This window comes from Schistocerca gregaria, chromosome 3 (assembly GCF_023897955.1).
Source record: "Schistocerca gregaria isolate iqSchGreg1 chromosome 3, iqSchGreg1.2, whole genome shotgun sequence".
Classification (NCBI taxonomy): Eukaryota; Metazoa; Arthropoda; class Insecta; order Orthoptera; family Acrididae; genus Schistocerca; species Schistocerca gregaria.
In genome coordinates this window covers 18,094,965-18,167,053 of record NC_064922.1, presented here as the reverse complement: position 1 = coordinate 18,167,053, position 72,089 = coordinate 18,094,965, and the positions used below count along the sequence as shown (strand labels likewise).

The 72,089-nt window shown below is 49.8% G+C and overlaps 4 non-coding genes across 4 annotated transcripts; all 4 read right to left on the bottom strand.

The window, feature by feature from the left end:
• Window positions 1–7,942: 7,942 nt before the first annotated feature.
• On the bottom strand, window positions 7,943–8,015 carry Trnaa-cgc (transfer RNA alanine (anticodon CGC)). The gene has a single exon. It is a non-coding gene; the product is annotated as a tRNA-Ala (tRNA).
• A 32,140-nt stretch (window positions 8,016–40,155) lies between these two features.
• Window positions 40,156–40,228, bottom strand: Trnaa-cgc (transfer RNA alanine (anticodon CGC)). The gene has a single exon. It is a non-coding gene; the product is annotated as a tRNA-Ala (tRNA).
• A 6,280-nt stretch (window positions 40,229–46,508) lies between these two features.
• Window positions 46,509–46,581, bottom strand: Trnaa-cgc (transfer RNA alanine (anticodon CGC)). Its single transcript has one exon. It is a non-coding gene; the product is annotated as a tRNA-Ala (tRNA).
• A 3,108-nt stretch (window positions 46,582–49,689) lies between these two features.
• On the bottom strand, window positions 49,690–49,762 carry Trnaa-cgc (transfer RNA alanine (anticodon CGC)). Its single transcript has one exon. It is a non-coding gene; the product is annotated as a tRNA-Ala (tRNA).
• Between the last annotated feature and the right edge of the window lie 22,327 nt (window positions 49,763–72,089).

The window sequence follows — 72,089 nt, the reverse complement described above, 5'->3', positions numbered from 1 at the left end:
GGAGGCGCCGCGGCTTCAAACCTGCACCTTTCACATGCGAAGCGAACGCTCTACCAACTGAGCTACGCCCCATGGACGACCAAACTGCGCTATTCCCCATTCTTTGCGACTCTGATGCGCACCGACACGATGGTTGGTTGGTTTGTAGCGGTGAAGGGAGCAGAGTACAAAGGCGCGGACACGTTCATATACACAAAAGTTCCAAGTAGTTTCGATGCTCTGGTATTACAAATGCAAATTCCGTCTGTTTTTAACGTCTTAAATTGAAAGAGCCGTAACAAATTGCTCCGTTTTCACTCCTTGTCGACAATCATACAGCACCTGAGGTAACAAACACATCTCGAGCCCCATTGTGCACTCCATTATTCATGCCAACTCTGTGCCTCGCTCTTTACTACTGTGTACCAATCTTGTCGTCCAACTGCAAAACACTGGGCCACAACAAGTTTCCGCGTCTCCATTGCACTGCGCATACTACAAAACGCTCCCCAGACTTGGCACTCACCCACGCAGCCGACTTTTCCGACTTTCCACGACGCTCACGCAACGCTCACGCTAGTGACAGCATTTTTTATAGTTCGACGTCGCTCCAAAGCGAATGAGCACATTTCGCCTACGGCTTAGGCCGCCCTCCTAGTGTGGCTGCTCGGTGTCTGCAGGCAGCGAGGGTCTGCTAGCTTCCTGTGTTCGCACCTATGTCACCTGTGCTTGCTTGTCACAGACAGACTATCGCAAAACATACAACTCACTCCATGAATTGATTGCTACGGCATCTGTTATCAGCAGTCACAACTAGCAACACCAGTAGCAGCCGACTGCACGCAAAGAATAGGAATGTGCAGTGGGATTTACGTGAACTCGGCGCAAGGCAGATCTTTCCGACATAGGCTTGAGAATCTTACGGGAACACTTGTACTGTTTCTAAATTGAGTGTAGGCGTGGGAGGACGGTGCTTGCGGCGCACTAATAACAGCACGCCTGCCAATTGTGGATGCTAATCATTCGCTTGTATGTTCCTAGACACATCTGCAGGCTGAGAATTATTCCACTTGCATGGCAAGGTGCGCATGTAGGTGTGTTAAAAAATCTGGAGGCACTGGGTATTGATCCCAGTACCTGTCGCATACTAAGCGAGCGCTCTACCATCTGAGCTACGCCCGCCCCCCGGAAGACTAACGGTGCTACATATAGCCATATAGACGACATAGACCCTTGCACTCCCATTATTCAGCAGACAAACACTACTCTCTATGTATCCGTTAGGGTGTCTTTCAGGTTTCGTGCATTCTGTATCGAATCGTAGTTGGCCACAATGAAAGTGGCACGTATAACGTTGAAAATAGAGTTCGGACACCGCTCTGAGTAAGACGAACGTGTTGTCCACCCTCTAGACTTCAATGAGGTTAAGCCGTGATACCTAAGACAGATCTGCACTCGATGACACCTCGATAACAGCCGGTCCCCACACTTACATCTTGCTCTCCTTACGTCAGTATACATCATATCAGTCTGTGACGCTGGCTTTGCAACATCTTGCGTGCCTTTAGGTTCGCCGCGACCAACACTTACCATGCACTGACCACAAAAAATGGAGGCGCCGCGGCTTCAACCCTGCACCTTTCACATGCGAAGCGAACGCTCTACAAACTGAGCTACGCCCCATGGACGACCAAACTGCGCTAATCCCCATTCTTTGCGACTCTGATGCGCACGGACACGATGGTTGGTTGGTTTGTAGCGGTGAAGGGAGCAGAGTACAAAGGCGCGGACACGTTCATATACACAAAAGTTCCAAGTAGTTTCGATGCTCTGGTATTACAAATGCAAATTCCGTCTGTTTTTAACGTCTTAAATTGAAAGAGCCGTCACAAATTGCTCCGTTTTCACTCCTTGTCGACAATCATACAGCACCTGAGGTAACAAACACATCTCGAGCCCCAATGTGCACTCCATTATTCATGCCAACTCAGTGCCTCGCTCTTTACTACTGTGTACCAATCTTGTCGTTCAACTGCAAAACACTGGGCCACAACAAGTTTCCGCGTCTCCATTGCACTGCGCATACTACAAAACGCTCCCCAAACTTGCCACTCACCCACGCAGCCGACTTTTCCGACTTTCCACGACGCTCACGCTAGTGACAACATTATTTATAGTTCGACGTCGCGCCAAAGCGAATGAGCACATTTCGCCTACGGCTTAGGCCGCCCTCCTAGTGTGGCTGCTCGGTGTCTGCAGGCAGCGACGGTCTGCTAGCTTCCTGTGTTCGCACCTATGTCACCTGTGCTTGCTTGTCAGAGACAGACTATCGCAAAACATACAACTCACTCCATGAATTGATTGCTACGGCATCTGTTATCAGCAGTCACAACTAGCAACACCAGTAGCAGCCGACTGCACGCAAAGAATAGGAATGTGCAGTGGGATTTACGTGAACTCGGCGCAAGGCAGATCTTTCCGACATAGGCTTGAGAATCTTACGGGAACACTTGTACTGTTTCTAAATTGAGTGTAGGCGTGGGAGGAGGGTGCTTGCCGCGCACTAATAACAGCACGCCTGCTAATTGTGGATGCTAATCATTCGCTTGTATGTTCCTAGAGACATCTGCAGGCTGAGAATTATTCCACTTGCATGGCAAGGTGCGCATGTAGGTGTGTTAAAAAATCTGGAGGCACTGGGTATTGATCCCAGTACCTGTCGCATACTAAGCGAGCGCTCTACCATCTGAGCTACGCCCGCCCCCCCGAAGACTAATGGTGCTACATATAGCCATATAGACGACATAGACCCTTGCACTCCCATTATTCAGCAGACAAACACTACTCTCTATGTATCCGTTAGGGTGTCTTTCAGGTTTCGTGCATTCTGTATCGAATCGTAGTTGGCCACAATGAAAGTGGCACGTATAACGTTGAAAATAGAGTTCGGACACCGCTCTGAGTAAGATGAACGTGTTGTCCACCCTCTAGACTTCAATGAAGTTAAGCCGTGATACCTAAAACAGATCTGCACTCGATGACACCTCGATAACAGCCGGTACCCACACTTACATCTTGCTCTCCTTACGTCAGTATACATCATATCAGTCTGTGACGCTGGCTTTGCAACATCTTGCGTGCCTTTAGGTTCGCCGCGACCAACACTTACCAAGCACTGACCACAAAAAATGGAGGTGCCGCGGCTTGAACCCTGCACCTTTCACATGCGAAGGGAACGCCTTACCAACTGAGTTACGCCACATGCACGACCAAACTGCGCTATTCCCCATTCTTTGCGACTCTGATGCGCACGGACACGATGGTTGGTTGGTTTGTAGCGGTGAAGGGAGCAGAGTACAAAGGCGCGGACACGTTCATATACACAAAAGTTCCAAGTAGATTCGATGCTCTGGTATTACAAATGCAAATTCCGTCTGTTTTTAACGTCTTAAATTGAAAGAGCCGTCACAAATTGCTCCGTTTTCACTGCTTGTCGACAATCATACAGCACCTGAGGTAACAAACACATCTCGAGCCCCATTGTGCACTCCATTATTCATGCCAACTCAGTGCCTCGCTCTTTACTACTGTGTACCAATCTTGTCGTCCAGCTGCAAAACACTGGGCCACAACAAGTTTCCGCGTTTCCATTGCACTGCGCATACTATAAAACGCTCCCCAAACTTGGCACTCACCCACGCAGCCGACTTTTCAGACTTTCCACGACGCTCACGCTAGTGACAGCATTATTTATAGTTCGACGTCGCGCCAAAGCGAATGAGCACATTTCGCCTACGGCTTAGGCCGCCCTCCTAGTGTGGCTGCTCGGTGTCTGCAGGCAGCGAGGGTCTGCAAGCTTCCTGTGTTCGCACCTATGTCACCTGTGCTTGCTTGTCAGAGACAGACTATCGCAAAACATACAACTGACTCCATGAATTGATTGCTACGGCATCTGTTATCAGCAGTCACAACTAGCAACACCAGTAGCAGCCGACTGCACGCAAAGAATAGGAATGTGCAGTGGGATTTACGTGAACTCGGCGCAAGGCAGATCTTTCCGACATAGGCTTGAGAATCTTACGGGAACACTTGTACAGTTTCTAAATTAAGTGTAGGCGTGGGAGGAGTGTGCTTCCCGCGCACAAATAACAGCACGCTTGCCAATTGTGGATGCTAATCATTCGCCTGTATCTTCCTAGACACATCTGCTGGCTGTGAATTATTCCACTTGCATGGCAAGGTGCGCATGTAGGTGTGTTAATAATTCTGGAGGCACTGGGTATTGATGCCAGTACCTCTCGCATACTAAGCGAGCGCTCTACCATCTGAGCTACGCCCGCCCCCCCCCCCCCCCCCAACCGAAAGACTAATGGTGCTACATACAGCCATATAGACGACGCAGACCCTTGCACTTCCATTATTCAGCAGACAAACACTACTCTCTATGTATCCGTTAGGGTGTCTTTCAGGTTTCGTGCATTCTGTATCGAATCGTAGTTGGCCACAATGAAAGTGGCACGTATAATTTTGAAAATAGAGTTCGGACACCGCTCTGAGTAAGACGAACGTGTTGTCCACCCTCTAGACTTCAATGAGTTTAAGCCGTGATACCTAAGACAGATCTGCACTCGATGACACCTCGATAACAGCCGGTCCCCACACTTACATCTTGCTCTCCTTACGTCAGTATACATCATATCAGTCTGTGACGCTGGCTTTGCAACATCTTGCGTGCCTTTAGGTTCGCCGCGACCAACACTTACCATGCACTGACCACAAAAAAAAAAAGGCGCCGCGGCTTGAACCCTGCACCTTTCACATGTAAAGCAAACGCTCTACCAACTGAGCTACGCCACATGCACGACCAAACTGCGCTATTCCCCATTCTTTGCTACTCTGATGCGCACGGACACGATGGTTGGTTGGTTTGTAGCGGTGAAGGGAGCAGAGTACAAAGGCGCGGACACGTTCATATACACAAAAGTTCCAAGTAGTTTCGATGTTCTGGTATTACAAATGCAAATTCCGTCTGTTTTTAACGTCTTAAACTGAAAGAGCCGTCACAAATTGCTCAGTTTTCACTCCTTGTCGACAATCATACAGCACCTGAGGTAACAAACAAATCTCGAGCCCCATTGTGCACTCCATTATTCATGCCAACTCAGTGCCTCGCTCTTTACTACTATGTACCAATCTTGTCGTCCAACTGCAAAACACTGGGCCACAACAAGTTTCCGCGTCTCCATTGCACTGCGCATACTACAAAACGCTCCCCAAACTTGGCACTCACTCACGCAGAAGACTTTTCCGACTTTCCACGACGCTCACGCAACCCTCACGCTAGTGACAGCATTATTTATAGTTCGACGTCGCGCCAAAGCGAATGAGCACATTTCGCCTACGGCTTAGGCCGCCCTCCTAGTGTGGCTGCTCGGTGTCTGCAGGCAGCGAGAGTCTGCAAGCTTCCTGTGTTCGCACCTATGTCACCTGTGCTTGCTTGTCACAGACAGACTATCGCAAAACATACAACTCACTCCATGAATTGATTGCTACGGCATCTGTTATCAGCAGTCACAACTAGCAACACCAGTAGCAGCCGACTGCACGCAAAGAATAGGAATGTGCAGTGGGATTTACGTGAACTCGGCGCAAGGCAGATCTTTCCGACATAGGCTTGAGAATCTTACGGGAACACTTGTACTGTTTCTAAATAAAGTGTAGGCGTGGGAGGAGGGTGCTTCCCGCGCACTAATAACAGCACGCTTGCCAATTGTGAATGCTAATCATTCGCTTGTATCTTCCTAGACACATCTGCTGGCTGTGAATTATTCCACTTGCATGGCAAGGTGAGCATGTAGGTGTGTTAAAAATTCTGGAGGCACTGGGTATTGATCCCAGTACCTGTCGCATACTAAGCGAGCGCTCTACCATCTGAGCTACGCCCGCCCCCCCGAAGACTAATGGTGCTACATATAGCCATATAGACGACATAGACCCTTGCAATCCCATTATTCAGCAGACAAACACTACTCTCTATGTATCCGTTAGGGTGTCTTTCAGGTTTCGTGCATTCTGTATCGAATCGTAGTTGGCCACAATGAAAGTGGCACGTATAACGTTGAAAATAGAGTTCGGACACCGCTCTGAGTAAGATGAACGTGTTGTCCACCCTATAGACTTCAATGAAGTTAAGCCGTGATACCTAAAACAGATCTGCACTCGATGACACCTCGATAACAGCCGGTACCCACACTTACATCTTGCTCTCCTTACGTCAGTATACATCATATCAGTCTGTGACGCTGGCTTTGCAACATCTTGCGTGCCTTTAGGTTCGCCGCGACCAACACTTACCAAGCACTGACCACAAAAAATGGAGGCGCCGCGGCTTCAACCCTGCACCTTTCACATGCGAAGGGAACGCCTTACCAACTGAGCTACGTTACATGCACGACCAAACTGCGCTATTCCCCATTCTTTGCGACTCTGATGCGCACGGACACGATGGTTGGTTGGTTTGTAGCGGTGAAGGGAGCAGAGTACAAAGGCGCGGACACGTTCATATACACAAAAGTTCCAAGTAGTTTCGATGCTCTGGTATTACAAATGCAAATTCCGTCTGTTTTTAACGTCTTAAATTGAAAGAGCCGTCACAAATTGCTCCGTTTTCACTCCTTGTCGACAATCATACAGCACCTGAGGTAACAAACACATCTCGAGCCCCATTGTGCACTCCATTATTCATGCCAACTCAGTGCCTCGCTCTTTACTACTGTGTACCAATCTTGTCGTCCAACTGCAAAACACTGGGCCACAATAAGTTTCCGCGTTTCCATTGCACTGCGCATACTACAAATCGCTCCCCAAACTTGGCACTCACCCACGCAGCCGACTTTTCCGACCTTCCACGACGCTCACGCAACGCTCGCGCTAGTGACAGCATTATTTATAGTTCGACGTCGCGCCAAAGCGAATGACCACATTTCGCCTACGGCTTAGGCCGCCCTCCTAGTGTGGCTGGTCGGTGTCTGCAGGCAGCGAGGGTCTGCAAGCTTCCTGTGTTCGCACCAATGTCACCTGTGCTTGCTTGTCAGAGACAGACTATCGCAAAACATACAACTGACTCCATGAATTGATTGCTACGGCATCTGTTATCAGCAGTCACAACTAGCAACACCAGTAGCAGCCGACTGCACGCAAAGAATAGGAATGTGCAGTGGGATTTACGTGAACTCGGCGCAAGGCAGATCTTTCCGACATAGGCTTGAGAATCTTACGGGAACACTTGTACTGTTTCTAAATAAAGTGTAGGCGTGGGAGGAGGGTGCTTCCCGCGCACTAATAACAGCACGCTTGCCAATTGTGGATGCTAATCATTCGCTTGTGTCTTTCTAGACACATCTGCTGGCTGTGAATTATTCCACTTGCATGGCAAGGTGCGCATGTAGGTGTGTTAAAAATTCTGGAGGCACTGGGTATTGATCCCAGTACCTCTCGCATACTAAGCGAGCGCTCTACCATCTGAGCTACGCCCGCCCCCCGAAGACTAATGGTGCTACATACAGCCATATAGACGACACAGACCCTTGCACTCCCATTATTCAGCAGACAAACTCTACTCTCTATGTATCCGTTAGGGTGTCTTTCAGGTTTCGTGCATTCTGTATCGAATCGTAGTTGGCCACAATGAAAGTGGCGCGTATAACGTTGCAAATAGAGTTCGGACACCGCTCTGAGTAAGACGAACGTGTTGTCCACCCTCTAGACTTCAATGGGGTTAAGCCGTGGTACCTAAGACAGATCTGCACTCGATGACACCTCGATAACAGCCGGTCCCCACACTTACATCTTGCTCTCCTTACGTCAGTATACATCATATCAGTCTGTGACGCTGGCTTTGCAACATCTTGCGTGCCTTTAGGTTCGTCGCGACCAACACGTACAATGCACTGACCACAAAAAATTGAGGCGCCGCGGCTTGAACCCTGCACCTTTCACATGCGAAGCGAACGCTCTACCAACTGAGCTACGCCCCAGGCACGACCAAACTGCGCTATTCCCCATTCTTTGCGACTCTGATGCTCACGGACACGATGGTTGGTTGGTTTGTAGCGGTGAAGGGAGCAGAGTACAAAGGCGCGGACACGTTCATATACACAAAAGTTCCAAGTAGTTTCGATGCTCTGGTATTACAAATGCAAATTCCGTCTGTTTTTAACGTCTTAAATTGAAAGAGCCGTCACAAATTGCTCCGTTTTCACTCCTTGTCGACAAAAATACAGCACCTGAGGTAACAAACACATCTCGAGCCCCATTGTGCACTCCATTATTCATGCCAACTCAGTGCCTCGCTCTTTACTACTGTGTACCAATCTTGTCGTCCAACTGCAAAACACTGGGCCACAACAAGTTTCCGCGTCTCCATTGCACTGCGCATACTACAAAACGCAACTCAAACTTGGCACTCACCCACGCAGCCGACTTTCCGACTTTCCACGACGCTCACGCTAGTGACAGCATTATTTATAGTTCGACGTCGCGCCAAAGCGAATGAGCACATTTCGCCTACGGCTTAGGCCGCCCTCCTAGTGTGGCTGCTCTGTGTCTGCAGGCAGCGAGGGTCTGCTAGCTTCCTGTGTTCGCACCTATGTCACCTGTGCTTGCTTTTCAGAGACAGACTATCGCAAAACATACAACTCACTCCATGAATTGATTTCTACGGCATCTGTTATCAGCAGTCACAACTAGCAACACCAGTAGCAGCCGACTGCACGCAAAGAATAGGAATGTGCAGTGGGATTTACATGAACTCGGCGCAAGGCAGATCTTTCCGACATAGGCTTGAGAATCTTACGGGAACACTTGTACTGTTTCTAAATAAAGTGTAGGCGTGGGAGGAGGGTGCTTCCCGCGCACTAATAACAGCACGCTTGCCAATTGTGGATGCTAATCATTCGCTTGTATCTTCCTAGACACATCTGCAGGCTGAGAATTATTCCACTTGCATGGCAAGGTGCGCATGTAGGTGTGTTAAAAACTCTGGAGGCACTGGGTATTGATCCCAGTACCTCTCGCATACTAAGTGAGCGCTCTACCATCTGAGCTACGCCCGCCCCCCACGAAGACTACTGGTGCTACATACAGCCATATAGACGACACAGACCCTTGCACTCCCATTATTCAGCAGACAAACTCTACTCTCTATGTATCCGTTAGGGTGTCTTTCAGGTTTCGTGCATTCTGTATCGAATCGTAGTTGGCCACAATGAAAGTGGCACGTATATCGTCGAAAATAGAGTTCGGACACCGCTCTGAGTAAGACGAACGTGTTGTCCACCCTCTAGACTTCAATGAGGTTAAGCCGTGATACCTAAGACAGATCTGCACTCGATGACACCTCGATAACAACCGGTCCCCACACTTACATCTTGCTCTCCTTACGTCAGTATACATCATATCAGTCTGTGACGCTGCCTTTACAACATCTTGCGTGCCTTTAGGTTCGCCGCGACCAACACTTACAATGCACTGACCACAAAAAATGGAGGCGCCGCGGCTTGAACCCTGCACCTTTCACATGCGAAGCGAACGCTCTACCAACTGAGCTACGCCCCAGGCACGACCAAACTGCGCTATTCCCCATTCTTTGTGACTCTGATGCGCACGGACACGATGGTTGGTTGGTTTGTAGCGGTGAAGGGAGCAGAGTACAAAGGCGCGGACACGTTCATATACACAAAAGTTCCAAGTAGTTTCGATGCTCTGGTATTACAAATGCTAATTCCGTCTGTTTTTAACGTCTTAAATTGAATGAGCCGTCACAAATTGCTCCGTTTTCACTCCTTGTCGACAATCATACAGCACCTGAGGTAACAAACACATCTCGAGCCCCATTGTGCACTCCATTATTCATGCCAACTCAGTGCCTCGCTCTTTACTACTGTGTACCAATCTTGTCGTCCAACTGCAAAACACTGGGCCACAACAAGTTTCCGCGTCTCCATTGCACTGCGCATACTACAAAACGCTCCCCAAACTTGGCACTCACCCACGCAGCCGACTTTTCCGACTTTCCACGACGCTCACGCTTGTGACAGCATTATTTATAGTTCGACGTCGCGCCAAAGCGAATGAGCACATTTCGCCTACGGCTTAGGCCGCCCTCCTAGTGTGGCTGCTCGGTGTCTGCAGGCAGCGAGGGTCTGCAAGCTTCCTGTGTTCGCACCAATGTCACCTGTGCTTGCTTGTCACAGACAGACTATCGCAAAACATACAACTCACTCCATGAATTGATTGCTACGGCATCTGTTATCAGCAGTCACAACTAGCAACACCAGTAGCAGCCGACTGCACGCAAAGAATAGGAATGTGCAGTGGGATTTACGTGAACTCGGCGCAAGGCAGATCTTTCCGACATGGGCTTGAGAATCTTACGGGAACACTTGTACTGTTTCTAAATTAAGTGTAGGCGTGGGAGGAGGGTGCTTCCCGCGCACTAATAACAGCACGCTTGCCAATTGTGGATGCTAATCATTCGCTTGTATCTTCCTAGACACATCTGCTGGCTGTGAATTATTCAACTTGCATGGCAAGATGCGCATGTAAGTGTGTAAAAAATTCTGGAGGCACTGGGTATTGATCCCAGTACCTCTCGCATACTAAGCGAGCGCTCTACCATCTGAGCTACGACCGCCCCCCCCGAAGACAAATGGTGCTACATACAGCCATATAGACGACACAGACCCTTGCACTCCCATTATTCAGCAGACAAACTCTACTCTCTATGTATCCGTTAGGGTGTCTTTCAGGTTTCGTGCATTCTGTATCGAATCGTAGTTGGCCACAATGAAAGTGGCACGTATAACGTTGAAAATAGAGTTCGGACACCGCTCTGAGTACGTCGAACGTGTTGTCCACCCTACAGACTTCAATGAGGTTAAGCCGTGATACCTAAGACAGATCTGCACTCGATGACACCTCGATAACAGCCGGTCCCCACACTTACATCTTGCTCTCCTTACGTCAGTATACATCATATCAGTCTGTGACGCTGGCTTTGCAACATCTTGCGAGCCTTTAGGTTGGCCGCGACCAACACTTACAATGCACTGACCACAAAAAATGGAGGCGCCGCGGCTTGAACCCTGCACCTTTCACATGCGAAGCGAACGCTCTACCAACTGAGCTACGCCCCAGGCACGACCAAACTGCGCTATTCCCCATTCTTTGTGACTCTGATGCGCACGGACACGATGGTTGGTTGGTTTGTAGCGGTGAAGGGAGCAGAGTACAAAGGCGCGGACACGTTCATATACACAAAAGTTCCAAGTAGTTTCGATGCTCTGGTATTACAAATGCTAATTCCGTCTGTTTTTAACGTCTTAAATTGAAAGAGCCGTCACAAATTGCTCCGTTTTCACTCCTTGTCGACAATCATACAGCACCTGAGGTAACAAACACATCTCGAGCCCCATTGTGCACTCCATTATTCATGCCAACTTAGTGCCTCGCTCTTTACTACTGTGTACCAATCTTGTCGTCCAACTGCAAAACACTGGGCCACAACAAGTTTCCGCGTCTCCATTGCACTGCGCATACTACAAAACTCAACCCAAACTTGGCACTCACCCACGCAGCCGACTTTTCCGACTTTCCACGACGCTCACGCAACGCTCACGCTAGTGACAGCATTATTTATAGTTCGACGTCGCGCCAAAGCGAATGAGCACATTTCGCCTACGGCTTAGGCCGCCCTCATAGTGTGGCTGCTCGGTGTCTGCAGGCAGCGAGGGTCTGCTAGCTTCCTGTGTTCGCACCTATGTCACCTGTCCTTGCTTGTCAGAGACAGACTATCGCAAAACATACAACTCACTCCATGAATTGATTGCTACGGCATCTGTTATCAGCAGTCACAACTAGCAACACCAGTAGCAGCCGACTGCACGCAAAGAATAGGAATGTGCAGTGGGACTTACATGAACTCGGCGCAAGGCAGATCTTTCCGACATAGGCTTGAGAATCTTACGGGAACACTTGTACTGTTTCTAAATAAAGTGTAGGCGTGGGAGGAGGGTGCTTCCCGCGCACTAATAACTGCACGCTTGCCAATTGTGGATGCTAACCATTCGCTTGTATCTTCCTAGACACATCTGCTGGCTGTGAATTATTCCACTTGCATGGCAAGGTGCGCATGTAGGTGTGTTAAAAATTCTGGGGGCACTGGGTATTGATCCCAGTACCTCTCGCATACCAAGTGAGCGCTCTACCATCTGAGCTACGCCTGCCCCCCACGAACACTACTGGTGCTACATACAGCCATATAGACGACACAGACCCTTGCACTCCCATTATTCAGCAGACAAACTCTACTCTCTATGTATCCGTTAGGGTGTCTTTCAGGTTTCGTGCATTATGTATCGATTCGTAGTTGGCCACAATGAAAGTGGCACGTATAACGTTGAAAATAGAGTTCGGACACCGCTCTGAGTAAGACGAACGTGTTGTCCACCCTCTAGACTTCAATGAGGTTAAGCCGTGGTACCTAAGACAGATCTGCACTCGATGACACCTCGATAACAGCCGGTCCCCACACTTACATCTTGCTCTCCTTATGACAGTATACATCATATCAGTCTGTGACGCTGGTTTTGCAACTTCTTGCGTGCGTTTATGTTCGCCGCGACCAACACTTACCATGCACTGATCACAAAACATGGAGGAGCCGGGGCTTGAACCCGAGACCGTTCACACGCTAAGCGAACGATCTGCCAACTGAGCTACAGCTACACACACGACCAAGCCCGGCTATTCTCCATTCTTTGCGACTCTGATGTGCACGGACACAATGGTTGGTTGGTTTGTAGCGGTGAAGGCAGCAGAGTACAAAGGCGCGGACACGTTCATATACACAAAAGTTCCAAGTAGTTTCGATGCTCTGGTATTACAAATGCTAATTCCGTCTGTTTTTAACGTCTTAAATTGAAAGAGCCGTCACAAATTGCTCCGTTTTCACTCCTTGTCGACAATCATACAGCACCTGAGGTAACAAACACATCTCGAGCTCCATTGTGCACTCCATTATTCATGCCAACTCAGTGCCTCGCTCTTTACTACTGTGTACCAATCTTGTCGTCCAACTGCAAAACAGTGGGCCACAACAAGTTTCCGCGTCTCCATTGCACTGCGCATACTACAAAACGCTCCCCAAACTTGGCACTCACCCACGCAGCCGACTTTTCCGACTTTCCACGACGCTCACGCTAGAGACAGCATTATTTATAGTTCGACGTCGCGCCAAAGCGAATGAGCACATTTAGCCTACGGCTTAGGCCGCCCTCCTAGTGTGGCTGCTCGGTGTCTGCAGGCAGCGAGGGTCTGCTAGCTTCCTGTGTTCGCACCTATGTCACCTGTGCTTGCTTGTCAGAGACAGACTATCGCAAAACATACAACTCACTCCATGAATTGATTGCTACGGCATCTGTTATCAGCAGTCACAACTAGCAACACCAGTAGCAGCCGACTGCACGCAAAGAATAGGAATGTGCTGTGGGACTTACATGAACTCGGCGCAAGGCAGATCTTTCCGACATAGGCTTGAGAATCTTACGGGAACACTTGTACTGTTTCTAAATAAAGTGTAGGCGTGGGAGGAGGGTGCTTCCCGCGCACTAATAACAGCACGCTTGCCAATTGTGGATGCTAATCATTCGCTTGTATCTTCCTAGACACATCTGCTGGCTGTGAATTATTCAACTTGCATGGCAAGATGCGCATGTAAGTGTGTAAAAAATTCTGGAGGCACTGGGTATTGATCCCAGTACCTCTCGCATACTAAGCGAGCGCTCTACCATCTGAGCTACGACCGCCCCCCCCGAAGACAAATGGTGCTACATACAGCCATATAGACGACACAGACCCTTGCACTCCCATTATTCAGCAGACAAACTCTACTCTCTATGTATCCGTTAGGGTGTCTTTCAGGTTTCGTGCATTCTGTATCGAATCGTAGTTGGCCACAATGAAAGTGGCACGTATAACGTTGAAAATAGAGTTCGGACACCGCTCTGAGTACGTCGAACGTGTTGTCCACCCTACAGACTTCAATGAGGTTAAGCCGTGATACCTAAGACAGATCTGCACTCGATGACACCTCGATAACAGCCGGTCCCCACACTTACATCTTGCTCTCCTTACGTCAGTATACATCATATCAGTCTGTGACGCTGGCTTTGCAACATCTTGCGAGCCTTTAGGTTGGCCGCGACCAACACTTACAATGCACTGACCACAAAAAATGGAGGCGCCGCGGCTTGAACCCTGCACCTTTCACATGCGAAGCGAACGCTCTACCAACTGAGCTACGCCCCAGGCACGACCAAACTGCGCTATTCCCCATTCTTTGTGACTCTGATGCGCACGGACACGATGGTTGGTTGGTTTGTAGCGGTGAAGGGAGCAGAGTACAAAGGCGCGGACACGTTCATATACACAAAAGTTCCAAGTAGTTTCGATGCTCTGGTATTACAAATGCTAATTCCGTCTGTTTTTAACGTCTTAAATTGAAAGAGCCGTCACAAATTGCTCCGTTTTCACTCCTTGTCGACAATCATACAGCACCTGAGGTAACAAACACATCTCGAGCCCCATTGTGCACTCCATTATTCATGCCAACTTAGTGCCTCGCTCTTTACTACTGTGTACCAATCTTGTCGTCCAACTGCAAAACACTGGGCCACAACAAGTTTCCGCGTCTCCATTGCACTGCGCATACTACAAAACTCAACCCAAACTTGGCACTCACCCACGCAGCCGACTTTTCCGACTTTCCACGACGCTCACGCAACGCTCACGCTAGTGACAGCATTATTTATAGTTCGACGTCGCGCCAAAGCGAATGAGCACATTTCGCCTACGGCTTAGGCCGCCCTCATAGTGTGGCTGCTCGGTGTCTGCAGGCAGCGAGGGTCTGCTAGCTTCCTGTGTTCGCACCTATGTCACCTGTCCTTGCTTGTCAGAGACAGACTATCGCAAAACATACAACTCACTCCATGAATTGATTGCTACGGCATCTGTTATCAGCAGTCACAACTAGCAACACCAGTAGCAGCCGACTGCACGCAAAGAATAGGAATGTGCAGTGGGACTTACATGAACTCGGCGCAAGGCAGATCTTTCCGACATAGGCTTGAGAATCTTACGGGAACACTTGTACTGTTTCTAAATAAAGTGTAGGCGTGGGAGGAGGGTGCTTCCCGCGCACTAATAACTGCACGCTTGCCAATTGTGGATGCTAACCATTCGCTTGTATCTTCCTAGACACATCTGCTGGCTGTGAATTATTCCACTTGCATGGCAAGGTGCGCATGTAGGTGTGTTAAAAATTCTGGGGGCACTGGGTATTGATCCCAGTACCTCTCGCATACCAAGTGAGCGCTCTACCATCTGAGCTACGCCTGCCCCCCACGAACACTACTGGTGCTACATACAGCCATATAGACGACACAGACCCTTGCACTCCCATTATTCAGCAGACAAACTCTACTCTCTATGTATCCGTTAGGGTGTCTTTCAGGTTTCGTGCATTATGTATCGATTCGTAGTTGGCCACAATGAAAGTGGCACGTATAACGTTGAAAATAGAGTTCGGACACCGCTCTGAGTAAGACGAACGTGTTGTCCACCCTCTAGACTTCAATGAGGTTAAGCCGTGGTACCTAAGACAGATCTGCACTCGATGACACCTCGATAACAGCCGGTCCCCACACTTACATCTTGCTCTCCTTATGACAGTATACATCATATCAGTCTGTGACGCTGGTTTTGCAACTTCTTGCGTGCGTTTATGTTCGCCGCGACCAACACTTACCATGCACTGATCACAAAACATGGAGGAGCCGGGGCTTGAACCCGAGACCGTTCACACGCTAAGCGAACGATCTGCCAACTGAGCTACAGCTACACACACGACCAAGCCCGGCTATTCTCCATTCTTTGCGACTCTGATGTGCACGGACACAATGGTTGGTTGGTTTGTAGCGGTGAAGGCAGCAGAGTACAAAGGCGCGGACACGTTCATATACACAAAAGTTCCAAGTAGTTTCGATGCTCTGGTATTACAAATGCTAATTCCGTCTGTTTTTAACGTCTTAAATTGAAAGAGCCGTCACAAATTGCTCCGTTTTCACTCCTTGTCGACAATCATACAGCACCTGAGGTAACAAACACATCTCGAGCTCCATTGTGCACTCCATTATTCATGCCAACTCAGTGCCTCGCTCTTTACTACTGTGTACCAATCTTGTCGTCCAACTGCAAAACAGTGGGCCACAACAAGTTTCCGCGTCTCCATTGCACTGCGCATACTACAAAACGCTCCCCAAACTTGGCACTCACCCACGCAGCCGACTTTTCCGACTTTCCACGACGCTCACGCTAGAGACAGCATTATTTATAGTTCGACGTCGCGCCAAAGCGAATGAGCACATTTAGCCTACGGCTTAGGCCGCCCTCCTAGTGTGGCTGCTCGGTGTCTGCAGGCAGCGAGGGTCTGCTAGCTTCCTGTGTTCGCACCTATGTCACCTGTGCTTGCTTGTCAGAGACAGACTATCGCAAAACATACAACTCACTCCATGAATTGATTGCTACGGCATCTGTTATCAGCAGTCACAACTAGCAACACCAGTAGCAGCCGACTGCACGCAAAGAATAGGAATGTGCTGTGGGACTTACATGAACTCGGCGCAAGGCAGATCTTTCCGACATAGGCTTGAGAATCTTACGGGAACACTTGTACTGTTTCTAAATAAAGTGTAGGCGTGGGAGGAGGGTGCTTCCCGCGCACTAATAACAGCACGCTTGCCAATTGTGGATGCTAACCATTCGCTTGTTTCTTCCTAGACACATCTGCTGGCTGTGAATTATTCCACTTGCATGGCAAGGTGCGCATGTAGGTGTGTTAAAAATTCTGGAGGCACTGGGTATTGATCCCAGTACCTCACGCATACAAAGCGAGTGCTCTACCATCTGAGCTACGCCCGCCCGCCCGAAGAACAATGGTGCTACATACAGCCATATAGACGACACAGACCCTTGCACTCCCATTATTCAGCAGACTAACACTACTACTCTCTTTGTATCCGTTAGGGTGTCTTTCAGGTTTCGTGCATTCTGTATCGAATCGTAGTTGGCCACAATGAAAGTGGCACGTATAACGTTGAAAATAGAGTTCGGACACCGCTCTGAGTAAGACGAACGTGTTGTCCACCCTCTAGACTTCAATGAGGTTAAGCCGTGATACCTAAGACAGATCTGCACTCGATGACACCTCGATAACAGCCGGTCCCCACACTTACATCTTGCTCTCCTTACGTCAGTATACATCATATCAGTCTGTGACGCTGGCTTTGCAACATCTTGCGTGCCTTTAGGTTCGCCGCGACCAACACTTACCATGCACTGACCACAAAAAATGGAGGCGCCGCGGCTTCAACCCTGCACCTTTCACATGCGAAGCGAACGCTCTACCAACTGAGCTACGCACCATGGACGACCAAACTGCGCTAATCCCCATTCTTTGCGACTCTGATGCGCACGGACACGATGGTTGGTTGGTTTGTAGCGGTGAAGGCAGCAGAGTACAAAGGCCCGGACACGTTCATATACACAAAAGTCCAAGTAGTTTCGATGCTCTCGTATTACAAATGCAAATTCCGTCTGTTTTTAACGTCTTAAATTGAAAGAGCCGTCACAAATTGCTCCGTTTTCACTCCTTGTCGACAATCATACAGCACCTGAGGTAACAAACACATCTCGAGCCCCATTGTGCACTCCATTATTCATGCCAACTCAGTGCCTCGCTCTTTACTACTGTGTACTAATCTTGTCGTCCAACTGCAAAACACTGGGCCACAACAAGTTTCCGCGTCTCCATTGCACTGCGCATACTACAAAACGCTCCCCAAACTTGGCACTCACCCACGCAGCCGACTTTTCCGACATTCCACGACGCTCACGCTAGTGACAGCATTATTTATAGTTCGACGTCGCGCCAAAGCGAATGAGGACATTTCGCCTACGGCTTAGGGCGCCCTCCTACTGTTGCTGCTCGGTGTCTGCAGGCAGCGAGGGTCTGCTAGCTTCCTGTGTTCGCACCTATGTCACCTGTGCTTGCTTGTCAGAGACAGACTATCGCAAAACATACAACTCGCTCCATGAATTGATTGCTACGGCATCTGTTATCAGCAGTCACAACTAGCAACACCAGCAGCAGCCGACTGCACGCAAAGAATAGGAATGTGCAGTGGGATTTACGTGAACTCGGCGCAAGGCAGATCTTTCCGACATAGGCTTGAGAATCTTACGTGAACACTTATACTGTTTCTAAATAAAGTGTAGGCGTGGGAGGAGGGTGCTTCCCGCGCACTAATAACAGCACTCTTGCCAATTGTGGATGCTAATCATTCACTTGTATCTTCCTAGACACATCTGCGGGCTGAGAATTATTCCACTTGCATGGCAAGGTGCGCATGTAGGTGTGTTAAAAATTCTGGAGGCACTGGGTATTGATCCCAGTACCTCTCGCATACTAAGCGAGCGCTCTACCATCTGAGCTACGCCCGCCTCCCACGAAGACTACTGGTGCTACATACAGCCATATAGACGACACAGACCCTTGCACTCCCATTATTCAGCAGACTAACACTACTCTCTTTGTATCCGTTATGGTGTCTTTCAGGTTTCGTGCATTATGTATCGAATCGTAGTTGGCCACAATGAAACTGGCACGTATAACGTGGAAAATAGAGTTCGGACACCGCTCTGAGTAAGACGAACGTGTTGTACACCCTCTAGACTTCAATGAGATTAAGCCGTGATACCTAAGACAGATCTGCACTCGATGACACCTCGATAACAGCCGGTACCCACACTTACATCTTGCTCTCCTTACGTCAGTATACATCATATCAGTCTGTGACGCTGGCTTTGCAACATCTTGCGTGCCTTTAGGTTCGCCGCGACCAACACTTACCATGCACTGACCACAAAAAATGGAAGCGCCGCGGCTTGAACCCTGCACCTTTCACATGCGAAGCGAACGCTCTACCAACTGAGCTACGCCCCAGGCACGACCAAACTGCGCTATTCCCCATTCTTTGCGACTCTGATGCGCACGGACACGATGGTTGGTTGGTTTGTAGCGGTGAAGGGAGCAGAGTACATAGACGCGGACACGTTCATATACACAAAAGTTCCAAGTAGTTTCGATGCTCTGGTATTACAAATGCAAATTCCGTCTGTTTTTAACGTCTTAAATTGAAAGAGGCGTCACAAATTGCTCCGTTTTCACTCCTTGTCGACAATCATACAGCACCTGAGGTAACAAACACATCTCGAGCCCCATTGTGCACTCCATTATTCATGCCAACTCAGTGCCTCGCTCTTTACTACTGTGTACTAATCTTGTCGTCCAACTGCAAAACACTGGGCCACAACAAGTTTCCGCGTCTCCATTGCACTGCGCATATTACAAAACGCTCCCCAAACTTGGCACTCACCCACGCAGCCGACTTTTCCGACTTTCCACGACGCTCACGCTAGTGACAGCATTATTTATAGTTCGACGTCGCGCCAAAGCGAATGAGCACATTTCGCCTACGGCTTAGGCCGCCCTCCTAGTGTGGCTGCTCGGTGTCTGCAGGCAGCGAGGGTCTGCTAGCTTCCTGTGTTCGCACCTATGTCACCTGTGCTTGCTTGTCAGAGACAGACTATCGCAAAACATACAACTCACTCCATGAATTGATTGCTACGGCATCTGTTATCAGCAGTCACAACTAGCAACACCAGTAGCAGCCGACTGCACGCAAAGAATAGGAATGTGCAGTGGGATTTACGTGAACTCGGCGCAAGGCAGATCTTTCCGACATAGGCTTGAGAATCTTACGGGAACACTTGTACTGTTTCTAAATAAAGTGTAGGCGTGGGAGGAGCGTGCTTCCCGCGCACTAATAACAGCACGCTTGCCAATTGTGGATGCTAATCATTCGCTTGTATCTTCCTAGACACATCTGCAGGCTGAGAATTATTCCACTTGCATGGCAAGGTGCGCATGTAGGTGTGTTAAAAATTCTGGAGGCACTGGGTATTAGTCCCAGTACCTCTCGCAAACTAAGCGAGCGCTCTACCATCTGAGCTACGCCCGCCCTCCCGAAGACTAATGGTGCTACATACAGCCATATAGACGACACAGACCCTTGCACTCCCATTATTCAGCAGACTAACACTACTCTCTATGTATCCGTTAGGGTGTCTTTCAGGTTTCGTGCATTCTGTATCGAATCGTAGTTGGCCACAATGAAAGTGGCACGTATAACGTTGAAAATAGAGTTCGGACACCGCTCTGAGTAAGACGAACGTGTTGTCCACCCTCTAGACTTCAATGAGGTTAAGCCGTGATACCTAAGACAGATCTGCACTCGATGACACCTCGAAAACAGCCGGTCCCCACACTTACATCTTGCTCTCCTTACGTCAGTATACATCATATCAGTCTGTGACGCTGGCTTTGCAACATCTTGCGTGCCTTTAGGTTCGCCGCGACCAACACTTACAATGCACTGACCACAAATAATGGAAGCGCCGCGGCTTGAACCCTGCACCTTTCACATGCGAAGCGAACGCTCTACCAACAGAGCTACGCCACATGCACGACCAAACTGCGCAATTCCCCATTCTTTGCGACTCTGATGCGCACGGACACGATGGTTGGTTGGTTTGTAGTGGTGAAGGGGGCAGAGTACAAAGGCGCGGACACGTTCATATACACAAAAGTTCCAAGTAGTTTCGATGCTCTGGTATTACAAATGCAAATTCCGTCTGTTTTTAACGTCTTAAATTGAAAGAGCCGTCACAAATTGCTCCGTTTTCACTCCTTGTCGACAATCATACAGCACCTGAGGTAACAAACACATCTCGAGCCTCATTGTGCACTCCATTATTCATGCCAACTCAGTGCCTCGCTCTTTACTGCTGTATACTAATCTTGTCGTCCAACTGCAAAACACTGGGCCACAACAAGTTTCCGCGTCTCCATTGCACTGCGCATACCACAAAACGCTCCCCAAACTTGGCACTCACCCACGCAGCCGACTTTTCCGACTTTCCACGACGCTCATGCAACGCTCACGCTAGTGACAGCATTATTTATAGTTCGACGTCGCGCCAAAGCGAATGAGCACATTTCGCCTACGGCTTAGGCCGCCCTCCTAGTGTGGCTGCCCGGTGTCTGCAGGCAGCGAGGGTCTTCTAGCTTCCTGTGTTCGCACCTATGTCACCTGTGCTTGCTTGTCAGAGACAGACTATCGCAAAACATACAACTCACTCCATGAATTGATTGCTACGGCATCTGTTATCAGCAGTCACAACTAGCAACATCAGTAGCAGCCGACTGCACGCAAAGAATAGGAATGTGCAGTGGGATTTACGTGAACTCGGCGCAAGGCAGATGTTTCTGACATAGGCTTGAGAATCTTACGGGAACACTTGTACTGTTTCTAAATAAAGTGTAGGCGTGGGAGGAGGGTGCTTCCCGCGCACTAATAACAGCACGCTTGCCAATTGTGGATGCTAATCATTCGCTTGTATCATCCTAGACACATCTGCAGGCTGAGAATTATTCCACTTGCATGGCAAGGTGCGCATGTAGGTGTGTTAAAAATTCTGGAGGCACTGGGTATTGATCCCAGTACCTCTCGCATACTAAGTGAGAGCTCTACCATCCGAGCTACGCCCGCCCCCCACGAAGACTAATGGTGCTACATACAGCCATATAGACGACACAGACCCTTGCACTCCCATTATTCAGCAGACAAACACTACTCTCTATGTATCCGTTAGAGTGTATTTCAGGTTTCGTGCATTCTGTATCGAATCGTAGTTGGCCACAATGAAAGTGGCACGTATAACGTTGAAAATAGAGTTCGGACACCGCTCTGAGTAAGACGAACGTGTTGTCCACCCTCTAGACTTCAATGTGGTTAAGCCGTGATACCTAAGACAGATCTGCACTCGATGACACCTCGATAACAGCCGGTCCCCACACTTACATCTTGCTCTCCTTACGTCAGTTTACATCATATCAGTCTGTGACGCTGGCTTTGCAACATCTTGCGCGCCTTTAGGTTCGCCGCGACCAACACTTACAATGCACTGACCACAAAAAATTGAGGCGCCGCGGCTTCAACCCTGCACCTTTCACATGCGAAGCGAACGCTCTACAAACTGAGCTACGCCCCAGGCACGACCAAACTGCGCTATTCAACATTCTTCGCGACTCTGATGCGCACGGACACGATGGTTGGTTGGTTTGTAGCGGTGAAGGCAGCAGAGTACAAAGGCGCGGACACGTTCATATACACAAAAGTTCCAAGTAGTTTCGATGCTCTGGTATTACAAATGCAAATTCCGTCTGTTTTTAACGTCTTAAATTGAAAGAGCCGTCACAAATTGCTCCGTTTTCACTCCTTGTCGACAATCATACAGCACCTGAGGTAACAAACACATCTCGAGCCCCATTGTGCACTCCATTATTCATGCCAACTCAGTGCCTCGCTCTTTACTACTGTGTACCAATCTTGTCGTCCAACTGCAAAACACTGGGCCACAACAAGTTTCCGCGTCTCCATTGCACTGCGCATACTACAAAACGCTCCCCAAACTTGGCACTCACCCACGCAGCCGACTTTTCCGACTTTCCACGACGCTCTCGCTTTTTTTTTTTTTTTTTTTTTCCTTTATTGTGATTTTAATACCTGTGACAAACAGGTAGGCCGGCAGCGGACCAAGTATGCCGCTCTTCGGCCTCAGAGTATACACAGAACAGAGATGAGTGAGATATAAAAACAATCAAGACGGCGGGGTACAAACAGTAGACAAAACAGAGTTAAAACGGAGTCGGTCACGTGCGTAGCACAATGGATAAAAGCGGAGAAACACGGTGCACAAACGCAGATGGCAGATGGCCACACGTGAACCAGCGGAGCACAAACGACGAAACACAAACACACTGCAGGAGAGTCGAGGCACAAACACATGCGATGGTCTTCGGCGTAGGACGATGAAAGTAACTGACGGAAGACAGCAGAGTCGTGGCCTGCCAAGGGGAAAAGGTGTGGGGAAGAGGAGAGAGAGGGGGAGGGGAAGATGCCAGTGGAGGAGAGGGATGGAGGAGAAGGGGGAGGGTAGGGGGAGTGGAAGCCCAAGGAGAAAGGGGAGGGGAGGGAGGGAGAGAAGGGAGAGAGGGTGCCCACAGGAAAAGGAGAGGAGAGGGAAGGTAAGGCTCAAAGTTGGTAGGAGGGGTAGATGGAGGGGAGGAGGGCATCATCAGGGAGGGGGAGTTGACGGAAGCCACCGAGGGAGAGGGTGTGGAGGGTGTAAAGATGGAGAGCAGGTGGGATATAGGAATGCAGGCGCGGCAGCGGGTTGGGGTTGGAGAGGATGGGAGAGACAAGAGGGTGTGGAGGATCAAGCTTGCGGGAGGTGTAGAGGATCCGTAACCGTTCGAGGAAAAGGAGGAGGTGCGGGAAGGGAATCAGGTCATAGAGGATCCGCGTGGGGGAAGGGAGACGGATGCGATAGGCGAGGCGGAGCGCATGGCGTTCTAGGATCTGAATGGACTTGTAGAAGGTAGGAGGGGCAGAGATCCAGGCGGGATGAGCATAGCAAAGGATAGGACGGATGAGGGACTTGTAGGTGTAGAGGATGGTGGAAGGGTCCAGACCCCATGTACGGCCAGAAAGGAGCTTAAGGAGGCGGAGGCGGGAGCGTGCCTTGGCTTGGATCGTCCGGAGATGTGGGTTCCAGGAGAGGCGACGGTCGAGGGTGACACCAAGGTACTTGAGAGTAGGTGTGAGGGTGATGGGACGGCCATAAATAGTAAGATAGAAATCAAGGAGACGGAAGGAACGAGTGGTTTTGCCTACAATGATCGCCTGGGTCTTGGAAGGATTGACCTTGAGCAACCACTGGTTACACCAAGTGGTGAACCGGTCAAGATAGGATTGGAGAAGGTGCTGGGAGCGTTGCAGGGTGGGAGCGAGGGCAAGGAAGGCAGTGTCATCGGCGTACTGGAGAAGGTGTAGGGGAGGTGCAGGTGGAGGCATGTCTGCCGTGTAAAGGAGGTAGAGAAGAGGGGAAAGGACGGAACCTTGGGGCACACCGGCGGAGGGGTAGAAGGTGTAGGAATCAGTGTTGTGGATGGTGACATAGGAAGGACGGTGGGAAAGGAAGGAAGCGACCAGACGGACATAGTTGAGAGGAAGAGCAAAGGTTTGGAGCTTGAAAAGGAGACCGGAATGCCACACACGGTCATATGCGCGTTCGAGGTCGAGGGAAAGGAAGATGGCGGAACGACGGGAATTGAGTTGTTCGGAGAGGAGGTGAGTGAGGTGAAGGAGGAGGTCATCGGCTGAGAAGGACGGCCGAAAGCCACATTGGGTAGGGGGGAGGAGGCGGTGTTGGTGAAGGTGCTTGTGTAGGCGGCGGGTAAGAATGGATTCCAGGACCTTGCTGAAGACCGAGGTAAGGCTGATGGGACGGTAGGAGGAGACAGCGGAAGGCGGTTTGTCGGGCTTGAGGAACATCAGGATCCGGGAGGTTTTCCACAGGTCGGGGTAGTAGCCGGTGGACAGGACCACATTGTAGAGCCTGGCCAATGTGGAGAGGAAGGAGGCAGGAGCTTCACGGAGGTGACGGTAAGTAACACGATCGTGACCGGGAGCAGTGTTGCGTTTAGGGCGAAGTGTAGCAATGATATCTTGAGTGGTGATTGGGGTATTTAGTTCTGTGTGTGTGATGTTGTCCAAGTACTGGAAGCCAGGAGCAAGCGGGGGGACAGAGGTATCAGTTCGATCACGGACATCAGGAAAGAGGGAATAATCGAACTGGGGATCGTCAGGGATGGTAAGGATATCAGAGAGGTAGGAGGCGAAATGGTTGGCCTTACTAAGGGCATCAGGGAAGGGGTGGTCATCATGAAGGAGAGGGTAGTAGGGAGAGGGTTTAGATCCGGTAAGGCGGCGGAAGGCTGACCAGTACTTGGACGAGTTGATAGGTAAGGTGGCATTAAGACGGGTGCATGTCTGTCGCCAGTCCCGGCGTTTCTTTGCCGTGAGTAAGTTCCTGATGTGTCGCTGTAGTTGCCGGTGGCGTCGTAGTGTGTCCTGGTCACGTGTGTGAAGGAAGGCACGGTAGAGCCGGCGGGATTCACGCAGGAGAAGGACGGCCTGTGGGGGTAAGGTGGGGCGGTGCGGATGGATGGCAATGGTAGGGACGTGGGCCTCCACGGCCTCAGACAAGGTCTGCTGGAGAAAGGAGGCAGCACGGGTAACGTCATCAGGTTGGTGGTAGGTGAGGGGGTGGCTATCGACCTGGAGAGCAAGGGAGTCCCGGTAGGCATTCCAGTTGGCACGGGAGTAGTCATGGACATATTTCGGGGGAGGGTCATGGCGCGGGTTGGGACGGGGGCGACGACCGTCTGATACAGTGAGGAGGACAGGGAGATGGTCACTGCCAATGGGATCAAGGACGTCCACCGCTATGCGGCCAAGCAGGGTGGGGGAGGCTAGGACGACATCGGGAGTGGTATTGGATTCAGGGCGGGTGTGTTGGGGAATTGGAAGGACGTCGCCTTGGAGGGTGGCAAGGAACCGATGCCACCGCCGTAACTGGGCGGCAGAACGACTATGGATGTTAAGGTCGGCGGCGATCACGTAGGAGGAGAAGGTACGGTCGATGTGGGAAAGGAAGTCGAAAGGAATAGGTGCAGCGGGGCGGACATAGATGGTGGCACAGGTAAGGGTAAGGCCGGGGAAGAAGAGACTAAGGATCAAGTGTTCTGTGGGGTCAGGAAGGAGGGGTTGGAGCCGGACAGGGATCTGGCGGTGGTGGCCAATGGCAACTCCGCCACGCGCTATCTGGAGTGGATTGTCAGACCGGTGAAGGAGGTAGGGCGAGGTGTGGACGGTGTGGTGGGGCTGAAGAAAGGTTTCGTTCAGAAGGAAGGCATCCACACGGTGGGTCGTAAGGGTATGCATAAGGAGGTGCTTGTTGGTGGGAAGGGAGCGGATGTTATTGAACAGGATACGGTGCTGTCGCGCCATAATGGGAATTTAAACGAGGGTGTCGAGACGGGAGAAGGTGAAATGGGCCTGGTTGTGGGAATAGGTGGCGTAGGTGTTGAGGTGGAACACGGAACGGGCAGCGAGGGAAATCTGGTGGAGGGTGTGGGGACGCTGAAAGGGATGGACGTTCTGGAGCACTATTGTGACGAACCTGATGATGTCCTCTGCGGTGGGGGGAGGACGGAGGGAATTGCCAGGAGGGGTGGGGTCATCCAAAGGGCGGAGAGGAACAGTGAGTTCAGGAGCGGATGGAGGAGGTCGAGCCTTGCATTTCTGGGAGTAGGTAGGGTGTTGGAGGTTGCAGGTATTGCAGGAGGGAGGAGACTGAAGGTTGGGGCACTGCCGGAGGAAGTGCGCTTGCTTACAATGCGGGCAGACTGGGGCCTCGCGGCACTCTGATGTTGGGTGTGCGTTATAACGCAGACACCTCTGGCAGCGAATGGATTGTGGTGGGGAGCGGGAGGGGTCAACCTTATACCGGCGGTGGAAGAGGAGGGCACCCTCCTTAAGGAGATGGTCGATGGAGGGAGCGTGTTCGGAGAAAACTCGCATAAGGCGAGTGGGGCCCGCAGAGTTGAAAATGCGGCGAACAGCTCGCACCTCCAGGTACGGGTGGGCCTTCAACTCCGCCAGCACCTCTTCCTCCGTGATCGTCGGGCTAAGCCGAGTGATCACGGCGGTGAGGGTCGGCGGGCGACGTGGGGGTTGGGGTTGACGGGGGGAGGAAGGGGAAGGAGCAGGGGCAAGGGAGGCATTAGGTCCAAATCGGGTGAGAGGAATTCGGGAGAGGATGTCGGAGTGTAGGGTAGGGCTTGGGGAGGTGATCAAGACAGAGTCCCTACGGGGGGTAAGAAGGGAGATGGGGGCTGCAGGGAAGTATTGGCGGAGGAGCAAGGTCAGGTTGCGGGCCTCCAGGAGAGAGGGATCAGGACGGGAGAGGAGATACTTGTAGGAGGGGGAGTTAGAAGAGGAAGTAGAGGGGGCTGGAGGGGAGACATCCATGGCATCTAGGGGTGGGGGAGGGGGAAGATGCTGGGACTTCTTGGGTGCAGAGGAGGCGGGGGTGCCACTGGGACGCTTAACAGCGGGGACAGGATGGGAGGAGGTGTGGGGCACAGGAGTGACGGGGAGATGACGGGAAGCGGCAGGTCCCGGTGTCGGTGCTGGTGCTGGTGCTGCTGTTGGTGCTGCTGTTGGTGCTGCTGCTGGTTGTGGCGCTGCTGCAGGTGGTGGTGCTGGCGCCGGCGATGGTGCGGCATGGGTCGTAGCCCGACGAGACACAACCCTGGCAGGGGCCGCATGAGTGGTGTGGGGGAGTGGGGGAAAGGGGTCGTGTGTGGAGGCTTGGGGAGAAGGAGCAGGGGATGGGGCGACAAAGGGAGCTGGGGTGGGAAGGGTGAGGAGGGGCGGGATATAGTAGGACGGGGGCGACTGAGCACACCAAGTAAGAGTAGTGGCAGCGAGGGAGGGCGTCGTATAGACGATGGCGGTGGTAGTGGCGGTGGTGGTGGGGGTGGTCATGATGGCAGTAAGGAAAACTGGAAACACAGAAAAGAAGAATGGGGACAGACAAGGGACAAAGTCAGGAACAGATTACAGATGACAGATGAGAGACGTCGAGGAGCGAAAGGATGAAGGCAAAGACGAAGACGAGAATAGCGACGACAACGAAAGCAGGAGAGGAAGACGAAGCACTGGGTCCTGGCGGCGGCGGCGGCGGCGGCGGCGGCGGGGGCCGGAAGCTGCGGCGGCGGCGGCGGCGGCGGCGGCGGCGGGGGCCGGAAGCTGCGGCGGCGGCGGCGGCGGCGGCGGCTGGGTCCGGAAGCTGCGGCTGGGTCCGGCGACGACTGCTACTGCAAAACTGGCGGCACTGGAAACTGCTGCTGCTGCTGCTGCTGCTGCTGGCGGTTCCGGAACTGCGACTGCGACTGCGACTGCGACTGCGACTGCGACTTCTGCGAAGCCCTAACACTTCGATACGTAGCAGTACTCTGCAAGGTATCGAAGGGCGGAACTCTTCCGAGGTCCGCCGAAGAATGGACGCTCTCGCTAGTGACAGCATTATTTATAGTTCGACGTCGCGCCAAAGCGAATGAGCACATTTCGCCTACGGCTTAGGCCGCCCTCCTAGTGTGGCTGCTCGGTGTCTGCAGGCAGCGAGGGTCTGCTAGCTTCCTGTGTTCGCACCTATGTCACCTGTCCTTGCTTGTCAGAGACAGACTATCGCAAAACATACAACTCACTCCATGAATTGATTGCTACGGCATCTGTTATCAGCAGTCACAACTAGCAACACCAGTAGCAGCCGACTGCACGCAAAGAATAGGAATGTGCAGTGGGATTTACGTGAACTCGGCGCAAGGCAGATCTTTCCGACATGGGCTTGAGAATCTTACGGGAACACTTGTACTGTTTCTAAATAAAGTGTAGGCATGGGAGGAGGGTGCTTCCCGCGCACTAATAACAGCACGGTTGCCAATTGTGGATGCTAATCATTCGCTTGTATCTTCCTAGACACATCTGCAGGCTGAGAATTATTCCACTTGCATGGCAAGGTGCGCATGTAGGTGTGCTAAAAATTCTGGAGGCACTGGGTATTGCTCCCAGTACCTCTCGCATACTAAGCGAGCACTCTACCATCTGAGCTACGCCCGCCCCCACGAAGACTAATGGTGCTACATACAGCCATATAGACGACACAGACCCTTGCACTCCCATTATTCAGCAGACTAACACTACTCTCTATGTATCCGTTAGGGTGTATTTCAGGTTTCGTGCATTCTGTATCGAATCGTAGTTGGCCACAATGAAAGTGGCACGTATAACGTTGAAAATAGAGTTCGGACACCGCTCTGAGTAAGACGAACGTGTTGTCCACCCTCTAGACTTCAATGTGGTTAAGCCGTGATACCTAAGACAGATCTGCACTCGATGACACCTCGATAACAGCCGGTCCCCACACTTACATCTTGCTCTCCTTACGTCAGTATACATCATATCAGTCTGTGACGCTGGCTTTGCAACATCTTGCGCGCCTTTAGGTTCGCCGCGACCAACACTTACAATGCACTGACCACAAAAAATGGAGGCGCCGCGGCTTGAACCCTGCACCTTTCACATGCGAAGCGAACGCTCTACCAACTGAGCTACGCCCCAGGCACGACCAAACTGCGCTATTCCCCATTCTTTGCGACTCTGATGCGCACGGACACGATGGTTGGTTGGTTTGTAGCGGTGAAGGCAGCAGAGTACAAAGGCGCGGACACGTTCATATACACAAAAGTTCCAAGTAGTTTCGATGCTCTGGTATTACAAATGCAAATTCCGTCTGTTTTTAACGTCTTAAATTGAAAGAGCCGTCACAAATTGCTCCGTTTTCACTCCTTGTCGACAATCATACAGCACCTGAGGTAACAAACACATCTCGAGCCCCATTGTGCACTCCATTATTCATGCCAACTCAGTGCCTCGCTCTTTACTACTGTGTACCAATCTTGTCGTCCAACTGCAAAACACTGGGCCACAACAAGTTTCCGCGTCTCCATTGCACTGCGCATACTACAAAACGCTCCCCAAACTTGGCACTCACCCACGCAGCCGACTTTTCCGACTCTCCACGACGCTCACGCTAGTGACAGCATTATTTATAGTTCGACGTCGCGCCAAAGCGAATGAGCACATTTCGCCTACGGCTTAGGCCGCCCTCCTAGTGTGGCTGCTCGGTGTCTGCAGGCAGCGAGGGTCTGCTAGCTTCCTGTGTTCGCACCTATGTCACCTGTGCTTGCTTGTCAGAGACAGACTATCGCAAAACATACAACTCACTCCATGAATTGATTGCTACGGCATCTGTTATCAGCAGTCACAACTAGCAACACCAGTAGCAGCCGACTGCACGCAAAGAATAGGAATGTGCAGTGGGATTTACGTGAACTCGGCGCAAGGCAGATCCTTCTGACATAGGCTTGAGAATCTTACGGGAACACTTGTACTGTTTCTAAATAAAGTGTAGGCGTGGGAGGAGGGTGCTTCCTGCGCACTAATAACAGCACGCTTGCCAATTGTGGATGCTAATCATTCGCTTGTATCTTCCTAGACACATCTGCAGGCTGAGAATTATTCCACTTGCATGGCAAGGTGCGCATGTAGGTGTGTTAAAAATTCTGGAGGCACTGGGTATTGATCCCAGTACCTCTCGCATACTAAGTGAGAGCTCTACCATGTGAGCTACGCCCGCCCCCCACAGAGACTAATGGTGCTACATACAGCCATATAGACGACACAGACCCTTGCACTCCCATTATTCAGCAGACAAACACTACTCTCTATGTATCCGTTAGGGTGTATTTCAGGTTTCGTGCATTCTGTATCGAATCGTAGTTGGCCACAATGAAAGTGGAACGTATAACGTAGAAAATAGAGTTCGGACACCGCTCTGAGTAAGACGAACGTGTTGTCCACCCTCTAGACTTCAATGTGGTTAAGCCGTGATACCTAAGACAGATCTGCACTCGATGACACCTCGATAACAGCCGGTCCCCACACTTACATCTTGCTCTCCTTACGTCAGTATACATCATATCAGTCTGTGACGCTGGCTTTGCAACATCTTGCGCGCCTTTAGGTTCGCCGCGACCAACACTTACAATGCACTGACCACAAAAAATTGAGGCGCCGCGGCTTGTACCCTGCACCTTTCACATGCGAAGCGAACGCTCTACAAACTGAGCTACGCCCCAGGCACGACCAAACTGCGCTATTCCCCATTCTTCGCGACTCTGATGCGCACAGACACGATGATTGGTTGGTTTGTAGCGGTGAAGGCAGCAGAGTACAAAGGCGCGGACACGTTCATATACACAAAAGTTCCAAGTAGTTTCGATGCTCTGGTATTACAAATGCAAATTCCGTCTGTTTTTAACGTCTTAAATTGAAAGAGCCGTCACAAATTGCTCCGTTTTCACTCCTTGTCGACAATCATACAGCACCTGAGGTAACAAACACATCTCGAGCCCCATTGTGCACTCCATTATTCATGCCAACTCAGTGCCTCGCTCTTTACTACTGTGTACCAATCTTGTCGTCCAACTGCAAAACACTGGGCCACAACAAGTTTCCGCGTCTCCATTGCACTGCGCATACTACAAAACGCTCCCCAAACTTGGCACTCACCCACGCAGCCGACTTTTCCGACTTTCCACGAAGCTCACGCTAGTGACAGCAATATTTATAGTTCGACGTCGCGCCAAAGCGAATGAGCACATTTCGGCTACTGCTTAGGCCGCCCTCCTAGTGTGGCTGCTCGGTGTCTGCAGGCAGCGAGGGTCTGCTAGCTTCCTGTGTTCGCACCTATGTCACCTGTGCTTGCTTGTCAGAGACAGACTATCGCAAAACATACAACTCACTCCATGAATTGATTGCTACGGCATCTGTTAACAGCAGTCACAACTAGCAACACCAGTAGCAGCCGACTGCACGCAAAGAATAGGAATGTGCAGTGGGATTTACGTGAACTCGGCGCAAGGCAGATCTTTCCGACATAGGCTTGAGAATCTTACGGGAACACTTGTACTGTTTCTAAATAAAGTGTAGGCGTGGGAGGAGGGTGCTTCTCGCGCACTAATAACAGCACGCTTGCCAATTGTGGATGCTAATCATTCGCTTGTATCTTCCTAGACACAGCTGCAGGATGAGACTTATTCCACTTGCATGGCAAGGTGCGCATGTAGGTGTGTTAAAAATTCTGGATGCCCGAAGACTAATGGTGCTACATACAGCCATATAGACGACACAGACCCTTGCACTCCCATTATTCAGCAGACTAACACTACTCTCTATGTATCCGTTAGGGTGTATTTCAGGTTTCGTGCATTCTGTATCGAATCGTAGTTGGCCACAATGAAAGTGGCACGTATAACGTTGACAATTGAGTTCGGACACCGCTCTGAGTAAGACGAACGTGTTGTCCACCCTCTAGACTTCAATGAGGTTAAGCCGTGATACCTAAGACAGATCTGCACTCGATGACACCTCGATAACAGCCGGTCCCCACACTTACATCTTGCTCTCCTTACGTCAGTATACATCATATCAGTCTGTGACGCTGGCTTTGCAACATCTTGCGTGCCTTTAGGTTCGCCGCGACCAACACTTACAATGCACTGACCACAAAAAATGGAGGCGCAGCGGCTAGAACCCTGCACCTTTCACATGCGAAGCGAACGCTCTACCAACTGAGCTACGCCCCAGGCACGACCAAACTGCGCTATTCCCCATTCTTTGCGACTCTGATGCGCACGGACACGATGGTTGGTTGGTTTGTAGCGGTGAAGGCAGCAGAGTACAAAGGCGCGGACACGTTCATATACACAAAAGTTCCAAGTAGTTTCGATGCTCTGGTATTACAAATGCAAATTCCGTCTGTTTTTAACGTCTTAAATTGAAAGAGCCGTCACAAATTGCTCCGTTTTCACTCCTTGTCGACAATCATACAGCACCTGAGGTAACAAACACATCTCGAGCCCCATTGTGCACTCCATTATTCATGCCAACTCAGTGCCTCGCTCTTTACTACTGTGTACCAATCTTGTCGTCCAACTGCAAAACACTGGGCCACAACAAGTTTCCGCGTCTCCATTGCACTGCGCATACTACAAAACGCTCCCCAAACTTGGCACTCACCCACGCAGCCGACTTTTCCGACTCTCCACGACGCTCACGCTAGTGACAGCATTATTTATAGTTCGACGTCGCGCCAAAGCGAATGAGCACATTTCGCCTACGGCTTAGGCCGCCCTCCTAGTGTGGCTGCTCGGTGTCTGCAGGCAGCGAGGGTCTGCTAGCTTCCTGTGTTCGCACCTATGTCACCTGTGCTTGCTTGTCAGAGACAGACTATCGCAAAACATACAACTCACTCCATGAATTGATTGCTACGGCATCTGTTATCAGCAGTCACAACTAGCAACACCAGTAGCAGCCGACTGCACGCAAAGAATAGGAATGTGCAGTGGGATTTACGTGAACTCGGCGCAAGGCAGATCCTTCTGACATAGGCTTGAGAATCTTACGGGAACACTTGTACTGTTTCTAAATAAAGTGTAGGCGTGGGAGGAGGGTGCTTCCTGCGCACTAATAACAGCACGCTTGCCAATTGTGGATGCTAATCATTCGCTTGTATCTTCCTAGACACATCTGCAGGCTGAGAATTATTCCACTTGCATGGCAAGGTGCGCATGTAGGTGTGTTAAAAATTCTGGAGGCACTGGGTATTGATCCCAGTACCTCTCGCATACTAAGTGAGAGCTCTACCATGTGAGCTACGCCCGCCCCCCACAGAGACTAATGGTGCTACATACAGCCATATAGACGACACAGACCCTTGCACTCCCATTATTCAGCAGACAAACACTACTCTCTATGTATCCGTTAGGGTGTATTTCAGGTTTCGTGCATTCTGTATCGAATCGTAGTTGGCCACAATGAAAGTGGAACGTATAACGTAGAAAATAGAGTTCGGACACCGCTCTGAGTAAGACGAACGTGTTGTCCACCCTCTAGACTTCAATGTGGTTAAGCCGTGATACCTAAGACAGATCTGCACTCGATGACACCTCGATAACAGCCGGTCCCCACACTTACATCTTGCTCTCCTTACGTCAGTATACATCATATCAGTCTGTGACGCTGGCTTTGCAACATCTTGCGCGCCTTTAGGTTCGCCGCGACCAACACTTACAATGCACTGACCACAAAAAATTGAGGCGCCGCGGCTTGTACCCTGCACCTTTCACATGCGAAGCGAACGCTCTACAAACTGAGCTACGCCCCAGGCACGACCAAACTGCGCTATTCCCCATTCTTCGCGACTCTGATGCGCACAGACACGATGATTGGTTGGTTTGTAGCGGTGAAGGCAGCAGAGTACAAAGGCGCGGACACGTTCATATACACAAAAGTTCCAAGTAGTTTCGATGCTCTGGTATTACAAATGCAAATTCCGTCTGTTTTTAACGTCTTAAATTGAAAGAGCCGTCACAAATTGCTCCGTTTTCACTCCTTGTCGACAATCATACAGCACCTGAGGTAACAAACACATCTCGAGCCCCATTGTGCACTCCATTATTCATGCCAACTCAGTGCCTCGCTCTTTACTACTGTGTACCAATCTTGTCGTCCAACTGCAAAACACTGGGCCACAACAAGTTTCCGCGTCTCCATTGCACTGCGCATACTACAAAACGCTCCCCAAACTTGGCACTCACCCACGCAGCCGACTTTTCCGACTTTCCACGAAGCTCACGCTAGTGACAGCAATATTTATAGTTCGACGTCGCGCCAAAGCGAATGAGCACATTTCGGCTACTGCTTAGGCCGCCCTCCTAGTGTGGCTGCTCGGTGTCTGCAGGCAGCGAGGGTCTGCTAGCTTCCTGTGTTCGCACCTATGTCACCTGTGCTTGCTTGTCAGAGACAGACTATCGCAAAACATACAACTCACTCCATGAATTGATTGCTACGGCATCTGTTAACAGCAGTCACAACTAGCAACACCAGTAGCAGCCGACTGCACGCAAAGAATAGGAATGTGCAGTGGGATTTACGTGAACTCGGCGCAAGGCAGATCTTTCCGACATAGGCTTGAGAATCTTACGGGAACACTTGTACTGTTTCTAAATAAAGTGTAGGCGTGGGAGGAGGGTGCTTCTCGCGCACTAATAACAGCACGCTTGCCAATTGTGGATGCTAATCATTCGCTTGTATCTTCCTAGACACAGCTGCAGGATGAGACTTATTCCACTTGCATGGCAAGGTGCGCATGTAGGTGTGTTAAAAATTCTGGATGCCCGAAGACTAATGGTGCTACATACAGCCATATAGACGACACAGACCCTTGCACTCCCATTATTCAGCAGACTAACACTACTCTCTATGTATCCGTTAGGGTGTATTTCAGGTTTCGTGCATTCTGTATCGAATCGTAGTTGGCCACAATGAAAGTGGCACGTATAACGTTGAAAATAGAGTTCGGACACCGCTCTGAGTAAGACGAACGTGTTGTCCACCCTCTAGACTTCAATGAGGTTAAGCCGTGATACCTAAGACAGATCTGCACTCGATGACACCTCGATAACAGCCGGTCCCCACACTTACATCTTGCTCTCCTTACGTCAGTATACATCATATCAGTCTGTGACGCTGGCTTTGCAACATCTTGCGTGCCTTTAGGTTCGCCGCGACCAACACTTACAATGCACTGACCACAAAAAATGGAGGCGCAGCGGCTAGAACCCTGCACCTTTCACATGCGAAGCGAACGCTCTACCAACTGAGCTACGCCACATGCACGACCAAGCTGCGCTATTCCCCATTCTTTGCGACTCTGATACGCACGGACACGATGGTTGGTTGGTTTGTAGCGGTGAAGGGAGCAGAGTACAAAGGCGCGGACACGTTCATATACACAAAAGTTCCAAGTAGTTTCGATGCTCTGGTATTACAAATGCAAATTCCGTCTGTTTTTAACGTCTTAAATTGAAAGAGCCGTCACAAATTGCTCCGTTTTCACTCCTTGTCGACAATCATACAGCACCTGAGGTAACAAACACATCTCGAGCCCCATTGTGCACTCCATTATTCATGCCAACTCAGTGCCTCGCTCTTTACTACTGTGTACCAATCTTGTCGTCCAACTGCAAAACACTGGGCCACAACAAGTTTCCGCGTCTCCATTGCACTGCGCATACTACAAAACGCTCCCCAAACTTGGCACTCACCCACGCAGCCGACTTTCCACGACGCTCACGCAACGCTCACGCTAGTGACAGCATTATTTATAGTTCGACGTCGCGCCAAAGTGAATGAGCACATTTCGGCTACTGCTTAGGCCGCCCTCCTAGTGTGGCTGCTCGGTGTCTGCAGGCAGCGAGGGTCTGCTAGCTTCCTGTGTTCGCACCTATGTCACCTGTGCTTGCTTGTCAGAGACAGACTATCGCAAAACATACAACTCACTCCATGAATTGATTGCTACGGCATCTGTTATCAGCAGTCACAACTAGCAACACCAGTAACAGCCGACTGCACGCAAAGAATAGGAATATGCAGTGGGATTTACGTGAACTCGGCGCAAGGCAGATCTTTCCGACATAGGCTTGAGAATCTTACGGGAACACTTGTACTGTTTCTAAATAAAGTGTAGGCGTGGGAGGAGGGTGCTTCCCGCGCACTAATAACAGCAGGCTTGCCAATTGTGGATGCTAATCATTCGCTTGTATCTTCCTAGACACATCTGCAGGCTGAGAATTATTTAACTTGCATGGCAAGGTGCGCATGTAGGTGTGTTAAAAATTCTGGAGGCACTGGGTATTGATCCCAGTACCTCTCGCATACTTAGCGAGCGCTCTACCATCTGAGCTACGCCCGCCCCCCACGAAGCCAAATGGTGCTACATACAGCCATATAGACGACACAGACCCTTGCACTCCCATTATTCAGCAGACAAACACTACTCTCTATGTATCCGTTAGGGTGTCTTTCAGGTTTCGTGCATTCTGTATCGAATCGTAGTTGGCCACAATGAAAGTGGCACGTATAACGTTGAAAATAGAGTTCGGACACCGCTCTGAGTAAGACGAACGTGTTGTCCACCCTCTAGACTTCAATGAGGTTAAGCCGTGATACCTAAGACAGATCTGCACTCGATGACACCTCGATAACAGCCGGTCCCCACACTTACATCTTGCTCTCCTTACGTCAGTATACATCATATCAGTCTGTGACGCTGGCTTTGCAACATCTTGCGCGCCTTTAGGTTCGCCGCGACCAACACTTACAATGCACTGACCACAAAAAATTGAGGCGCCGCGGCTTGTACCCTGCACCTTTCACATGCGAAGCGAACGCTCTACAAACTGAGCTACGCCCCAGGCACGACCAAACTGCGCTATTCCTCATTCTTCGCGACTCTGATGCGCACGGACACGATGATTGGTTGGTTTGTAGCGGTGAAGGCAGCAGAGTACAAAGGCGCGGACACGTTCATATACACAAAAGTTCCAAGTAGTTTCGATGCTCTGGTATTACAAATGCAAATTCCGTCTGTTTTTAACGTCTTAAATTGAAAGAGCCGTCACAAATTGCTCCGTTTTCACTCCTTGTCGACAATCATACAGCACCTGAGGTAACAAACACATCTCGAGCCCCATTGTGCACTCCATTATTCATGCCAACTCAGTGCCTCGCTCTTTACTACTGTGTACCAATCTTGTCGTCCAACTGCAAAACACTGGGCCACAACAAGTTTCCGCGTCTCCATTGCACTGCGCATACTACAAAACGCTCCCAAAACTTGGCACTCACCCACGCAGCCGACTTTTCCGACTTTCCACGACGCTCTCGCTAGTGACAGCATTATTTATAGTTCGACGTCGCGCCAAAGCGAATGAGCACATTTCGCCTACGGCTTAGGCCGCCCTCCTAGTGTGGCTGCTCGGTGTCTGCAGGCAGCGAGGGTCTGCTAGCTTCCTGTGTTCGCACCTATGTCACCTGTCCTTGCTTGTCAGAGACAGACTATCGCAAAACATACAACTCACTCCATGAATTGATTGCTACGGCATCTGTTATCAGCAGTCACAACTAGCAACACCAGTAGCAGCCGACTGCACGCAAAGAATAGGAATGTGCAGTGGGATTTACGTGAACTCGGCGCAAGGCAGATCTTTCCGACATGGGCTTGAGAATCTTACGGGAACACTTGTACTGTTTCTAAATAAAGTGTAGGCATGGGAGGAGGGTGCTTCCCGCGCACTAATAACAGCACGGTTGCCAATTGTGGATGCTAATCATTCGCTTGTATCTTCCTAGACACATCTGCAGGCTGAGAATTACTCCACTTGCATGGCAAGGTGCGCATGTAGGTGTGCTAAAAATTCTGGAGGCACAGGGTATTGCTCCCAGTACCTCTCGCATACTACGCGAGCACTCTACCATCTGAGCTACGCCCGCCCCCACGAAGACTAATGGTGCTACATACAGCCATATAGACGACACAGACCCTTGCACTCCCATTATTCAGCAGACAAACACTACTGTCTATGTATCCGTTAGGGTGTATTTCAGGTTTCGTGCATTCTGTATCGAATTGTAGTTGGCCACAATGAAAGTGGCACGTATAACGTTGAAAATAGAGTTCGGACACCGCTCTGAGTAAGATGAACGTGTTGTCCACCCTCTAGACTTCAATGAGGTTAAGCCGTGATACCTAAGACAGATCTGCACTCGATGACACCTCGATAACAGCCGGTCCCCACACTTACAGCTTGCTCTCCTTACGTCAGTATACAGCATATCAGTCTGTGACGCTGGCTTTGCAACATCTTGCGTGCCTTTAGGTTCGCCGCGACCAACACTTACAATGCACTGACCACAAAAAATTGAGGCGCCGCGGCTTGAACCCTGCACCTTTCACATGCGAAGCGAACGCTCTACAAACTGAGCTACGCACCAGGCACGACCAAACTGCGCTATTCCCCATTCTTTGCGACTCTGATGCGCACGGACACGATGGTTGGTTGGTTTGTAGCGGTGAAGGCAGCAGAGTACAAAGGCGCGGACACGTTCATATACACAAAAGTTCCAAGTAGTTTCGATGCTCTGGTATTACAAATGCAAATTCCGTCTGTTTTTAACGTCTTAAATTGAAAGAGCCGTCACAAATTGCTCCGTTTTCACTCCTTGTCGACAATCATACAGCACCTGAGGTAACAAACACATCTCGAGCCCCATTGTGCACTCCATTATTCATGCCAACTCAGTGCCTCGCTCTTTACTACTGTGTACCAATCTTGTCGTCCAACTGCAAAACACTGGGCCACAACAAGTTTCCGCGTCTCCATTGCACTGCGCATACTACAAAACGCTCCCCAAACTTGGCACTCACCCACGCAGCCGACTTTTCCGACTTTCCACGAAGCTCACGCTAGTGACAGCAATATTTATAGTTCGACGTCGCGCCAAAGCGAATGAGCACATTTCGGCTACTGCTTAGGCCGCCCTCCTAGTGTGGCTGCTCGGTGTCTGCAGGCAGCGAGGGTCTGCTAGCTTCCTGTGTTCGCACCTATGTCACCTGTGCTTGCTTGTCAGAGACAGACTATCGCAAAACATACAACTCACTCCATGAATTGATTGCTACGGCATCTGTTATCAGCAGTCACAACTAGCAACACCAGTAGCAGCCGACTGCACGCAAAGAATAGGAATGTGCAGTGGGATTTACGTGAACTCGGCGCAAGGCAGATCTTTCCGACATAGGCTTGAGAATCTTACGGGAACACTTGTACTGTTTCTAAATAAAGTGTAGGCGTGGGAGGAGGGTGCTTCTCGCGCACTAATAACAGCACGATTGCCAATTGTGGATGCTAATCATTCGCTTGTATCTTCCTAGACACATCTGCAGGCTGAGAATTATTCCACTTGCATGGCAAAATGCGCATGTAGGTGTGCTAAAAATTCTGGAGGCACTGGGTATTGATCCCAGTACCTCTCGCATACTTAGCGAGCGCTCTACCATCTGAGCTACGCCCGCCCCCCACGAAAACTTATGGTGCTACATACAGCCATATAGACGACACAGACCCTTGCACTCCCATTATTCAGCAGACAAACACTACTCTCTATGTATCCGTTAGGGTGTATTTCAGGTTTCGTGCATTCTGTATCGAATCGTAGTTGGCCACAATGAAAGTGGCACGTATAACGTTGAAAATAGAGTGCGGACACCGCTCTGAGTAAGACGAACGTGTTGTCCACCCTCTAGACTTCAATGAGGTTAAGCCGTGATACCTAAGACAGATCTGCACTCGATGACACCTCGATAACAGCCGGTCCCCACACTTACATCTTGCTCTCCTTACGTCAGTATACATCATATCAGTCTGTGACGCTGGCTTAGCAACATCTTGCGTGCCTTTAGGTTCGCTGCGACCAACACTTACAATGCACTGACCACAAAAAATTGAGGCGCCGCGGCTTGAACCCTGCACCTTTCGCATGCGAAGCGAACGCTCTACCAACTGAGCTACGCCACATGCACGACGAAACTGCTCTATTCCCCATTCTTTGCGACTCTGATGCGCACGGACACGATGGTTGGTTGGTTTGTAGCGGTGAAGGGAGCAGAGTACAAAGGCGCGGACACGTTCATATACACAAAAGTTCCAAGTAGTTTCGATGCTCTGGTATTACAAATGCAAATTCCGTCTGTTTTTAACGTCTTAAATTGAAAGAGCCGTCACAAATTGCTCCGTTTTCACTCCTTGTCGACAATCATACAGCACCTGAGGTAACAAACACATCTCGAGCCCCATTGTGCACTCCATAATTCATGCCAACTCAGTGCCTCGCTCTTTACTACTGTGTACCAATCTTGTCGTCCAACTGCAAAACACTGGGCCACAACAAGTTTCCGCGTCTCCATTGCACTGCGCATACTACAAAACGCTCCCCAAACCTGGCACTCACCCACGCAGCCGACTTTTCCGACTTTCCACGACGCTCACGCAACGCTCACGCTAGTGACAGCATTTTTTATAGTTCGACGTCGCGCCAAAGCGAATGAGCACATTTCGCCTACGGCTTAGGCCGCCCTCCTAGTGTGGCTGCTCGGTGTCTGCAGGCAGCGAGGGTCTGCTAGCTTCCTGTGTTCGCACCTATGTCACCTGTGCTTGCTTGTCAGAGACAGACTATCGCAAAACATACAACTCACTCCATGAATTGATTGCTACGGCATCTGTTATCAGCAGTCACAACTAGCAACACCAGTAGCAGCCGACTGCACGCAAAGAATAGGAATGTGCAGTGGGATTTACGTGAACTCGGCGCAAGGCAGATCTTTCCGACATAGGCTTGAGAATCTTACGGGAACACTTGTACTGTTTCTAAATAAAGTGTAGGCGTGGGAGGAGGGTGCTTCCCGCGCACTAATAACAGCAGGCTTGCCAATTGTGGATGCTAATCATTCGCTTGTATCTTCCTAGACACATCTGCAGGCTGAGAATTATTGCACTTGCATGGCAAGGTGCGCATGTAGGTGTGTTAAAAATTCTGGAGGCACTGGGTATTGATCCCAGTACCTCTCGCATACTTAGCGAGCGCTCTACCATCTGAGCTACGCCCGCCCCCCACGAAGACTAATGGTGCTACATACAGCCATATAGACGACACAGACCCTTGCACTCCCATTATTCAGCAGACAAACACTACTCTCTATGTATCCGTTAGGGTGTCTTTCAGGTTTCGTGCATTCTGTATCGAATCGTAGTTGGCCACAATGAAAGTGGCACGTATAACGTAGAAAATAGAGTTCGGACACCGCTCTGAGTAAGACGAACGAGTTGTCCACCCTCTAGACTTCAATGAGGTTAAGCCGTGATACCTAAGACAGATCTGCACTCGATGACACCTCGATAACAGCCGGTCCCCACACTTACATCTTGCTCTCCTTACGTCAGTATACATCATATCAGTCTGTGACGCTGGCTTTGCAACATCTTGCGTGCCTTTAGGTTCGGCGCGACAACACTTACAATGCACTGACCACAAAAAATTGAGGCGCCGTGGCTAGAACCCTGCACCTTTCACATGCGAAGCGAACGCTCTACCAACTGAGCTACGCCACATGCACGACGAAACTGCTCTATTCCCCATTCTTTGCGACTCTGATGCGCACGGACACGATGGTTGGTTGGTTTGTAGCGGTGAAGGCAGCAGAGTACAAAGGCGCGGACACGTTCATATACACAAAAGTTCCAAGTAGTTTCGATGCTCTGGTATTACAAATGCAAATTCCGTCTGTTTTTAACGTCTTAAATTGAAAGAGCCGTCACAAATTGCTCCGTTTTCACTCCTTGTCGACAATCATACAGCACCTGAGGTAACAAACACATCTCGAGCCCCATTGTGCACTCCATTATTCATGCCAACTCAGTGCCTCGCTCTTTACTACTGTGTACCAATGTTGTCGTCCAACTGCAAAACACTGGGCCACAACAAGTTTCCGCGTCTCCATTGCACTGCGCATACTACAAAACGCTCCCCAAACTTGGCACTCACCCACGCAGCCGACTTTTCTGACTTTCCACGACGCTCACGCAACGCTCACGCTAGTTACAGCATTATTTATAGTTAGACGTCGCGCCAAAGCGAATGAGCACATTTCGCCTACTGCTTAGGCCGCCCTCCTAGTGTGGCTGCTCGGTGTCTGCAGGCAGCGAGGGTCTGCTAGCTTCCTGTGATCGCACCTATGTCACCTGTGCTTGCTTGTCAGAGACAGACTATCGCAAAACATACAACTCACTCCATGAATTGATTGCTACGGCATCTGTTATCAGCAGTCACAACTAGCAACACCAGTAGCAGCCGACTGCACGCAGAGAATAGGAATGTGCAGTGGGATTTACGTGAACTCGGCGCAAGGCAGATCTTTCCGACATAGGCTTGAGAATCTTACGGGAACACTTGTACTGTTTCTAAATAAAGTGTAGGCGTGGGAGGAGGGTGCCTCCCGCGCACTAATAACAGCACGCTTGCCAATTGTGGATGCTAATCATTCGCTTGTATCTCCCTAGACACATCTGCAGGCTGAGAATTATTCCACTTGCATGGCAAGGTGCGCATGTAGGTGTGTTAAAAATTCTGGAGGCACTGGGTATTGATCCCAGTACCTCTCGCATACTTAGCGAGCGCTCTACCATCTGAGCTACGCCCGCCCCCCACGAAGCCAAATGGTGCTACATACAGCCATATAGACGACACAGACCCTTGCACTCCCATTATTCAGCAGACAAACACTACTCTCTATGTATCCGTTAGGGTGTCTTTCAGGTTTCGTGCATTCTGTATCGAATCGTAGTTGGCCACAATGAAAGTGGCACGTATAACGTTGAAAATAGAGTTCGGACACCGCTCTGAGTAAGACGAACGAGTTGTCCACCCTCTAGACTTCAATGAGGTTAAGCCGTGATACCTAAGACAGATCTGCACTCGATGACACCTCGATAACAGCCGGTCCCCTCACTTACATCTTGCTCTCCTTACGTCAGTATACATCATATCAGTCTGTGACGCTGGCTTTGCAACATCTTCCGTGCCTTTGGGTTCGCCGCGACCAACACTTACAATGCACTGACCACAAAAAATTGAGGCGCCGTGGCCTTAACCCTGCACCTTTCACATGCGAAGCGAACGCTCTACCAACTGAGCTACGCCACATGCACGACGAAACTGCTCTATTCCCCATTCTTTGCGACTCTGATGCGCACGGACACGATGGTTGGTTGGTTTGTAGCGGTGAAGGGAGCAGAGTACAAAGGCGCGGACACGTTCATATACACATAAGTTCCAAGTAGTTTCGATGCTCTGGTATTACAAATGCAAATTCCGTCGGTTTTAAACGTCTTAAATTGAAAGAGCCGTCACAAATTGCTCCGTTATCACTCCTTGTCGACAATCATACAGCACCTGAGGTAACAAACACATCTCGAGCCCCATTGTGCACTCCATTATTCATGCCAACTCAGTGCCTCGCTCTTTACTACTGTGTACCAATCTTGTCGTCCAACTGCAAAACACTGGGCCACAACAAGTTTCCGCGTCTCCATTGCACTGCGCATACTACAAAACGCTCCCCAAACTTGGCACTCACCCACGCAGCCGACTTTTCCGACTTTCCACGACGCTCACGCAACGCTCACGCTAGTGACAGCATTTTTTATAGTTCGACGTCGCGCCAAAGCGAATGAGCACATTTCGCCTACGGCTTAGGCCGCCCTCCTAGTGTGGCTGCTCGGTGTCTGCAGGCAGCGAGGGTCTGCTAGCTTCCTGTGTTCGCACCTATGTCACCTGTGCTTGCTTGTCAGAGACAGACTATCGCAAAACATACAACTCACTCCATGAATTGATTGCTACGGCATCTGTTATCAGCAGTCACAACTAGCAACACCAGTAGCAGCCGACTGCACGCAAAGAATAGGAATGTGCAGTGGGATTTACGTGAACTCGGCGCAAGGCAGATCTTTCCGACATAGGCTTGAGAATCTTACGGGAACACTTGTACTGTTTCTAAATAAAGTGTAGGCGTGGGAGGAGGGTGCTTCCCGCGCACTAATAACAGCAGGCTTGCCAATTGTGGATGCTAATCATTCGCTTGTATCTTCCTAGACACATCTGCAGGCTGAGAATTATTTAACTTGCATGGCAAGGTGCGCATGTAGGTGTGTTAAAAATTCTGGAGGCACTGGGTATTGATCCCAGTACCTCTCGCATACTTAGCGAGCGCTCTACCATCTGAGCTACGCCCGCCCCCCACGAAGCCAAATGGTGCTACATACAGCCATATAGACGACACAGACCCTTGCACTCCCATTATTCAGCAGACAAACACTACTCTCTATGTATCCGTTAGGGTGTCTTTCAGGTTTCGTGCATTCTGTATCGAATCGTAGTTGGCCACAATGAAAGTGGCACGTATAACGTTGAAAATAGAGTTCGGACACCGCTCTGAGTAAGACGAACGAGTTGTCCACCCTCTAGACTTCAATGAGGTTAAGCCGTGATACCTAAGACAGATCTGCACTCGATGACACCTCGATAACAGCCGGTCCCCTCACTTACATCTTGCTCTCCTTACGTCAGTATACATCATATCAGTCTGTGACGCTGGCTTTGCAACATCTTGCGTGCCTTTAGGTTCGCCGCGACCAACACTTATAATGCACTGACCACAAAAAATTGAGGCGCCGCGGCTAGAACCCTGCACTTTTCACATGCGAAGCGAACGCTCTACCAACTGAGCTACGCCACATGCACGACGAAACTGCTCTATTCCCCATTCTTTGCGACTCTGATGCGCACGGACACGATGGTTGGTTGGTTTGTAGCGGTGAAGGGAGCAGAGTACAAAGGTGCGGACACGTTCATATACACAAAAGTTCCAAGTAGTTTCGATGCTCTGGTATTACAAATGCAAATTCCGTCTGTTTTTAACGTCTTAAATTGAAAGAGCAGTCACAAATTGCTCCGTTTTCACTCCTTGTCGACAATCATACAGCACCTGAGGTAACAAACACATCTCGAGCCCCATTGTGCACTCCATTATTCATGCCAACTCAGTGCCTCGCTCTTTACTACTGTGTACTAATCTTGTCGTCCAACTGCAAAACACTGGGCCACAACAAGTTTCCGCGTCTCCATTGCACTGCGCATACTACAAAACGCTCCCCAAACTTGGCACTCACCCACGCAGCCGACTTTTCCGACTTTCCACGACGCTCACGCTAGTGACAGCATTATTTATAGTTCGACGTCGCGCCAAAGCGAATGAGCACATTTCGCCTACGGCTTAGGCCGCCCTCCTAGTGTGGCTGCTCGGTGTCTGCAGGCAGCGAAAGTCTGCTAGCTTCCTGTGTTCGCACCTATGTCACCTGTGCTAGTTTGTCAGAGACAGACTATCGCAAAACATACAACGCACTCCATGAATTGATTGCTACGGCATCTGTTATCAGCAGTCACAACTAGCAACACCAGTAGCAGCCGACTGCACGCAAAGAATAGGAATGTGCAGTGGGATTTACGTGAACTCGGCGCAAGGCAGATCTTTCCGACATAGGCTTGAGAATCTTACGGGAACACTTGTACTGTTTCTAAATAAAGTGTAGGCGTGGGAGGAGGGTGCTTTTCCGCGCACTAATAACAGCACGCTTGCCAATTGTGGATGCTAATCATTCGCTTGTATCTCCCTAGACACATCTGCAGGCTGAGAATTATTCCACTTGCATGGCAAGGTGCGCATGTAGGTGTGTTAAAAAATCTGGGGGCACTGGGTATTGATCCCAGTACCTCTCGCATACTAAGCGAGCGCTCTACCATATGAGCTACACCCGCCCCCCACGGAGACTAATGGTGCTACATACAGCCATATAGACGACACAGACCCTTGCACTCCCATTATTCAGCAGACAAACACTACTCTCTATGTATCCGTTAGGGTGTCTTTCAGGTTTCGTGCATTCTGTATCGAATCGTAGTTGGCCACAATGAAAGTGGCACGTATAACGTTGAAAATAGAGTTCGGACACCGCTCTGAGTAAGACGAACGTGTTGTCCACCCTCTAGACTTCAATGAGGTTAAGCCGTGATACCTAAGACAGATCTGCACTCGATGACACCTCGATAACAGCCGGTCCCCACACTTACATCTTGCTCTCCTTACGTCAGTATACATCATATCAGTCTGTGACGCTGGCTTTGCAACATCTTGCGTGCCTTTAGGTTCGCCGCGACCAACACTTACAATGCACTGACCAAAAAAAATTGAGGCGCCGGGGCTTGAACCCTGCACCTTTCACTTGCGAAGCGAACGCTCTACCAACTGAGCTACGCCCCAGGCACGACCAAACTGCGCTATTCCCCATTCTTTGCGACTCTGATGCGCAAGGACACGATGGTTGGTTGGTTTGTAGCGGTGAAGGGAGCAGAGTACAAAGGCGCGGACACGTTCATATACACAAAAGTTCCAAGTAGTTTCGATGCTCTGGTATTACAAATGCAAATTCCGTCTGTTTTTAACGTCTTAAATTGAAAGAGCCGTCACAAATTGCTCCGTTTTCACTCCTTGTCGAAAATCATACAGCACCTGAGGTAACAAACACATCCCGAGCCCCATTGTGCACTCCATTATTCATGCCAACTCAGTGCCTCGCTCTTTACTACTGTGTACCAATCTTGTCGTCCAACTGCAAAACACTGGGCCACAACAAGTTTCCGCATCTCCATTGCACTGCGCATACTACAAAACGCTCCCCAAACATGGCACTCAACCACGCAGCCGACTTTTCCGACTTTCCACGACGCTCACCCAACGCTCACGCTAGTGACAGCATTATTTATAGTTCGACGTCGCGCCAAAGCGAATGAGCACATTTCGCCTACGGCTTAGGCCGCCCTCCTAGTGTGGCTGCTCGGTGTCTGCAAGCAGCGATGGTCTGCTAGCTTCCTGTGTTCGCACCTATGTCACCTGTGCTTGCTTGTCAGAGACAGACTATCGCAAAACATACAACTCACTCCAGGAATTGATTGCTACGGCATCTGTTATCAGCAGTCACAACTAGCAACACCAGTAGCAGCCGACTGCACACAAAGAATAGGAATGTGCAGTGGGATTTACGTGAACTCGGCGCAAGGCAGATCTTTCCGACATAGGCTTGAGAATCTTACGGGAACCCTTGTACTGTTTCTAAATAAGGTGTAGTCGTGGGAGGAGGGTGCTTCCCGCGCACTAATAACAGCACGCTTGCCAATTGTGGATGCTAATCATTCGCTTGTATCTTCCTAGACACATCTGCAGGCTAAGAATTATTCCAATTGCATGGCAAGGTGCGCATGTAGGTGTGTTAAAAGTTCTGGAGGCACTGGGTATTGATCCCAGTACCTCTCGCATACTAAGCGAGCGCTCTACCATCTGAGCTACTCCCGCCAACCCCGAAGACTAAAGGTGCTACATACAGTCATATAGGCGACACAAATCCTTGCACTCCCATTATTCAGCAGACAAACTCTACTCTCTATGTATCCGTTAGGGTGCCTTTCAGGTTTCGTGCATTCTGTATCGAATCGTAGTAGGCCACAATGAAAGTGGCACGTATAACGTTGAAAATAGAGTTCGGACACCGCTCTGAGTAAGACGAACGTGTTGTCCACCCTCTAGACTTCAATGAGGTTAAGCCGTGATAACTAAGACAGATCTGCACTCGATGACACCTCGATAACAGCCGGTCCCCACACTTACATCTTGCTCTCCTTACGTCAGTATACATCATATCAGTCTGTGACGCTGGCTTTGCAACATCTTGCGTGCCTTTAGGTTCGCCGCGACCAACACTTACCATGCACTGACCACAAAAAATTGAGGCGCCGCGGCTTGAACCCTGCACCTTTCACATGCGAAGCGAACGCTCTACCAACTGAGCTACGCCACATGCACGACCAAACTGCGACATTCCCCATTCGTTGCGACTCTGATGCGCACGGACACGATGGTTGTTTGGTTTGTAGCGGTGAAGGGAGCAGAGTACAAAGGTGCGGACACGTTCATATACACAAAAGTTCCAAGTAGTTTCGATGCTCTGGTATTACAAATGCAAATTCCGACTGTTTTTAACGTCTTAAATTGAAAGAGCCGTCACAAATTGCTCCGTTTTCACTCCTTGTCGCCAATCATACAGCACCTGAGGTAACAAACACATCTCGAGCCCCATTGTGCACTCCATTATTCATGCCAACTCAGTGCCTCGCTCTTTACTACTGTGTACCAATCTTGTCGTCCAACTGCAAAACACTGGGCCACAACAAGTTTCCGCGTCTCCATTGCACTGCGCATACTACAAAACGCTCCCCAAACTTGGCACTCACCCACGCAGCCGACTTTTCCGACATTCCACGACGCTCACGCTAGTGACAGCATTATTTATAGTTCGACGTCGCGCCAAAGCGAATGAGCACATTTCGCCTACGGCTTAGGCCGCCCTCCTAGTGTGGCTGCTCGGTGTCTGCAGGCAGCGACGGTCTGCTAGCTTCCTGTGTTCGCACCTATGTCACCTGTGCTTGTTTGTCAGAGACAGACTATCGCAAAACATACAACTCACTCCATGAATTGATTGCTACGGCATCTCTTATCAGCAGTCACAACTAGCAACACCAGTAGCAGCCGACTGCACGCAAAGAATAGGAATGTGCAGTGGGATTTACGTGAACTCGGCGCAAGGCAGATCTTTCCGACATAGGCTTGAGAATCTTACGGGAACACTTGTACTGTTTCTAAATTAAGTGTAGGCGTGGGAGGAGGGTGCTTCCCGCGCACTAATAAGAGCACGCTTGCCAATTGTGGATGCTAATCATTCGTTTGTATCTTCCTAGACACATCTGCAGGCTGAGAATTATTCCACTTGCATGGCAAGGTGCGCATGTAGGTGTGTTAAAAATTCTGGAGGCACTGGGTATTGATCCCAGTACCTCTCGCATACTAAGCGAGCGCACTACCATCTGAGCTACGCCCCACGCCCCCCCTCACCCCTGAAGACTAATGGTGCTACATACAGCCATATAGACGACACAGACCCTTGCACTCCCATTATTCAGCAGACAAACACTACTCTCTATGTATCCGTTATGGTGTCTTTCAGGTTTCATGCATTCTGTATCGAATCGTAGTTGGCCACAATGAAAGTGGCACGTATAACGTTGAAAATAGAGTTCGGACACCGCTCTGAGTAAGACGAACGTGTTGTCCACCCTCTAGACTTCAATGAGGTTAAGCCGTGATAACTAAGACAGATCTGCACTCGATGACACCTCGATAACAGCCGGTCCCCACACTTACATCTTGCTCTCCTTACGTCAGTATACATCATATCAGTCTGTGACGCTGGCTTTGCAACATCTTGCGTGCCTTTAGGTTCGCCGCGACCAACACTTACCATGCACTGACCACAAAAAATTGAGGCGCCGCGGCTTGAACGCTGCACCTTTCACATGCGAAGCGAACGCTCTACCAACTGAGCTACGCCACATGCACGACCAAACTGCGACATTCCCCATTCGTTGCGACTCTGATGCGCATGGACACGATGGTTGTTTGGTTTGTAGCGGTGAAGGGAGCAGAGTACAAAGGTGCGGACACGTTCATATACACAAAAGTTCCAAGTAGTTTCGATGCTCTGGTATTACAAATGCAAATTCCGACTGTTTTTAACGTCTTAAATTGAAAGAGCCGTCACAAATTGCTCCGTTTTCACTCCTTGTCGCCAATCATACAGCACCTGAGGTAACAAACACATCTCGAGCCCCATTGTGCACTCCATTATTCATGCCAACTCAGTGCCTCGCTCTTTACTACTGTGTACCAATCTTGTCGTCCAACTGCAAAACACTGGGCCACAACAAGTTTCCGCGTCTCCATTGCACTGCGCATACTACAAAACGCTCCCCAAACCTGGCACTCACCCACGCAGCCGACTTTTCCGACTTTCCACGACGCTCACGCAACGCTCACGCTAGTGACAGCATTTTTTATAGTTCGACGTCGCGCCTAAGCGAATGAGCACATTTCGCCTACGGCTTAGGCCGCCCTCCTAGTGTGGCTGCTCGGTGTCTGCAGGCAGCGAGGGTCTGCAAGCTTCCTGTGTTCGCACCTATGTCACCTGTGCTTGCTTGTCAGAGACAGACTATCGCAAAACATACAACTCACTCCATGAATTGATTGCTACGGCATCTGTTATCAGCAGTCACAACTAGCAACACCAGTAGCAGCCGACTGCACGCAAAGAATAGGAATGTGCAGTGGGATTTACGTGAACTCGGCGCAAGGCAGATATTTCCGACATAGGCTTGAGAATCTTACGGGAACACTTGAACTGTTTCTAAACAAAGTGTAGGCGTGGGAGGAGGGTGCTTCCCGCGCACTAATAACAGCACGCTTGCCAATTGTGGATGCTAATCATTCGCTTGTATCTTCCTAGACCCATCTGCAGGCTGAGAATTATTTCACTTGCATGGCAAGGTGCGCATGTAGGTGTGTTAAAAATTCTGGAGGCACTGGGTATTGATCCCAGTACCTCTCGCATACTAAGCGAGCGCTCTACCATCTGAGCTACGCCCGCCTTCCCGAAGACCAATGGTGCCACATACAGCCATATAGACGACATAGACCCTTGCACTCCCATTATTCAGCAGACAAACACTACTCTCTATTTATCCGTTAGAGTGTCTTTCAGGTTTCGTGCATTCTGTATCGAATCGTAGTTGGCCACAATGAAAGTGGCACGTATAACGTTGAAAATAGAGTTCGGACACCGCTCTGAGTAAGACGAACGTGTTGTCCACCCTCTACACTTCAATGAGGTTAAGCCGTGATACCTAAGACAAGATCTGCACTCGATGACACCTCGATAACAGCCGGTCCCCACACTTACATCTTGCTCTCCTTACGTCAGTATACATCATATCAGTCTGTGACGCTGGCTTTGCAACATCTTGCGTGCCTTTAGGTTCGCCGCGACCAACACTTACCATGCACTGACCACAAAAAATGTAGGCGCCGCGGCTTGAACCCCGCACTTAACAAATGCGAAGCGAACGCTCTACCAACTGAGCTACGCCACATGCACGACCAAACTGCGCTATTCCCCATTCTTTGCGACTCTGATGCGCACGGACACGATGGTTGGTTGGTTTGTAGCGGTGAAGGGAGCAGGGTACAAAGGCGCAGACACGTTCATATACACAAAAGTTCCAAATAGTTTCGATACTCTGGTATTACAAATGCAAATTCCGTCTGTTTTTAATGTCTTAAATTGAAAGAGCCGTCACAAATTGCTCCGTTTTCACTCCTTGTCGACAATCATACAGCACCTGAGGTAACAAACACATCTCGAGCCCCATTGTGCACTCCATTATTCATGCCAACTCAGTGCCTCGCTCTTTGCTACTGTGTACCAATCTTGTCGTCCAACTGCAAAACACTGGGCCACAACAAGTTTCCGCGTCTCCATTGCACTGCGCATACTACAAAACGCTCCCCAAACTTGGCACTCACCCACGCAGCTGACTTTTCCGACTTTCCAAGACGCTCACGCTAGTGACAGCATTATTTATAGTTCGACGTCGCACCAAAGCGAATGAGCACATTTCGCCTACGGCTTAGGCCGCCCTCCTAGTGTGGCTGCTCGGTGTCTGCAGGCAGCGAGGGTCTGCTAGCTTCCTGTGTTCGCACCTATGTCACCTGTGCTTGCTTGTCAGAGACAGACTATCGCAAAACATACAACTCACTCCATGAATTGATTGCTACGGCATCTCTTATCAGCAGTCACAACTAGCAACACCAGTAGCAGCCGACTGCACGCAAAGAATAGGTATGTGCAGTGGGATTTACGTGAACTCGGCGCAAGGCAGATATTTCCGACATAGGCTTGAGAATCTTACGGGAACACTTGTACTGTTTCTAAACAAAGTGTAGGCGTCGGAGGAGGGTGCTTCCCGCGCACTAATAACAGCACGCTTGCCAATTGTGGATGCTAATCATTCGCTTGTATCTTCCTAGACACATCTGCAGGCTGAGAATTATTCCACTTGCATGGCAAGGTGCGCATGTAGGTGTGTTAAAAGTTCTGGAGGCATTGGGTATTGGTCCCAGTACCTCTCGCATACTAAGCGAGCGCTCAACCATCTGAGCTACGCCCGCCTCCCCGAAGACTAATGGTGCTACATACAGCCATATAGACGACACAGACCCTTGCACTCCCATTATTCAGCAGACAAACACTACTCTCTATGTATCCGTTAGAGTGTCTTTCAGGTTTCGTGCATTCTGTATCGAATCGTAGTTGGCCACAATGAAAGTGGCACGTATAACGTTGAAAATAGAGTTCGGACACCGCTCTGAGTAAGACGAACGTGTTGTCCACCCTCTAGACTTCAATGAGGTTAAGCCGTGATACCTAAGACAGATCTGCACTCGATGACACCTCGATAACAGCCGGTCCCCACACTTGCATCTTGCGCTCCTTACGTCAGTATACATCATATCAGTCTGTGACGCTGGCTTTGCAGCATCTTGTGTGCCTTTAGGTTCGCCGCGACCAACACTTACCATGCACTGACCACAAAAAATGGAGGCGCCGCGGCTTGAACCCTGCACTTTTCAAATGCGAAGCGAACGCTCTACCAACTGACCTACGCCACATGCACGACCAAACTGCGCTATTCCCCATTCTTTGCGACTCTGATGCGCACGGACACGATGGTTGGTTGGTTTGTAGCGGTGAAGGGAGCAGAGTACAAAGGCGCAGACACGTTCATATACACAAAAGTTCCAAGTAGTTTCGATGCTCTCGTATTACAAATGCAAATTCCGTCTGTTTTTAACGTCTTAAATTGAAAGAGCCGTCACAAATTGCTCCGTTTTCACTCCTTGTCGACAATCATACAGCACCTGAGGTAACAAACACATCTCGAGCCCCATTGTGCACTCCATTATTCATGCCAACTCAGTGCCTCGCTCTTTACTACTGTGTACCAATCTTGTCGTCCAACTGCAAAACACTGGGCCACAACAAGTTTCCGCGTCTCCATTGCACTGCGCATACTACAAAACGCTCCCCAAACTTGGCACTCACCCACGCAGCTGACTTTTCCGACTTTCCACGACGCTCACGCAACGCTCACGCTAGTGACAGCATTATTTATAGTTCGACGTCGCACCAAAGCGAATGAGCACATTTCGCCTACGGCTTAGGCCGCCCTCCTAGTGTGGCTGCTAGGTGTCTGCAGGCAGCGAGGGTCTGCTAGCTTCCTGTGGTCGCACCTATGTCACCTGTGCTTGCTTGTCAGAGACAGACTATCGCAAAACATACAACTCACTCCATGAATTGATTGCTACGGCATCTGTTATCAGCAGTCACAACTAGCAACACCAGTAGCAGCCGACTGCACGCAAAGAATAGGAATGTGCAGTGGGATTTACGTGAACTCGGCGCAAGGCAGATATTTCCGACATAGGCTTGAGAATCTTACGGGTACACTTGTACTGTTTCTAAACAAAGTGTAGGCGTGGGAGGAGGGTGCTTCCCGCGCACTAATAACAGCACCCTTGCCAATTGTGGATGCTAATCATTCGCTTGTATCTTCCTAGACACATCTGCAGGCTGAGAATTATTCCACTTGCATGACAAGGTGCGCATGTAGGTGTGTTAAAAATTCTGGAGGCATTGAGTATTGATCCCAGTACCTCTCGCATACTAAGCGAGCGCTCTACCATCTGAGCTACGCCAGCCTCCACGAAGACTAATGGTGCTACATACAGCCATATAGACGACACAGACCCTTGCACTCCCATTATTCAGCAGACAAACACTACTCTCTATGTATCCGTTAGAGTGTCTTTCAGGTTTCGTGCATTCTGTATCGAATCGTAGTTGGCCACAATGAAAGTGGCACGTATAACGTCGAAAATAGAGTTCGGACACCGCTCTGAGTAAGACGAACGTGTTGTCCACCCTCTAGGCTTCAACGAGGTTAAGCCGTGATACCTAAGACAGATCTGCACTCGATGACACCTCGATAACAGCCGGTCCCCACACTTACATCTTGCTCTCCTTACGTCAGTATACATCATATCAGTCTGTGACGCTGGCTTTGCAACATCTTGCGTGCCTTTAGGTTCGCCGCGACCAACACTTACCATGCACTGACCACAAAAAATGGAGGCGCCGCGGCTTGAACGCTGCACCTTTCACATGCGAAGCGAACGCTCTACCAACTGAGCTACGCCACATGCACGACCAAGCTGCGCTATTCCCCATTCTTTGCGACTCTGATGCGCACGGACACGATGGTTGGTTGGTTTGTAGCGGTGAAGGGAGCAGAGTACAAAGGCGCGGACACGTTCATATACACAAAAGTTCCAAGTAGTTTCGAAGCTCTGGTATTACAAATGCAAATGCCGTCTGTTTTTAATGTCTTAAATTGAAAGAGCCGTCACAAATTGCTCCGTTTTCACTCCTTGTCGACAATCATACAGCACCTGAGGTAACAAACACATCTCGAGCCACATTGTGCACTCCATTATTCATGCCAACTCAGTGCCTCGCTCTTTACTACTGTGTACCAATCTTGTCGTCCGACTGCAAAACACTGGGCCACAACAAGTTTCCGCGTCTCCATTGCACTGCGCATACTACAAAACGCTCCAAAATCTTGGCACTCACCCAAGCAGCCGACTTTTCCGACTTTTCACGACGCTCACGCAACGCTCACGCTAGTGACAGCATTATTTATAGTTCGACGTCGCGCCAAAGCGAATGAGCACATTTCGCCTACGGCTTAGGCCGCCCTCCTAGTGTGGCTGCTCGGTGTCTGCAGGCAGCGAGGGTCTGCTAGCTTCCTGTGTTCGCACCTATGTCACCTGTGCTTGCTTGTCAGAGACAGACTATCGCAAAACATACAACTCACTCCATGAATTGATTGCTACGGCATCTGTTATCAGCAGTCACAACTAGCAACACCAGTAGCAGCCGACTGCACGCAAAGAATAGGAATGTGCAGTGGGATTTACGTGAACTCGGCGCAAGGCAGATCTTTCCGACATAGGCTTGAGAATCTTACGGGAACACTTGTACTGTTTCTAAATAAAGTGTAGGCGTGGGAGGAGGGTGCTTCCCGCGCACTAATAACAGCACGCTTGCCAATTGTGGATGCTAATCATTCGCTTGTATCTTCCTAGACACATCTGCAGGCTGAGAATTATTCCACTTGCATGGCAAGGTGCGCATGTAGGTGTGTTAAAAATTCTGGAGGCACTGGGTATTGATCCCAGTACCTCTCGCATACTAAGCGAGCGCTCTACTATCTGAGCTACGCCTGCCCTCCCGAAGACTAATGGTGCTACATACAGCCATATAGACGACACAGACCCTTGCACTCCCATTATTCAGCAGACAAACACTACTCTCTATGTATCCGTTAGAGTGTCTTTCAGGTTTCGTGCATTCTGTATCGAATCGTAGTTGGCCACAATGAAAGTGGCACGTATAACGTTGAAAATAGAGTTCGGACACCGCTCTGAGTAAGACGAACGTGTTGTCCACCATCTAGACTTCAATGAGGTTAAGCCGTGATACCTAAGACAGATCTGCACTCGATGACACCTCGATAACGGCCGGTCCCCACACTTACATCTTGCTCTCCTTACGTTAGTATACATCATATCAGTCTGTGACGCTGGCTTTGCAACATCTTGCGTGCCTTTAGGTTCGACGCGACCAACACTTACCATGCACTGACCACAAAAAATGGAGGCGCCGCGGCTTGAACCTTTCAAATGCGAAGCGAACGCTCTACCAACTGAGCTACGCCACATGCACGACCAAACTGCGCTATTCCCCATTCTTTGCGACTCTGATGCGCACGGACACGATGGTTGGTTGGTTTGTAGCGGTGAAGGGGGCAGAGTACAAAGGCGCGGACACAATCTTATACACAAAAGTTCCAAGTAGTTTCGATGCTCTGGTATTACAAATGCAAATTCCGTCTGTTTTTAACGTCTTAAATTGAAAGAGCCGTCACAAATTGCTCCGTTTTCACTCCTTGTCGACAATCATACAGCACCTGAGGTAACAAACACATCTCGAGCCCCATTGTGCACTCCATTATTCATGCCAACTCAGTGCTTCGCTCTTTACTACTGTGTACCAATCTTGTCGTCCAACTGCAAAACACTGGGCCACAACAAGTTTCCGCGTCTCCATTGCACTGCGCATACTACAAAACGCTCCCCAGACTTGGCACTCACCCACGCAGCCGACTTTTCCGACTTTCCACGACGCTCACGCAACGCTCACGCTAGTGACAGCATTATTTATAGTTCGACGTCGCGCCAAAGCGAATGAGCACATTTCGCCTACGGCTTAAACCGCCCTCCTAGTGTGGCTGCTCGGTGTCTGCAGGCAGCGAGGGTCTCCTAGCTTCCTGTGTTCGCACCTATGTCACCTGTGCTTGCTTGTCAGAGACAGACTATCGCAAAACATACAACTCACTCCATGAATTGATTGCTACGGCATCCGTTATCTGCAGTCACAACTAGCAACACCAGTAGCAGCCGACTGCACGCAAAAAATAGGAATGTGCAGTGGGATTTACGTGAACTCGGCGCAAGGCAGATCTTTCCGACATAGGCTTGAGAATCTTACGGGAACACTTGTACTGTTTCTAAATAAAGTGTAGGCGTGGGAGGAGGGTGCTTCCCGCGCACTAATAACAGCACGCTTGCCAATTGTGGATGCTAATCATTCGCTTGTATCTTCCTAGACACATCTGCAGGCTGAGAATTATTCCACTTGCATGGCAAGGTGCGTATGTAGGTGTGTTAAAAATTCTGGAGGCACTGGGTATTGATCAAAGTACCTCTCGCATACTAAGCGAGCGCTCTACTATCTGAGCTACCCCCGCCCACTCGAAGACTAATGGTGCTACATACAGCCATATAGACGACACAGACCCTTGCACTCCCATTATTCAGCAGACAAACACTACTCTCTATGTATCCGTTAGGGTGTCTTTCAGGTTTCGTGCATTCTGCATCGAATCGTAGTTGGCCACAATGAAAGTGGCACGTATAACGTTGAAAATAGAGTTCGGACACCGCTCTGAGTAAGACGAACGTGTTGTCCACCCTCTAGACTTCAATGAGGTTAAGCCGTGATACCTAAGACAGATCTGCACTCGATGACACCTCGATAGCAGCCGGTCCCCACACTTACATCTTGCTCTCCTTACGTCAGTATACATCATATCAGTCTGTGACGCTGGCTTTGCAACATCTTGCGTGCCTTTAGGTTCGCCGCGACCAACACTTACCATGCACTGACCACAAAAAATGGAGGCGCCGCGGCTTGAACCCTGCACCTTTCACATGCGAAGCGAACGCTCTACCAACTGAGCTACGCCACATGCACGACCAAACTGCGCTATTCCCCATTCTTTGCGGCTCTGATGCGCACGGACATGATGGTTGGTTGGTTTGTAGCGGTGAAGAGAGCAGAGTACAATGGCGCGGACACGTTCATATACACAAAAGTTCCAAGTAGTTTCGATGCTCTGGTATTACAAATGCAAATGCCGTCTCTTTTTAACGTCTTAAATTGAAAGAGCCGTCACAAATTGCTCCGTTTTCACTCCTTGTCGACAATCATACAGCACCTGAGGTAACAAAGACATCTCAAGCCCCATTCTGCACTCCATTATTCATGGCAACTCAGTGCCTCGCTCTTTACTACTGTGTACTAATCTTGTCGTCCAACTGCAAAACACTGGGCCACAACAAGTTTCCGCGTCTCCATTGCACTGCGCATACTACAAAGCGCTCCAAAAACTTGGCACTCACCCAAGCAGCCGACTTTTCCGACTTTTCACGACGCTCACGCAACGCTCACGCTAGTGACAGCATTATTTATAGTTCGACGTCGCGCCAAAGCGAATGAGCACATTTCGCCTACGGCTTAGGCCGCCCTCCTAGTGTGGCTGCTCGGTGTCTGCAGGCAGCGAGGGTCTGCTAGCTTCCTGTGTTCGCACCTATGTCACCTGTGCTTGCTTGTCAGAGACAGACTATCGCAAAACATACAACTCACTCCATGAATTGATTGCTACGGCATCTGTTATCAGCAGTCACAACTAGCAACACCAGTAGCAGCCGACTGCACGCAAAGAATAGGAATGTGCAGTGGGATTTACGTGAACTCGGCGCAAGGCAGATCTTTCCGACATAGGCTTGAGAATCTTACGGGAACACTTGTACTGTTTCTAAATAAAGTGTAGGCGTGGGAGGAGGGTGCTTCCCGCGCACTAATAACAGCACGCTTGCCAATTGTGGATGCTAATCATTCGCTTGTATCTTCCTAGACACATCTGCAGGCTGAGAATTATTCCACTTGCATGGCAAGGTGCGCATGTAGGTGTGTTAAAAATTCTGGAGGCACTGGGTATTGATCCCAGTACCTCTCGCATACTAAGCGAGCGCTCTACTATCTGAGCTACGCCTGCCCTCCCGAAGACTAATGGTGCTACATACAGCCATATAGACGACACAGACCCTTGCACTCCCATTATTCAGCAGACAAACACTACTCTCTATGTATCCGTTAGAGTGTCTTTCAGGTTTCGTGCATTCTGTATCGAATCGTAGTTGGCCACAATGAAAGTGGCACGTATAACGTTGAAAATAGAGTTCGGACACCGCTCTGAGTAAGACGAACGTGTTGTCCACCATCTAGACTTCAATGAGGTTAAGCCGTGATACCTAAGACAGATCTGCACTCGATGACACCTCGATAACGGCCGGTCCCCACACTTACATCTTGCTCTCCTTACGTTAGTATACATCATATCAGTCTGTGACGCTGGCTTTGCAACATCTTGCGTGCCTTTAGGTTCGACGCGACCAACACTTACCATGCACTGACCACAAAAAATGGAGGCGCCGCGGCTTGAACCTTTCAAATGCGAAGCGAACGCTCTACCAACTGAGCTACGCCACATGCACGACCAAACTGCGCTATTCCCCATTCTTTGCGACTCTGATGCGCACGGACACGATGGTTGGTTGATTTGTAGCGGTGAAGGGGGCAGAGTACAAAGGCGCGGACACAATCTTATACACAAAAGTTCCAAGTAGTTTCGATGCTCTGGTATTACAAATGCAAATTCCGTCTGTTTTTAACGTCTTAAATTGAAAGAGCCGTCACAAATTGCTCCGTTTTCACTCCTTGTCGACAATCATACAGCACCTGAGGTAACAAACACATCTCGAGCCCCATTGTGCACTCCATTATTCATGCCAACTCAGTGCTTCGCTCTTTACTACTGTGTACCAATCTTGTCGTCCAACTGCAAAACACTGGGCCACAACAAGTTTCCGCGTCTCCATTGCACTGCGCATACTACAAAACGCTCCCCAGACTTGGCACTCACCCACGCAGCCGACTTTTCCGACTTTCCACGACGCTCACGCAACGCTCACGCTAGTGACAGCATTATTTATAGTTCGACGTCGCGCCAAAGCGAATGAGCACATTTCGCCTACGGCTTAAACCGCCCTCCTAGTGTGGCTGCTCGGTGTCTGCAGGCAGCGAGGGTCTCCTAGCTTCCTGTGTTCGCACCTATGTCACCTGTGCTTGCTTGTCAGAGACAGACTATCGCAAAACATACAACTCACTCCATGAATTGATTGCTACGGCATCCGTTATCTGCAGTCACAACTAGCAACACCAGTAGCAGCCGACTGCACGCAAAAAATAGGAATGTGCAGTGGGATTTACGTGAACTCGGCGCAAGGCAGATCTTTCCGACATAGGCTTGAGAATCTTACGGGAACACTTGTACTGTTTCTAAATAAAGTGTAGGCGTGGGAGGAGGGTGCTTCCCGCGCACTAATAACAGCACGCTTGCCAATTGTGGATGCTAATCATTCGCTTGTATCTTCCTAGACACATCTGCAGGCTGAGAATTATTCCACTTGCATGGCAAGGTGCGTATGTAGGTGTGTTAAAAATTCTGGAGGCACTGGGTATTGATCAAAGTACCTCTCGCATACTAAGCAAGCGCTCTACTATCTGAGCTACCCCCGCCCACTCGAAGACTAATGGTGCTACATACAGCCATATAGACGACACAGACCCTTGCACTCCCATTATTCAGCAGACAAACACTACTCTCTATGTATCCGTTAGGGTGTCTTTCAGGTTTCGTGCATTCTGCATCGAATCGTAGTTGGCCACAATGAAAGTGGCACGTATAACGTTGAAAATAGAGTTCGGACACCGCTCTGAGTAAGACGAACGTGTTGTCCACCCTCTAGACTTCAATGAGGTTAAGCCGTGATACCTAAGACAGATCTGCACTCGATGACACCTCGATAGCAGCCGGTCCCCACACTTACATCTTGCTCTCCTTACGTCAGTATACATCATATCAGTCTGTGACGCTGGCTTTGCAACATCTTGCGTGCCTTTAGGTTCGCCGCGACCAACACTTACCATGCACTGACCACAAAAAATGGAGGCGCCGCGGCTTGAACCCTGCACCTTTCACATGCGAAGCGAACGCTCTACCAACTGAGCTACGCCACATGCACGACCAAACTGCGCTATTCCCCATTCTTTGCGGCTCTGATGCGCACGGACATGATGGTTGGTTGGTTTGTAGCGGTGAAGAGAGCAGAGTACAATGGCGCGGACACGTTCATATACACAAAAGTTCCAAGTAGTTTCGATGCTCTGGTATTACAAATGCAAATGCCGTCTCTTTTTAACGTCTTAAATTGAAAGAGCCGTCACAAATTGCTCCGTTTTCACTCCTTGTCGACAATCATACAGCACCTGAGGTAACAAACACATCTCGAGCCCCATTCTGCACTCCATTATTCATGGCAACTCAGTGCCTCGCTCTTTACTACTGTGTACTAATCTTGTCGTCCAACTGCAAAACACTGGGCCACAACAAGTTTCCGCGTCTCCATTGCACTGCGCATACTACAAAGCGCTCCAAAAACTTGGCACTCACCCAAGCAGCCGACTTTTCCGACTTTTCACGACGCTCACGCAACGCTCACGCTAGTGACAGCATTATTTATAGTTCGACGTCGCGCCAAAGCGAATGAGCACATTTCGCCTACGGCTTAGGCCGCCCTCCTAGTGTGGCTGCTCGGTGTCTGCAGGCAGCGAGGGTCTGCTAGCTTCCTGTGTTCGCAGCTATGTTACCTGTGCTTGCTTGTCAGAGACAGACTATCGCAAAACATACAACTCACTCCATGAATTGATTGCTACAGCATCTGTTATCAGCAGTCACAACTAGCAACACCAGTAGCAGCCGACTGCACGCAAAGAATAGGAATGTGCAGTGGGATTTACGTGAACTCGGCGCAAGGCAGATCTTTCCGACATAGGCTTGAGAATCTTACGGGAACACTTGTACTGTTTCTAAATTAAGTGTAGGCGTGGGAGGAGGGTGCTTCCCGCGCACTAATAACAGCACGCTTGCCAATTGTGGATGCTAATCATTCGCTTGTATCTTCCTAGACACATCTGCAGGCTGAGAATATTCCACTTGCATGGCAAGGTGCGCATGTGGGTGTGTTAATATTTCTGGGGGTACTGGGTATTGATCCAAGTACCTCTCGCAGACTAAGCGAGCACTCTACCATCTGAGCTACGCCCGCCCCCCAGAAGAGTAATGGTGCTACATACAGTCATATATACGACAGAGACCCTTGCACTCCCATTATTCAGCAGACAAACACTACTCTCTATGTATCCGTTAGGGTGTATTTCAGATTTCGTGCATTCTGTATCGAATCGTAGTTGGCCACAATGAAAGTGGCACGTATAACGTTGAAAATAGAGTTCGGACACCGCTCTGAGTAAGACGAACGTGTTGTCCACCCTCTAGACTTCAATGAGGTTAAGCTGTGATACCTAAGACAGATGTGCACTCGATGACACCTCGATAACAGCCGGTCCCCACACTTACATCTTGCTCTACTTACGTCAGTATACATCATATCAGTCTGTGACGCTGGCTTTGCAACATCTTGCGTGCCTTTAGGTTCGCCGCGACCAACACTTACCATGCACTGACCACACAAAATAGAGGCGCCGCGGCTTGAAACCTGCACCTTTCAAATGCGAAGCGAACGCTCTACCAACTGAGCTACGCCACATGCGCGAGCAAACTGCGCTATTCCCCATTCTTTGCGAATCTGATGCGCACGGACACGATGGTTGGTTGGTTTGTAGCGGTGAAGGGAGCAGAGTACAAAGGCACGGACACGTTCATATACACAAAAGTTCCAAGTAGTTTCGATGCTCTGGTATTACAAATGCAAATTCGGTCTGTTTTTAACGTCTTAAATTGAAAGAGCCGTCACAAATTGCTCCATTTCACTCCTTGTCGACAATCATACAGCACCTGAGGTAACAAACACATCTCGAGCCCCAGTGTGCACTCCATTATTCATGCCAACTGAGTGCCTCGCCCTTTACTACTGTGTACCAATCTTGTCGCCCAACTGCAAAACACTGGGCCACAACAAGTTTTCGCGTCTCCATTGCACTGCGCATACTACAAAGCGCTCCCCAAACTTGGCACTCACCCACGCAGCCGACTTTTCCGACTTTCCACGACGCTCACGCTAGTGACAGCATTATTTATAGTTCGACGTCGCGCCAAAGCGAATGAGCACATTTCGCCTACGGCTTAGGCCGCCCTCCTAGTGTGGCTGCTCGGTGTCTGCAGGCAGCGAGGGTCTGCTAGCTTCCTGTGTTCGCACCTATGTCACCTGTGCTTGCTTGTCAGAGACAGACTATCGCAAAACATACAACTCACTCCATGAATTGATTGCTACGGCATGTGTTATCAGCAGTCACAACTAGCAACACCAGTAGCAGCCGACTGCACGCAAAGAATAGGAATGTGCAGTGGGATTTACGTGAACTCGGCGCAAGGCAGATCTTTCCGACATAGGCTTGAGAATCTTACGGGAACACTTGTACTGTTTCTAAATTAAGTGTAGGCGTGGGAGGATGGTGCTTCCCGCGCACTGATAACAGCACGCTTGCCAATTGTGGATGCTAATCATTCGCTTGTATCTTCCTACACACATCTGCAGGCTGAGAATTATACCACTTGCATGGCAAGGTGCGCATGTAGGTGTGTTAAAAATTCTAGAGGCACTGGGTATTGATCCCAGTACCTCTCGCATACTAAGAGAGCGCTCTACCATCTGAGCTACGCGCGCCCCCCACGAAGACTAATGGTGCTACATACAGCCATATAGACGACACAGAACCTTGCACTCCCATTATTCAGCAGACAAACACTACTCTCTATGTATCTGTTAATGTGTCTTTCAGGTTTCGTGCATTCTGTATCGAATCGTAGTTGGCCACAATGAAAGTGGCACGTATAACGTTGAAAATAGAGTTCGGACACCGCTCTGAGTAAGACGAACGTGTTGTCCACCCTCTAGACTTCAATGAGGTTAAGCCGTGATACCTAAGACAGATCTGCACTCGATGACACCTCGATAACAGCCGGTCCCCACACTTACATCTTGCTCTCCTTACATCAGTATACATCATATCAGTCTGTGACGCTGGCTTTGCAACATCTTGCGTGCCTTTAGGTTCGCCGCGACCAACACTTACCATGCACTGACCACAAAAAATGGAGGCGCCCCGGCTTGAACCCTGCACCTTTCACATGCGAAGCGAACGCTCTACCAACTGAGCTACGCCCCAGGCACGACCAAACTGCGCTATTCCCCATTCTTTGCGACTCTGATGCGCACGGACACGATGGTTGGTTGGTTTGTAGCGGTGAAGGGAGCAGAGTACAAAGGCGCGGACACGTTCATATACACAAAAGTTCCAGGTAGTTTCGATGCTCTGGTATTACAAATGCAAATTCCGTCTGTTTTTAACGTCTTAAATTGAAAGAGCCGTCACAAATTGCTCCGTTTTCACTCCTTGTCGACAATCATACAGCACCTGAGGTAAGAAACACATCTCGAGCCCCATTGTGCACTCCATTATTCATGCCAACTCAGTGCCTCTCTCTTTACCACTGTGTACCAATCTTGTCGTCCAACTGCAAAACACTGGGCCACAACAAGTTTCCGCGTCTCCATTGCACTGCGCATACTACAAAACGCTCCCCAAACTTGGCACTCACCCACGCAGCCGACTTTTCCGACTTTCCACGACGCTCACGCTAGTGACAGCATTATTTATAGTTCGACGTCGCGCCAAAGCGAATGAGCACATTTCGCCTACGGCTTAGGCCGCCCTCCTAGTGTGGCTGCTCGGTGTCTGCAGGCAGCGAGGGTCTGCTAGCTTCCTGTGTTCGCACCTATGTCACCTGTGCTTGCTTGTCAGAGACAGACTATCGCAAAACATACAACTCACTCCATGAATTGATTGCTACGGCATCTGTTATCAGCAGTCACAACCAGCAACACCAGTAGCAGCCGACTGCACGCAAAGAATAGGAATGTGCAGTGGGATTTACGTGAACTCGGCGCAAGGCAGATCTTTCCGACATAGGCTTGAGAATCTTACGGGAACACTTGTCCTGTTTCTAAATAAAGTGTAGGCGTGGGAGGAGGGTGCTTCCCGCGCACTAATAACAGCACGCTTGTCAATTGTGGATGCTAATCATGCGCTTGTATCTTCCTAGACTCATCTACAGGCTGAGAATTATTCCACTTGCATGGCAAGGTGCGCATGTAGGTGTGTTAAAAATTCTGGAGGCACTGGGTATTGATCCCAGTACCTCTCGCATACTAAGCGAGCGCTCTACCATCTGAGGTACGCCCGCCCCCCCGAAGACTAATGGTGCTACATACAGCCATATAGACGACACAGAACCTTGCACTCCCATTATTCAGCAGACAAACACTACTCTCTATGTATCCGTTAGGGTGTCTTTCAGGTTTCGTGCATTCTGTATCGAATCGTAGTTGGCCACAATGAAAGTGGCACGTATAACGTCGAAAATAGAGTTCGGACACCGCTCTGAGTAAGACGAACGTGTTGTCGACCCTCTAGACTTCAATGAGGTTAAGCCGTGATACCTAAGACAGATCTGCACTCGATGACACCTCGATAACAGCCGGTCCCCACACTTACATCTTGCTCTCCTTACGTCAGTATACATCATATCAGTCTGTGACGCTGGCTTTGCAACATCTTGCGTGCCTTTAGGTTCGCCGCGACCAACACTTACAATGCACTGACCACAAAAAATGGAGGCGCCGCGGCTTGAACCCTGCACCTTTCTCATGCGAAGCGAACGCTCTACCAACTGAGCTACGCCCCAGGCACGACCAAACAGCGCTATTCCCCATTCTTTGCGACCCTGATGCGCACGGACACGATGGTTGGTTGGTTTGTAGCGGTGAAGGGAGCAGAGTACAAAGGCGCGGACACGTTCATATACACAAAAGTTCCAAGTAGTTTCGATGCTCTGGTATTACAAATGCGAATTCCGTCTGTTTTTAACGTCTTAAATTGAAAGAGCCGTCACAAATTGCTCCGTTTTCACTCCTTGTCGACAATCATACAGCACCTGAGGTAACAAACACATCTCGAGCCCCATTGTGCACTCCATTATTCATGCCAACTCAGTGCCTCGCTCTTTACTACTGTGTACTAATCTTGTCGTCCAACTGCAAAACACTGGGCCACAACAAGTTTCCGCGTCTCCATTGCACTGCGCATACTACAAAACGCTCCCCAAACTGGGCACTCACCCACGCAGCCGACTTTTCCGACTTTCCACGACGCTCACGCTAGTGACAGCATTATTTATAGTTCGACGTCGCGCCAAAGCGAATGAGCACATTTCGCCTACGGCTTAGGCCGCCCTCCTAGTGTGGCTGCTCGGTGTCTGCAGGCAGCGAGGGTCTGCTAGCTTCCTGTGTTCGCACGTATGTCACCTGTGCTTGCTTGTCAGACACAGACTATCGCAAAACATACAACTCACTCCATGAATCGATTGCTACGGCATCTGTTATCAGCAGTCACAACTAGCAACACCAGTAGCAGCCGACTGCACGCAAAGAATAGGAATGTGCAGTGGGATTTACGTGAACTCGGCGCAAAGCAGATCTTTCCGACATAGGCTTGAGAATCTTACGGGAACACTTGTACTGTTTCTAAATAAAGTGTAGGCGTGGGAGGAGGGTGCTTCCCGCGCACTAATAACAGCACGCTTGCCAATTGTGGATGCTAATCATTCGCTTGTATCTTCCTAGACACATCTGCAGGCTGAGAATTATTCCACTTGCATGGCAAGGTGCGCATGTAGGTGTGTTAAAAATTCTGGTGGCACTGGGTATTGATCCCAGTACCTCTCGCATACTAAGCGAGCGCTCTACCAGCTGAGCTACGCCCGCCCCCGAAGACTAATGGTGCTACATACAGCCATATAGACGACACAGACCCTTGCACTCCCATTATTCAGCAGACAAACACTACTCTCTATGTATCCGTTAGGGTGTCTTTCAGGTTTCGTGCATTCTGTATCGAATCGTAGTTGGCCACAATGAAAGTGGCACGTATAACGTCGAAAATAGAGTTCGGACACCGCTCTGAGTAAGACGAACGTGTTGTCCACCCTCTAGACTTCAATGAGGTTAAGCCGTGATACCTAAGACAGATCTGCACTCGATGACACCTCGATAACAGCCGGTCCCCACACTTACATCTTGCTCTCCTTACGTCAGTATACATCATATCAGTCTGTGACGCTGGCTTTGCAACATCTTGCGTGCCTTTAGGTTCGCCGCGACCAACACTTACAATGCACTGACCACAAAAAATGGAGGCGCCGCGGCTTGAACCCTGCACCTTTCTCATGCGAAGCGAACGCTCTACCAACTGAGCTACGCCACATGCACGACCAAACTGCGCTATTCCCCATTCTTTGCGACTCTGATGCGCACGGACACGATGGTTGGTTGGTTTGTAGCGGTGAAGGAAGCAGAGTACAAAGGCGCGGACACGTTTATATACACAAAAGTTCCAAGTAGTTTCGATGCTCTGGTATTTCAAATGCAAATTCCGTCTGTTTTTAACGTCTTAAATTGAAAGAGCCGTCACAAATTGCTCCGTTTTCACTCCTTGACGACAATCATACAGCACCTGAGGTAACAAACACATCTTGAGCACCATTGTGCACTCCATTATTCATGCCAACTCAGTGCCTCGCTCTTTACTACTGTGTAATAATCTTGTCCTCCAACTGCAAAACACTGGGCCACAACAAGTTTCCGCGTCTCCATTGCACTGCGCATACAACAAAACGCACCCCAAAGTTGGCACTCACCCACGCAGCCGACTTTTCCGACTTTCCACGACGCTCACGCAACGCTCACCCTAGTGACAGCATTATTTATAGTTCGACGTCGCCCCAAAGCGAATGAGCTCATTTCGCCTACGGCTTAGGCCGCCCTCCTAGTGTGGCTGCTCGGTGTCTGCAGGCAGCGAGGGTCTGCTAGCTTCCTGTGTTCGCACCTATGTCACCTGTGCTTGCTTGTCAGAGACAGACTATCGCAAAACATACAACTCACTCCATGAATTGATTGCTACGGCATGTGTTATCAGCAGTCACAACTAGCAACACCAGTAGCAGCCGACTGCACGCAAAGAATAGGAATGTGCAGTGGGATTTACGTGAACTCGGCGCAACGCAGATCTTTCCGACATAGGCTTGAGAATCTTACGGGAACACTTGTACTGTTTCTAAATAAAGTGTAGGCGTGGGAGGAGTGTGCTTCCCGCGCACTAATAACAGCACGCTTGCCAATTGTGGATGCTAATCATTCGCTTGTATCTTCCTAGACACATCTGCAGGCTGAGAATTATTCCACTTGCATGGCAAGGTGCGCATGTAGGTGTGTTAAAAATTCTGGAGGCACTGGGTATTGATCCCAGTACCTCTCGCATACTAAGCGAGCGCTCTACCATCTGAGCTACGCCCGCCCCCCAGAAGACTAATGGTGCTGCATACAGCCATAGAGACGACACAGACCCTTGCACTCCCATTATTCAGCAGACAAACACTACTCTCTATGTATCCGTTAGTGTGTCTTTCAGGTTTCGTGCATTCTGTATCGAATCGTAGTTGGCCACAATGAAAGTGGCACGTAAAACGTTGAAAATAGAGTTCGGACACCGCTCTGAGTAAGACGAACGTGTTGTCCACCCTCTAGACTTCAATGAGGTTAAGCCGTGATACCTAAGACAGATCTGCACTCGATGACACCTCGATAACAGCCGGTCCCCACACTTACATCTTGCTCTCCTTACGTCAGTATACGTCATATCAGTCTGTGACGCTGGATTTGCAACATCTTGCGTGCCTTTAGGTTCGCCGCGACCAACACTTACAATGCACTGACCACAAAAAATGGAGGCGCCGCGGCTTGAACCCTGCACCTTTCTCATGCGAAGCGAACGCTCTACCAACTGAGCTACGCCCCAGGCACGACCAAACTGCGCTATTCCCCATTCATTGCGACCTTGATGCGCACGGACACGATGGTTGGTTGGTTTGTAGCGGTGAAGGGAGCAGAGTACAAAGGCGCGGCCACGTTCATATACACAAAAGTTCCAAGTAGTTTCGATGCTCTGGTATTACAAATGCAAATTCCGTCTGTTTTTAACGTCTTAAATTGAAAGAGCCGTCACAAATTCCTCCGTTTTCACTCCTTGTCGACAGTCATACAGCACCTGAGGTAACAAACACATCTCGAGCCCCATTGTGCACTCCATTATTCATGCCAACTCAGTGCCTCGCTCTTTACTACTGTGTACTAATCTTGTCGTCCAACTGCAAAACACTGGGCCACAACAAGTTTCCGCGTCTCCATTGCACTGCGCATACTACAAAACGCTCCCCAAACTTGGCACTCACCCACGCAGCCGACTTTTCCGACTTTCCACGACGCTCACGCTAGTGACAGCATTATTTATAGTTCGACGTCGCGCCAAAGCGAATGAGCACATTTCGCCTACCGCTTAGGCCGCCCTCCTAGTGTGGCTGCTCGGTGTCTGCAGGCAGCGAGGGTCTGCTAGCTTCCTGTGTTCGCACCTATGTCACCTGTGCTTGCTTGTCAGAGACAGACTATCGCAAATCATACAACTCATTCCATGAATTGATTGCTACGGCATCTGTTATCAGCAGTCACAACTAGCAACACCAGTAGCAGCCGACTGCACGCAAAGAATAGGAATGTGCAGTGGGATTTACGTGAACTCGGCGCAAGGCAGATCTTTCCGACATAGGCTTGAGAATCTTACGGGAACACTTGTACTGTTTCTAAATTAAGTGTAGGCGTGGGAGGAGGGTGCTTCCCGCGCACTAATAACAGCACGCTTGCCAATTGTGGATGCTAACCATTCGCTTGTATCTTCCTAGACACATCTACAGGCTGAGAATTATTCCACTTGCATGGCAAGGTGCGCATGTAGGTGTGTTAAAAATTCTGGAGGCACTGGGTATTGATCCCAGTACCTCTCGCATACTAAGCGAGCGCTCTACCATCTGAGCTAAGCCCGCCCCCCGAAGCCTAATGGTACTACATACAGCCATATAGACGACGCAGAACCTTGCACTCCCATTATTCAGCAGACAAACACTACTCTCTATGTATCTGTTAATGTGTCTTTCAGGTTTCGTGCATTCTGTATCGAATCGTAGTTGGCCACAATGAAAGTGGCACGTATAACGTCGAAAATAGAGTTCGGACACCACTCTGAGTAAGACGAACGTGTTGTCCACCCTCTAGACTTCAATGAGGTTAAGCCGTGATACCTAAGACAGATCTGCACTCGATGACACCTCGATAACAGCCGGTCCCCACACTTACATCTTGCTCTCCTTACGTCAGTATACATCATATCAGTCTGTGACGATGGCTTTGCAACATCTTGCGTGCCTTTAGGTTCGCCGCGACCAACACTTACAATGCACTGACCACAAAAAATGGAGGCGCCGCGGCTTGAACTCTGCACCTCTCTCTTGTGAAGCGAACGCTCTACCGACTGAGCTACGCCCCAGGCACGACCAAACTGCGCTATTCCCCAATCTTTGCGACTCTGATGCGCACAGACACGATGGTTGGTTGGTTTGTAGCGGTGAAGGGAGCAGAGTACAAAGGCGCGGACACGTTCATATACACAAAAGTTCCAAGTAGTTTCGATGCTCTGGTATTACAAATGCAAATTCCGTCTGTTTTTAACGTCTTAAATTGAAAGAGCCGTCACAAATTCCTCCGTTTTCACTCCTTGTCGACAATCATACAGCACCTGAGGTAACAAACACATCTCGAGCCCCATTGTGCACTCCATTATTCATGCCAACTCAGTGCCTCGCTCTTTACTACTGTGTACTAATCTTGTCGTCCAGCTGCAAAACACTGGGCCACAACAAGTTTCCGCGTCTCCATTGCGCTGCGCATACTACAAAACGCTCCCCAAACTTGGCACTCACCCACGCAGCCGACTTTTCCGACTTTCCACGACGCTCACGCAACGCTCACGCTAGTGACAGCATTATTTATAGTTCGACGTCGCGCCAAAGCGAATCAGCACATTTCGCCTACGGCTTAGGCCGCCCTCCTAGTGTGGCTGCTCGGTGTCTGCAGGCAGCGACGGTCTGCTAGCTTCCTGTGTTCGCACCTATGTCACCTGTGCTTGCTTGTCAGAGACAGACTATCGCAAAACATACAACTCACTCCATGAATTGATTGCTACGGCATCTGTTATCAGCAGTCACAACTAGCAACACCAGTAGCAGCCGACTGCACGCAAAGAATAGGAATGTGCAGTGGGATTTACGTGAACTCGGCGCAAGGCAGATCTTTCCGACATAGGCTTGAGAATCTTACGGGAACACTTGTACTGTTTCTAAATAAAGTGTAGGCGTGGGAAGAGGGTGCTTCCCGCGCACTAATAACAGCACGCTTGCCAATTGTGGATGCTAATCATTCGCTTGTATCTTCCTAGACACATCTGCAGGCTGAGAATTATTCCACTTGCATGGCAAGGTGCGCATGTAGGTGTGTTAAAAATTCTGGAGGCACAGGGTGTTGATCCCCGTACCTCTCTCATACTAAGCGAGCGCTCTACCATCTGAGCTAAGCCCGTCCCCCCGAAGACTGATGTTGTTACATACAGCCATATAGACGACACAGACCCTTGCATTCCCATTATTCAGCAGACAAACACTACTCTCTATGTGTCCGTTAGGGTGTCTTTCAGGTTTCGTGCATTCTGTATCGAATCGTAGTTGGCCACAATGAAAGTGGCACGTATAACGTCGAAAATAGAGTTCGGACACCGCTCTGAGTATGACGAACGTGTTGTCAACCCTCTAGACTTCAATGAGGTTAAGCCGTGATACCTAAGACAGATCTGCACTCGATGACACCTCGATAACAGCCGGTCCCCACACTTACATCTTGCTCTCCTTACGTCAGTATACATCATATCAGTCTGTGACGCTGGCTTTGCAACATCTTGCGTGCCTTTAGGTTCGCCGCGACCAACACTTACAATGCACTGACCACAAAAAATGGAGGCGCCGCGGCTTGAACCCTGCACCTTTCTCATGCGAAGCGAACGCTCTACCAACTGAGCTACGCCACATGCACGACCAAACTGCGCTATTCCCCATTCTTTGCGACTCTGATGCGCACGGACACGATGGTTGGTTGGTTTGTAGCGGTGAAGGAAGCAGAGTACAAAGGCGCGGACACGTTCATATACACAAAAGTTCCAAGTAGTT